At 45.7% G+C, this 72,089-nt stretch overlaps 1 protein-coding gene across 1 annotated transcript; it reads right to left on the minus strand.

The window, feature by feature from the left end:
* Positions 1-7,401: 7,401 nt before the first annotated feature.
* Positions 7,402-39,837, minus strand: LOC115165664 (serine/threonine-protein kinase fray2-like). Its single transcript, XM_029718933.1, has 4 exons — positions 39,722-39,837; positions 20,387-20,453; positions 19,943-20,131; positions 7,402-7,431 (listed from the first exon to the last, which is right to left on the minus strand). Exons 1-4 carry the CDS (start codon positions 39,835-39,837, stop codon positions 7,402-7,404), a joined length of 402 nt encoding a protein of 133 aa, XP_029574793.1.
* Positions 39,838-72,089: the final 32,252 nt, after the last annotated feature.

A 72,089-nucleotide genomic window follows, 5' to 3' on the forward strand; every position in this document is an offset into this window, starting at 1 on the left:
TGTCTCCCCACAACACTCTGTCTCCCTTCTGCTCTCTCTGCTCTGTCCCCCTTCTCTGTCTCCCCACAACACTCTGTCTCCCTTCTGCTCTCTCTGCTCTGTCCCCCTTCTCTGTCTCCCCACAACACTCTGTCGCCCTTCTGCTCTCTCTGCTCTGTCCCCCTTCTCTGTCTCCCCACAACACTCTGTCTCCCTTCTGCTCTCTCTGCTCTGTCCCCCTTCTCTGTCTCCCCACAACACTCTGTCTCCCTTCTGCTCTCTTTCTTTACTCTCTTTCTTTCTCAACCTCTTTTCTCATCCACAGCAGCTAACTTCCGCTAAAATCCTTCTCAGTCTGTCTTGCTCTCTTCTCCCATACTGTAACCAACTGTAATATACTGTAACCAACTGTAATATACTGTAACCAACTATAATATACTGTAACCAACTGTAATATACTGTAACCAACTATAATATACTGTAACCAACTATAATATACTGTAACCAACTATAATATACTGTAACCAACTATAATATACTGTAACCAACTGTAATATACTGTAACCAACTATAATATACTGTAACCAACAATAATATACAGTAACCAACTATAATATACTGTAACCAACTATACTTTACAGTAACCAACTATAATATACAGTAACCAACTATAATATAATGTAACCAACTATAATATAATGTAACCAACTATAATGTACAGTAACCAACTATAATATAATGTAACCAACTATAATATAATGTAACCAACTATAATATAATGTAACCAACTATAATGTACAGTAACCAACTATAATATACTGTAACCAACTATACTTTACAGTAACCAACTATAATATACAATAACCAACTATAATATACAGTAACCAACTATAATATAATGTAACCAACTATAATATACAGTAACCAACTATAATATAATGTAACCAACTATAATGTACAGTAACCAACTATAATATAATGTACCAACTATAATGTACAGTAACCAACTATAATATAATGTAACCAACTATAATGTACAGTAACCAACTGTAATGTACAGTAACCAACTATAATGTACAGTAACCAACTGTAATATACAGTAACCAACTATAATGTACAGTAACCAACTATAATATAATGTAACCAACTATAATGTACAGTAACCAACTATAATATAATGTAACCAACTATAATGTACAGTAACCAACTATAATATAATGTAACCAACTGTAATATACAGTAACCAACTAAAATATAATGTAACCAACTATAATATACAACTATAATATACAGTAACCAACTATAATATAATGTAACCAACTATAATATACAGTAATATACAGTAACCAACTATAATATACAGTAACCAACTATAATAAGCACACATAATAGTTCTCCAGGATAGTTGCTGTGAAAAACACCAAGCAAGTTATATCACCTTGCAAACACACACCCAGACAATTCAACCATACCCCCCCCCCCACACCAATGGATCCCCTCTCCAGTCTACCTTCCATTATTAATTTGCACCCCCCCTCCTCATGTTGGGGGTCTAACTCACAGCTCTCTCCAGGAGATAGAAGCCCAGCCCCTTGCCACTGCCCCCCCCCTCTCCCAATCCCACTGACTGCAGACAGACATTGGCCTGGACCAAATAAAACCTCATAAAGGCTAATGTTGCATGCCACTTTCCAGGGGTGGGCCATGTCAGGTCACGGTTTGGAATATAGCTGGGCGCTAACCAAAGTTAATTACACTCTCACCGGGGCGGTGAGACACACACACATGCACATAAACACACGCAGGCATGCATGCACGCACACACACACACACACACAAACACACACACACACCGGGTGGGGTGATTCCCGTTCCCGGTTTGTTAACTCCCTCCGGGCTGTAACGTCTAATGTGCGGACGACCCATGGAGCCACAAAACGTCAGGAAGTGGGTTTTTATTTCCTTTATGCCTATCTGATTACCCACAAATCCCTTTGGGCTTCTTCAGACACAAAAAGTCCCCCTATCTGCTCTCTACGTCTCTCTCAGCCTTAGAGGAGAGAACAGATCTCCATAACTCATGTAATATAATAGAGAAGAATCTCTGTAACTCAGAAGAGAACACTCTGACTTCTGACGCCTGGGTCACTTGGCAACAGCATGAGATTTCCTTCTTAAAATATCTCCACATTGTCTGCTGAAAAAGGGAGTGTTGCAATTAGTTAAATTGTTGTACACAAATGGAGGGTTTTCCAGACCCAGGATATTAAGCTTTACTCTTGGACTAAAGCACTTTTAAGTGCTTTTCTCTATTGAAAATGAAGTCTAGGAGTATAGGCTAATTTGTCTGGGTTTGGGAATCCATCATGACTGGTGGAATGTTGCATATACATACAGTGATGTGAAATGTATTTGCCCCCTTTCTGATTTTCTCGATTTTTGCATATCTTTGATAATGAACGCTATCAGATCTTCAACCAAAACCTAATATTAGTTAAAGGGAACCTGAGGGAACAAATAACACAAAGATTACATATTTATTTTACAAACAAAGTTATGCAACATCTAACGACATGGGTCCTATCACTGCATTCCACGGTAAGAACCTCATACCAACGGTCAAGCATGGTGGTGGTAGTGGGATGGTTTGGGGATGCTTTGCTGCCTCAGGACCTGGACGACTTGTCTTAATAGAGGAACCATGAATTCTGCTCTGTATCAGAGAATTCTACAGGAGAATGTCAGGCCATCCGTCTGAGTTGAAGCTGAAGTACAGCTGGGTCATGCAGCAAGACAATGAGTCAAAACACTCAATCAAGTCTACATGAAAATGACTAAAAAGCAACAGATTTTAAGTTTTAGAATGGCCTAGTCAAAGTCCAGAAATAATCCCAATTGAGATGTTGTGGCAGGACTTTAAAACAAGCAGTTTATGCTTGAAAACCCACAAATGTTGCTGAGTTAAAGCAGTTCTGTATGGAAGAGTGGGCCAAAATTCCTCCACAGCGACGTGAGATACTGATCAACAACTACATAAGCGTTTGGTTGCAGTCATTGCAGTTAAAGGTGGCACAACCAGGTATTGAGTGTAAGGGCCAATTACTTTTTCACACAGGGGCATTGTGTGTTGCATTTGTTTACGAAATAAATGAAATAAATATGTAATTGTTTATTATTTGTGTCACGACTCCCGCCGAAGTCGTCCCCTCTCCTTGTTCGGGCGGCGTTCGGCGGTCGACGTCACCGGCTTACTAGTTGCCACCGATCGATGTTTCACTGTTTGTTTGGTTTTGTCTTTATTGTGTACACCTGTTTTTGATTTTCCCTAATTATGTTCATTATTTAAACCTCTGCATTTCCTGTTTGTCTTGTCGGTGATTGTTTCCTGTTTTGTGTGTTGGAGATGTTTCTCCACACTACGTATTTTCCTATGAGAAGATTTATTGATTTTTCAAGTAAACACGTTTTGTTTACATTGATCCCTGTGTCCTGCGCCTGACTTCTCTACTTCTCTAAAAGGAATCCATTACAATTTGTTCACTCAGGTTCACTTTATCTAGTATTAGGTTTTAAGGAGTGGGACAAATACAGTGGCTTGCGAAAGTATTCACCCCCTTGGCATTTTTCCTATTTTGTTGCCTTACAACCTGGAATTAAAATAGATTTTTTGAGGGGTTGTATCATTTGATTTACACAACATGCTTACCACTTTGAAGATGCTAAATATTTTTTACTGTGAAACAAACAAGAAATAAGACAAAAAAACTGAAAACTTGAGCGTGCATAACTATTCACCCCCCAAAGTCAATACTTCATAGAGCCATCTTTCGCAGCAATTACAACTGCAAGTCTCTTGGGGTATGTCTCTATAAGCTTGGCACTCTGTCATATGTAAAGAGAAAAGAGGACAGGGCCTAGAACCAAGCTCTGGGGGTCACCAGTAGTAAGAGTACGTGGTGTTGACACAGATACTCTTCACGTCACCTGGTTGGAGCAACCTGCCAGGTAGGATGCAATCCAGGAGTGTACAGAGCCCAACCCTGAGAGGGTGGAGAGGAGGATCTGATGGTTCACTGTGTCAAAGGCAGCGGATAGATCAAGGAGAATGAAAACAGAGGAGAGAAAGTCAGCTTTGGCAGTGCGAAAGCCTCCGTGACACAGAGGAGAACGGTCTCAGTTGAGTGAGCTGCCTTGAAGCCTCACCGGTTAGGGTCAAGAAGATAGTTCTGAGAGAGAAGTGTTTTGGAAAGAAAAGAAAGAAGGGATGCCGGTCTGTAGTTTTTGACATCAGAGGGGTGAGTGATGATTTTGAGTGTTGGTTTCTTGAGGAAGGGAGTGACTCTGTCCATCTTGAGGTCAAAGGTGACGCAACCAGTGGTCAGGGATGAGTTGATGAGGGAAATTATCTGGAATGGGAGAAGGTCTCTAGAGATGGTCTGGAGAAGGGAGGAGGGGATGGGGTCAAGTGGGCAAGTTGTTGGGCGGCCAGACACTAGTCGCAGGATTTAATCTCTTCTCCTCGCATCCTCCTCTGTGCTCAGTAGGTGACCTTGCTGTCTCAGACAGACAGACAGGTACAGTATTATCGGAGTCTCTCTGTCCCTCAGTCTCTCAGAGACACCACATACATATGGACAGATTAATATCAAAACTTTTTTTTGACTCCTTAGTATCTGGCTGTACATCAGCTGAGAATGTGGTCCGCCAGGTATCCTATGGGTTTGTATTGTGTGGTCCATCAACAGGAAGTGAGGTTTATTTTTATTTATTTTATATTTAACCTTTATTTAACTAGGCAAGTCAGTTAAGAACAAATTATTATTTACAATGACGACCTTAATCAGAGCAGGAAGTAAGTGGGATATGTGCTGTATGCTAACACACATTGATCCTCTTGCAGTTTACTTAATTTCTTTGTTTTCCTGAAACTCTGGAGGTAGTAAACAAATCATTTTAATGTTTCCAGCTGTAAACATGGTATATAATGGAATTAGGCTAGTCAGTGTGTGTGTGTGTGTGTGAGTGTGAGTAATAAACGCGGTCTCGCTCATTTGTTCCGCTGTGCGGGGTCATGGTAGTAAAGCTCTCTTCCTCTCCGTAGGGTGTGTGTGTGTGGTGTCCCACTCCCAGGAGGAAGCATCCGTGTGGCCTCCACGGCTGTACGGTCACCGACCTGACAACCAGGGAACAACCATGGAACCATCTGCCTAGGGACAAGTCAACCGCCACCATGGACTCTCTCTGTGATGTGAGTGTGTGTGCGTGCCTGCCTGGTAATATAATGTGTGGGGTAGAGCACATGCTGTGTCCTAAACACACCGTTTAGATGACATCATAGCTCTTTGGAATCTAGAGCAGACAGAGAAACTTAATAGCAGGTAATGCACATTTGCTGCATCCCAAATGGCAACCTATTTCCTACATAGTGCATTACTTTTAACCAGAGCCCTATGGTCCCTGGTCAAAAGTAGCGCACTATTTAGGGAATATGGTGCCATTTAGGATGCACACATCCTCTCTGACCTTCACTTCCCAAAGCTGCCCCCCACACATTATAGTATATGACCCTATAAATGACAAATTCTTAGAAGAACGTATTGACAAACTGAACAGGGAACTAATGTTGGAAAGTTGGAGAGAGAGTTTAACCATGTTTGGACCACCAGACAGAAACAGAACCGTTCAACATAGACAGTGTCTGGTCTGGAGGGAAGGACCTCTATTTCAGGTGAGCCCTAAATTCAGCCAGCTGCATACCTTTATAATGAGAGGAATATCCAGCCAGCTATTCCAGCTCCGCCACAGAGAATGGCGCTCCCTCTTCCAAGAACAGCTAAGCCCTGTTGTTCTCCTTCTTCCTTCATAAGCCGTGTTGCAGCCAGCATGACTAAACTACAGCAAAGACTCTTCTCTCCTCTCCTTTCCTCTTCTCTACTCTCTCCTCTCTGCTGACAATGTGCTGGTTCTCTTTCCCTGTCTCACCAGGCCAGACTCACTCGAACTGCGTAAAGCTCCGCTCTGATCACACAATGAACCCCGACAGACAAACTGCCATGGGAGTTTGGGACACTGCCGCGCTGGAACATGTGTAGTCGCCGATACGGACTCATCGCTGAGTTTCCGTGAGCGCTGCTCAGGGCGATGGATGGCATTTCTTCCCCACTTTGTCCTTCACTGCTCCTAGGGGAAAATTCAGTGACGTGAACTCAGTGGAGTGGTACATAATGGAGTCATCATTTGACTTCCTTCTCTCTAAACTCCAGAGAGAGAATTGGAGGACAGTTAACCGACTCAATGGAAAACAACTGCAATCATCCACATCCGCCTTATTTAAAAAGGACCAAATATAGAAGAAGAGTACAACTAACACATTTAGGAAAAATCAGTGATGACAACCATTTGTATCTCTTATTAAAGGGTGAATGCAGGCTTAGGAAACAGATCAACAGATCAACCGAACTGAAGGACAGAAGCTACATTACAGAATAGGTCAAAAAGAAAATGAGCAACAAAGAGTTTTGAATAACTGATTATTTAGTTTCTTTGCAAGTCACTTTGAAAGTAACAGCCACGCCTTGCAGATGCCAGAACTTGTCTCTCTCTCTCTCTCTCTCTGTCTCTCTCTCTCTCTTTCTCTCAGAATTGTCAGTCCGTTTGGCGGACAAGGACCAGAGACCCTTATTGACGTCACAGCAATGGTCTCTAAAGACAGATCCACAGCTGCTCAAGTCAGGTGTTTGTTTTTGTTCAAACCAGGAAGAGGAAGCAGGTATAACTCTGTGTGCATCTCAAATAGCTCCCTATTCACTATATAGTGCACTATTTCTGACCAGAGCCCTGTTGGCCCTGGTTAAAAGTAGTGCACTAGATTGGGAATTAGGGTGCCATTTGTGACGCACATTCTGTCTTTGAAAACACTGGGCAAAGCTTCCTGACTGGAGAACCACAGGCCAGACAGATACAGCTCAACCTGTCATTCTGTCAAACAACCTTTTCTCACTCTGACTCACTTTGCACTCACACAGACATACACACAGATGGATGTTTACACGCTCGCATAGACAACACACACTTGTATACACATGCACACAATTGTACACATATACACACCTTGTTTGGCCCTAAATCTGGAATTCACAAAAGTTTCTGTTTTGTGTGTTATGCTAATTTGTGCATTAATAGCCACTATCTGTGTTACTAGCTGACTGATTCCTAATTGTGCATACCATCAGACATGATGGCATGCATGAGTAAACACACCCTCAGTTCATGTTCTTAAAGGGAACAAACAAACAGTCCTGGCGCTCCTACAAAAATAAACTCTCCTGAAAAAAAAAACATCCCCACAAAAAAAAGAAGCTGTTAGACGGTGAAGTCTAATTTTCAACACCTTCCTTATTCCGAAGCCTGTTGGTTTCGGAGTCACAGGAATCTGACCTCATCAACGTCATCCTGGGGGAAAAAAGACAATTACACAGGATATCATCTAAGTGCGAGTAATACATGTAGCATAAAGAGCTGGAGAAGAAAGGAATTTGAGGGGAACTCATTGGCTGTAGCTTTGAACAGGACCTTCGGAGCGTTCAGGCCCTCTCTGATGACAGCCAGATGGCATCCTCTGATAATGGCTGTTCATCATCACCTTCATGAGCACACACACACACATATACACAAACACAGGCACACACACACACACACACACACACACACACACACACACACACACACACACACACACACACACACACACACACACACACACACACACGCAGGCACACACACTATATGCAGGTACACAGACACACACATATACACACACGCAGGCACACACACATACGCACGCATACATTCAGGCAGACATACATGCACGCACGCACGCACAAACAACAATGATGAGACAGCCTACAGGGAGGAGGTGAGAGCCCTGGAGGAGAGGTGCCAGGAAAATAACCTCTCCCTCAATGACAACAAAACTAAGGAGCTGATCATGGACTTCAGCAGACAGCAGATGGAGCACGCCCCATCGACGGAACTGCAGTGGAGAAGGTGAAAAGATTCAAGTTTCTCGGCGTACACTTCACCAAACAGACAGTGTGGTGAAGAAGGTGCAACAGCACCTCTTCAAACTCAGGAGGCTGAAAAAATTCAGCTTGGCTCATAAGACCCTCATAGACTTTTACAGATGCACTATTGAAAGCATCCTGTTAGGCTGTATCACCGCCTGGTACGGAAACCGCCCGCAACCGCAGGGCTATCCAGAGCTATGGATGCAAGGACTGACCATCCATGATATATCAATTATTGTTTTAACCTTGCCATGAGGCCATACAGTGTTTGATTGCATTCACAATGTTTACAAAAATTGGAGAAAAACAAGCTTATATTTTGGGTTCTGATGGAGGGTGACAGTTGAACTAAGCTCATGAGGCATGTATACGTTTATCCTTCAAGAATCAATGGATATATATACAGTTGAAGTCGGAAGTTTACATACACTTAGGTTGGAGTCATTAAAACTCGTTTTTCAACCACTTCACAAATTTCTTGTTAACAAACTATAGTTTTGGCAAGTCGGTTAGGACATCTACTTAGTAAATGACACAAGTCATTTTTCAAACAATTGTTTACAGACAGATTATTTCACTTATAATTCACTGTATCACAATTCCAGTGGGTCAGAAGCTCACATACACTAAGTTGACTGTGCCTTTAAACAGCTTGGAAAATTCCAGAAAATGATTTCATGGCTTTAGAAGCTTCTGATAGGCTAATTGACATAATTTGAGTCAATTGGAGGTGTACCTGTGGATGTACAGTGGGGGAAAAAAGTATTTGATCCCCTGCTGATTTTGTATGTTTGCCCACTTACAAAGAAATGATCAGTCTATAATTTTAATGGTAGGTTTATTTGAAAAGTGAGAGACAGAATAACAACAAAAAAATACAGAAAAACACATGTCAAAAATGTAATAAAAGGATTTGCATTTTAATGAGGGAAATAAGTATTTGATCCCTCTGCAAAACATGACTTAGTACTTGGTGGCAAAACCCTTGTTGGCAATCACAGAGGTCAGACGTTTCTTGTAGTTGGCCACCAGGTTTGCGCACATCTCAGGAGGGATTTTGTCCCACTCCTTTTGCAGATCTTCTCCAAGTCATTAAGGTTTCGAGGCTGACATTTGGCAACTCGAACCTTCAGCAGAAAAACACCCCCAAAGCATAATGTTTCCACCTCCGTATTTGACGGTGGAGATGGTGTTGTCATAGGCAGCATTCCTCCTCCTCCAAACACGGCGAGTTGAGTTGATGCCAAAGAGCTCCATTTTGGTCTCATCTGACCACAACACTTTCACCAGTTGTCCTCTGAAACATTCAGATGTTCATTGGCAAACTTCAGACGTGCATGTATATGTGCTTTCTTGAGCAGGGGGACCTTGCGGGCGCTGCAGGATTTAAGTCCTTCACGGCGTAGTGTGTTACCAATTGTTTTCTTGGTGACTATGATCGCAGCTGCCTTGAGATCAGTGACAAGATCCTCCCGTGTAGTTCTGGGCTGATTCCTCACCGTTCTCATGATCATTGCAACTCCACGAGGTGAGATCTTGCATGGAGCCCCAGGGCGAGGGATATTGACAGTTCTTTTGTGTTTCTTTCATTTGCGAATAATCGCACCAAATGTTTTCACCTTCTCACCAAGCTGCTTGGCGATGGTCTTGTAGCCAATTCCAGCCTTTTGTAGGTCTACAATCTTGTCCCTGACATCCTTGGAGAGCTCTTTGGTCTTGGCCATGGTGGAAAGTTTGGAATCTGATTGATTGCTTCTGTGGACAGGTGTCTTTTTACATGTAACAAGCTGCGGTTAGGAGCACTCCCTTTAAGAGTGTGCTCCTAATCTCAGCTCGTTACCTGTATAAAAGACACCTGGGAGCCAGAAATCTTTCTGATTGAGAGGGGGTCAAATACTTATTTCCCTCATTAAAATGCAAATCAATTTATAACATTTTTGACATGCGTTTTTCTGGATATTTTTGTTGTTATTCTGTCTCTCACTGTTCAAATAAACCTACCATTAAAATTATAGACTGATCCTTTCTTTATCAGTGGGCAAACGTACAAAATCAGCAGGGGATCTAATAATTCTTTCCACCACTGTATTTCAAGGCCGGCCTTCAAACTTAGTGCCTCTTGCTTGACATCATGGGAAAATCTAAAGAAATCAGCCAAGACCTCAGAAAAATAATTGTAGACCTCCACAAGTCTGGTTCATCCTTGAGAGTAATTTCCAAACACCTGAAGGTACCACGTTCATCTGTATAAACAATAGTACGCAAGTATAAACACCATGGGACCACGCAGACCTCATACCGCTCAGGAAGGAGACACGTTCTGTCTCCTAGAGATGAACGTACTTTGATGCAGAAAGTGCAAATCAATCCCAGAACAACAGCAAAGGACCTTGTGAAGATGCTGGGGGAAACAGGTACAAAAGTATCTATATCCACAGTAAAACCAGTCCTATATCGACATAACCTGAAAGGCCGCTCAGCAAGGAAGAAGCCACTGCTCCAAAACCGTCATAAAATAGCCAGACTATGGTTTGCAACTGCACATGGGGACAAAGATCGTACTTTTTGGAGAAATGTCCTCTGGTCTGATGAAACAGAAATAGAACTGTTTGGCCATAATGACCATCGTTATGTTTGGAGGAAAAAGGGTGATGCTTGCAAGCCGCAGAACACCATCCCAACTGTGAAGCACGTTGTGGGGGTGCTTTGCTGAAGGAGGGACTGGTGCACTATATAAAATAGATGGCATCATGAGGCAGGAAAATTATGTTGATATATTGAAGCAACATCTCAAGACATCAGTCAGGAAGTTAAAGCTTGGGTCTTCCAAATGGACAATGACCCCAAGCATACTACCAAAGTTGTTGCAAAATGGCTTAAGGACAACAAAGTCAAGGTATTGGAGTGGCCATCACAAAGCCCTGACCTCAATCCCATCCCATGAAAAAACGTGTGCGAGCAAGGAGGCCTACAAACCTGACTCAGTTACCCAAACTCTGTCAGGAGGAATGGGCCAAAATTCACTCAACTTATTGTGGGAAGCTTGTGGAATGCTACCCGAAACATTTGACCCAAGTTAAACAATTTAAAGGCAATGCTACCAAATACTAATTGAGTGTATGTAAACTTCTGACCCATTTACATTTACATTTACGTCATTTAGCAGACGCTCTTATCCAGAGCTTCTTACAAATTGGTGCATTCACCTTATGATATCCAGTGGAACAACCACTTCACAATAGTACATCTATATCTTTTTTGCGGGCGGGGGGGGGGGGGGGGGGGGGGGGGTTAGAAGGATTACTTTATCCTATCCCAGGTATTCCTTAAAGAGGTGGGGTTTCAGGTGTGTCCGGAAAGCTAAAATAAAAGCTAAAATATATAATTTGATATTATTTATAAGTCCAAAAATGGACGTAGCAACAGATACCCTCTTTAAGTCTATCAAAGTGTGCAAGTTTGAGCATGAGTGCATCAGGCCTATGGATTTTTTTTTATCAGCATGAATTAGTGTCAAGAAAAAGTATGTGAACCCTTTGGAATTACCTGGATTTCTGCATACATTTGTCATAAAATTTGATCTGATCTTCATCTAAGTCACAACAATAGACAAACACAGTCTGCTTAAACTAGTAACCCAAAAACAATTATACGTTTTCATGTCTTTATTGAACACACTGTGTAAACATTCACGGTGCAAGGTGGAAAAAGGTATGTGAACCCTTGGATTTAATAACTGGTTGACCCTACTTTGGCAGCAATAACCTCAACCAAACGTTTTATGTAGTTACGGATCAGACCTGTACAACGGTCAGGAGGAATTTTGGACCATTCATCTTTACAAAACTGTTTCAGTGCAGCAATATTCTTGGGATGTCTGGTGTGAACTGCTCTCTTGAGGTCATGCCACAGCATCTCAAATCGGGTTGAGGTCAGGACTCTGACTGGGCCACTCCAGAAGGCGTATTTTCTTCTGTTGAAGCCATTCTGTTGTTGATTTACTTCTGTGTTTTGGGTTGTTGTCCTGTTGCATCACCCAACTTCTGTTGAGCTTCAATTGGTGGACAGATAACCTAACATTCTCCTGCAAAATGTCTTGATAAAATTGGGACTTAATTTTTCCGTCGATGATAGCAAGCTGTCCAGGCCCTGAGGCAGCAAAGCAGCCCCAAACCATGATGCTCCCTCCAACATACTTTACAGTTGGGATGAGGTTTTGATGTTGGTGTGCTGTGCCTTTTTTTCTCCACACATAGTGTTGTGTGTTCCTTCCAAACAACTCAACAGTAGTTTCATCTGTCCACAGAATATTTTGCCAGTAGCGCTGTGGAACATCCAGGTGCACTTTTGCAAACTTCAGATGTGCAGCAATGTTTTTTTTGGACAGCAGTGGCTTCTTCCGTGCTGTCCTCCCATGAACACTATTCTTGTTTAGTGTTTTACGTATCGTAGACTCGTCAACAGAGATGTTTGCATGTTCCAGAGACTTCTGTAAGTCTTTAGCTGACACTAGGATTCTTCTTAACCTCATTGAGCATTCTGTGCTGTGCTCTTGCAGTCATCTTTGCAGGACGACCACTCCTAGGGAGAGTAGCAACAGTGCTGAACTTTCTCCATTTATAGACATTATAGACACTTTCCAGCTTTATGCAAGTCAATCATTCTTAATCTTAGGTCTTCTGAGATCTATTTTGTTCGAGGCATGGTTGTCACAGGATCCAACGAAAGTGGCGCCCCTCCTCGGTCGGGCGGCGCTCGGCGGTCGTCGTCGCCGGCCTATTAGCTGCCACCGATCGTTGTTTCAGTTTCGTTTAGTTTTGTCTGTCTGTTCCGCACCTGTTTTATGTATGTCATTAGTGGGGACTTATTTAATGTGTGTTTTCAGTTGGGGATTTTGTGCGGGATTGTTGATTGTCCGTTCAGGACGGTGGTCAGTGTTTCATTACGGTTTTTTTTCCCTGACAGTCTATTGAAGAGAGGATTTACCGGGCTGCGCCCCGTGCCTTTTGTGCCGCTTATATATATTGTTTGTTCGCAATATTGGGAGTGTGTTTTTCCCAGGCAGTCTGTCTGTAGCGCCCTGTGCCTCGCGTTTTTGTTTTGTGTGTCGAATTATTAAAAGGACACTCAACTCCAGCACCTGTCTCCTGCATCTGATTCCACCTTGCACCAGTCCAAGTCAACTCTGACAGAATCCCGCACCACAACATATGGAGTCAGCAGGAGCAGAAGCGCCATCCATGGCTGAGCAGGTCTCCCAACATGCCGGCCTCCTCCACCGCCTAGGCTCGGCCATGGATCAGGTGTTGGCCCGGTTGGAGAGCTGGGAGAGAGGTGCCTCCCCAGCCAGACCAGCTCCGGTTCCTCACCCTACGCACCTATCCACACCCACTGAAGCGGGTGCCGGCGGGATCCGGATTTCACCGCCCAGGGAGTTCGATGGAACGGCCGCTGGGTGCAAGGGGTTCTTGCTCCAACTGGAACTGTACCTGGCGACCGTCCGCCCCCCTCCCTCCGACGAAGAGAGGGTGAGCGTCCTCGTCTCGTGTCTCACGGGTCGAGCCCTGGAATGGGCCAATGCGGTCTGGGAAGGTCCAGACTCGGCCCGGGGTGACTACCCGGAGTTCACCCGCCGCTTCCGGGCGGTTTTCGATCATCCCCCGGAGGGCAGGGCGGCGGGTGAGCTACTATTCCATTTAAGACAGGAGACGAGGACCGCTCAGGACTTCGCATTGGAATTCCGGACTCTCGCCGCTGGATCGGGGTGGAACGAGCGGGCCCTGATAGACCACTATAGGTGTGGCCTTCGCGAGGACGTCCGCCGGGAGCTGGCATGTAGGGACAACACCTCCACTCTGGACCAACTGGTGGATTTGTCCATTAGATTGGACAACCTGCTGGCTGCCCGGGGACGTTCCAGTCGGGGCCTGTTCGTTCCGCCTACCAGTCCTCCCGCTCCACAGCCCATGGAGATAGGGGGGGCTGCACCGAGGAGGACCGGAGGGAGGGGTCTCTCTTGCACCCGATGTGGACACAGAGGACACACTGTGGACCGGTGCTGGAGAGGTCCCTCCGGGAGTTCGGAGGGCAGGCAGAGCACCGCTTCGGCCCCCCAGGTGAGTCCGCACCAGCCACACCCAGAGCCCCCTGTCGATCACTTGTACACCTCCGTTTGTTTTCCTAATTTTTCCCCTCACTTCCAGTATAAGGCGCTAGTCGATTCAGGTGCAGCTGGGAGTTTTATGGACCATGGGTTAGCGAAGAGGTTAGGGATCCCCCTGGTTCAGCTGGACCACCCCTTCCCCGTGCACGCCCTAGATAGTCGACCGCTAGGGTCAGGCCAAGTAGGGGAGGTCACAGTGCCACTGGTTATGCAGACGTGGGGGGGTCATGTGGAGCGTCTCAGCCTGTTCATCATTGACTCCCCAGCGTTTCCGGTGGTACTGGGAATCCCCTGGCTAGCCACACACAACCCCCAGATTTCGTGGAGACAGAGGGCTCTAACGGGGTGGTCGAGGGAGTGCTCAGGTAGGTGCATAGGAGTTTCCATCGGTGCGACTACGGTGGAAAGTCCAGACCAAGTCTCTACTGTGCACATTCCCTCAGAGTATGCCGATTTGGCTATCGCCTTCAGTAAGACGAAGGCGACTCAATTACCCCCCCCCATCGACAGGGAGATTGTGCGATAAACCTCCAGGCTGACGCGGTTCTTCCTAGGAGTCACGTGTATCCTCTGTCTCAGGAGGAAACAGTGGCTATGGATACATACGTCACTGAGTCCTTGAGACAGGGATACATTCGGCCCTCTAAATCCCCCGTCTCCTCGAGCTTCTTTTTCGTGAAGAAGAAAGAGGGAGGTCTGCGCCCGTGCATTGACTATAGAGGTCTAAATGCTATCACAGTGGGTTTCAGTTACCCGCTACCTCTCATTGCTACGGCAGTGGAGTCATTTCACGGGGCGCGCTTCTTCACGAAATTGGATCTCAGGAGTGCGTATAACTTGGTGCGTATCCGAGAGGGAGACGAGTGGAAAACCGCATTTAGTACCACATCTGGCCATTATGAGTACCTCGTCATGCCGTATGGGTTAAAGAATGCTCCCGCCGTCTTCCAATCCTTTGTGGACGAGGTCCTTAGGGACATGCTCGGGCAGGGTGTGGTGGTGTACATCGATGACATCCTGATCTGCTCCGCCACACGCGCCGAGCATGTGTCCCTGGTGCGTAAAGTGCTTGGGCGGCTGCTGGAGCATAACCTATACGTCAAGGCTGAGAAATGTAAGTTCTTCAAAAGAGCCGTCTCATTTCTAGGATATCGCATTTCCACCTCGGGGGTGGAGGTGGAGTGTGACCGCGTGACGGCTGTGCGTAATTGGCCAACCCCAGCCACTGTGAAGGAGGTGCAGCGGTTCTTGGGGTTCGCTAATTATTATCGGAGGTTTATCCGGGGTTTTGGCCAGGTAGCAGCTCCCATTACCTCACTGATGAAGGGGGGGCCGGTGCGACTACGATGGTCAGCAGAGGCGGACAGAGCCTTTCATCGTCTGAAGGTTCTGTTTACCAATGCACCTGTCCTGGCGCATCCGGACCCCTCTTTGCCATTCATAGTGGAGGTGGACGCGTCCGAGGCTGGGGTAGGAGCTGTGCTATCGCAGCGTTCGGGCGTTCCTCCGAAGCTCCGCCCATGCGCGTTCTTTTCTAAGAAGCTGAGCCCGGCGGAGCGCAATTATGATGTGGGGGACCGGGAGCTGTTAGCCGTGGTCAGGGCTTTGACGGTGTGGAGACATTGGCTTGAGGGGGCACGTCACCCTTTTCTCATCTGGACCGACCACCGTAACCTGGAGTATATTCGGGCAGCGAGGAGGCTTAATCCCCGTCAGGCGAGGTGGGCCATGTTTTTCACGAGGTTTAACTTCACTCTCTCGTACATTCCAGGTTCCCGGAACCGGAAGGCTGACGCACTGTCGCGTCTCTACGACACCGAGGAGCGGACCATCGATCCTACTCCCATACTTCCCGCCTCCTGTCTGGTGGCACCGGTGGTATGGGAGGTGGATGCGGACATCGAGCGGGCGGTTCGGTCAGAACCTACTCCGTCGCAGTGTCCCGTGGGCCTGAAATACGTTCCGCTTGGTGTTCGCGATCGCCTGATCCGATGGTCCCATACTCTACCCTCCTCGGGTCATCCTGGGGTGGAACGGACAGTGCGGGGCCTGAAGGGGAGGTACTGGTGGCCCACCTTGGCTGAGGATGTCCGGCGTTATGTCTCGTCCTGTTCAGTATGCGCTCAGTGTAAGGCTCCTAGGCACCTACCTCGAGGGAAATTACAGCCCCTCCCTGTTCCACAGCGGCCATGGACTCACCTCTCGGTGGATTTCCTTACGGATCTCCCGCCGTCTCAGGGGAACACGGCGATCCTGGTCGTTGTGGACAGGTTCTCTAAGTCCTGCCGTCTGCTCCCTTTGCCCGGTCTTCCTACGGCCCTGCAGACCGCGGAGGCCCTGTTCACTCACGTCTTCCGGCACTATGGGGTGCCCGAGGACATCGTATCTGATCGAGGTCCCCAGTTTACGTCCAGGGTATGGAAATCGTTTATGGAGAGGCTGGGGGTCTCGGTCAGCCTGACCTCGGGGTTCCACCCCGAGAGTAATGGGCAGGTAGAGCGCATCAACCAGGATGTGGGCAGGTTCCTGCGGTCATATTGCCAGGACCGGCCAGGGGAGTGGGCGCAGTTTGTGCCATGGGCCGAAATGGCCCAGAACTCTCAGCGCCACTCCTCCACTAATCTGTCACCCTTCCAGGTGGTGCTGGGGTATCAGCCGGTCCTGGTGCCATGGCAACAGAGCCAGACGGAGGCTCCTGCGGTGGAGGCATGGGTCAAGCGCTCTCAGGAGACCTGGAACGCGGTCCAGGAATGTTTAAGGAGGGCGAGCGAACGACACAAAGAGAGCGCTGACCGCCACCGCAGTGACGCCCCCGTGTTTAACCCGGGGGATAGAGTCTGGCTCTCGACCCGGAACCTGCCTCTCCGCCTGCCCTGCCGGAAGCTGGGTCCGCGGTTTGTGGGGCCGTTTAAAGTCCTGAGGAGGATAAACGAGGTGTGTTACAGGTTACAACTTCCTTCGTATTACCGTATTAACCCCTCGTTTCATGTGTCTCTCCTCAGGCCGGTGGTAGCTGGTCCGCTGCAGGACAGTGAGGTGCTGGAGGCCCCCCCGCCCCCCCTGGACATCGGGGGGAGCCCGGCGTACACAGTCCGAGCCATCCTGGACTCCCGACGTCGGGTAGGGGGCCTGCAGTACCTCGTGGACTGGGAGGGGTACGGTCCGGAGGAGAGGTGCTGGGTTCCGGCGGCGGACGTTCTGGACCCCCCTATGCTGTTGGACTTCCACCGTCGCCGACCGGATCGGCCGGCGCCTCGCCCTCCGGGCCGTCCCCGAGGCCGGCGTCGGCGCGCGGCTGGAGCCGCGCGTCAGGGGAGGGGTACTGTCACAGGATCCAACGAAAGTGGCGCCCCTCCTCGGTCGGGCGGCGCTCGGCGGTCGTCGTCGCCGGCCTATTAGCTGCCACCGATCGTTGTTTCAGTTTCGTTTAGTTTTGTCTGTCTGTTCCGCACCTGTTTTATGTATGTCATTAGTGGGGACTTATTTAATGTGTGTTTTCAGTTGGGGATTTTGTGCGGGATTGTTGATTGTCCGTTCAGGACGGTGGTCAGTGTTTCATTACGGTTTTTTTCCTGACAGTCTATTGAAGAGAGGATTTACCGGGCTGCGCCCCGTGCCTTTTGTGCCGCTTATATATATTGTTTGTTCGCAATATTGGGAGTGTGTTTTTCCCAGGCAGTCTGTCTGTAGCGCCCTGTGCCTTGCGTTTTTGTTTTGTGTGTCGAATTATTAAAAGGACACTCAACTCCAGCACCTGTCTCCTGCATCTGATTCCACCTTGCACCAGTCCAAGTCAACTCTGACAATGGTTCACATCAGGCAATGCTTCTTGTGAATAGCAAACTCAAATTTTGTGAGTGTTTTTTAAATGGCAAGGCAGCTCGAACCAACATCTCTAATCTCGTCTCATTGATTGGACTCCAGGTTAGTTGACTCCTGACTCCAATGATCTTTTGGAGAAGTCATTAACCTAGGGGTTCACATACATTTTCCAACCTACACTGTGAATGTTTAAATTATGTATTCAATATAGACAAGAAAAATACAATAATTTGTGTGTTATTAGTTTAAGGTTTCCAAAAATGAATGGATAGGCAGCTTAAACTTCTTGAATTCAACCATTATTGGGTTCAAATACACATTTAGATTTGTGAACAGCCATCCCCAATCTGTAAGGCGCAAATAGGTAAATGAGAGAGCCGCAGTGTGATTCACATCAATGTACTATGTAGATATCAATAATAAGTGATATCCGTATCGCCGTAGGCTACAACACTGCTGTGATCTTTACCTCCAAGCGTTTATTTAAGTTGGAGAATCTTTGGATGCCGACAGCAGTCGCACCATTGGAAGACATAGCTTGGACTGTAGCCTACAAAAGCCTATTCCTGCTCTTTCACGCGATCCATCAAACACATTTGGTGTGTTTTTTCGCTACATTTCACTACACCCACAATAACTTCTGCTAAATATGTGTATGCAACCAATAAAATGTGATTTGATTTGAAACACACACACGCATGACCGAGCAGGGTGGGACAGCCAGTGGGGGAGTAAAGGAGGAGGGGAGTGAGTATGCACCAACCCCCTTACCCCCCTTCAACACATAGGCTGGATACAGCGTGACTTCTACTCTGACTGCATATTTTACAAACTCCCCCCCACCTTATCCCACCTCAACCATACCCCCCTCCACACACACACACACACACACACACACACTTCACTCCCTTCATCCCCACTCCTTAAACCCCAAATAACCCACCAACCTTATCCCACCTCAACCATACCCCCCCCTCCCCATTTCACCCCTTCACCCCCACTCCTTAAACCCCAACAAACCCACCAACCTTTCCTTCCCAAAACGGTGTAAAACACAGACAAATAGACCCAGGGGAGTGAAACCATAAATAAGGCCAGGATGACAGATAGACAGAGTGGAGGGGAATAAAGAAAACATACAAAGTCTGTGACCAACAGGGACTCCTCCACTCATGGCCCTCTCCGGCTGCAGGCTGTCTGGATTTTAGTGTCAGTGTTCAGATGATGAAACACCCTGGGCCAACCAGAGAGGCATCATTTATTACCCCCTGTTGAGAGGAATAGAACACTTATGTCTGTACTGAACCCAAGCCATCAGTGAGATAGTTCACTCTGTCTCTTCCTATGGTCAGATAGGACAGTCAGTTTGAAAGTAAAATCCTTGCCTTTGTCTCTGTCTGTATCTGTCTCTGGATCTTTCTCTGGATCTTTCTCTGAATCTGTCTCTGGATCTGTTTCTGTATCTGTCTCTGAATCTGTCTCTGGATCTGTTTCTGTATCTGTCTCTGGATCTGTCTCTGGATCTGTCTCTGTATCTGCCTCTGGATCTGGATCTGTCTCTGTTTCTGTCTCTGGATCTGTCTCTGTATCTGTCTCTGGATCTGGATCTGTCTCTGGATCTTTCTCTGTTTCTGTCTCTGGATCTGTCTCTGTATCTGCCTCTGGATCTGTCTCTGTATCTGCCTCTGGATCTGTCTCTGTATCTGTCTCTGGATCTGGATCTGTCTCTGGATCTTTCTCTGTTTCTGTCTCTGGATCTGTCTCTGTATCTGCCTCTGGATCTGTCTCTGTATCTGTCTCTGGATCTGGATTTGTCTCTGTATCTTTCTCTGGATTTGTCTCTGGATCTGTCTCTGTATCTGCCTCTGGATCTGTCTCTGGATCTGGATCTGTCTCTGTATCTTTCTCTGGATCTGTTTCTGGATCTGTTTCTGGATCTGTCTCTGGATCTGGATCTGTCTCTGTATCTTTCTCTGGATCTGTTTCTGGATCTGTTTCTGGATCTGTCTCTGGATCTGTCTCTGGATCTGTCTCTGAATCTGTATCTGTCTCTGGATCTTTCTCTGTATCTTTCTCTGGATCTGTCTCTGGATCTGGATCTGTCTCTGTATCTTTCTCTGGATCTGTTTCTGTATCTGTCTCTGTATCTGTCTCAGTATCTGTCTCTGTATCTGGCTCTGTATCTGTCTCTGGATCTTTCTCTGGATCTGACTCTGTATCTGTCTCTGGATCTTTCTCTGTATCTGTCTCTGTATCTTTCTCTGGATCTGCCTCTGGATCTGTCTCTGTATCTGCCTCTGTATCTGTCTCTGTATCTGTCTCTGGATCTGGATTTGTCTCTGTATCTTTCTCTGTATCTGTCTCTGGATCTGGATCTGTCTCTGGATCGGTTTCTGGATCTGTTTCTGGATCTGTCTCTGGATCTGTCTCTGGGTCTGTCTCTGAATCTGTCTCTGAATCTTTCTCTGTATCTTTCTCTGGATCTGTCTCTGGATCTGTCTCTGTATCTGTCTCTGGATCTGGATCTGTCTCTGTATCTTTCTCTGGATCTGTTTCTGGATCTGTCTCTGTATCTGTCTCTGTATTTGTCTCTGTATCTGTCTCAGATCCAGAGACAGATCCAGTCTCTGAATCTGTCTCTGAATCTTTCTCTGTATCTGTCTCTGTATCTGGCTCTGTATCTGTCTCTGGATCTGTCTCTGAATCTGTCTCTGTATCTGTTTCTGTATCTTTCTCTGTATCTGTCTCTGTATCTGGCTCTGTATCTGTCTCTGGATCTGTCTCTGAATCTGTCTCTGTATCTGTCTCTGTATCTTTCTCTGTATCTGTCTCTGGATCTGTCTCTGGATCTGTCTCTGTATCTGTCTCTGTATCTGTCTCTGGATCTGTCTCTGGATCTGTCTCTGTATCTGTCTCTGTATCTGTCTCTGTTTCTGTCTCTGGATCTGTCTCTCTACTACAACGGCTCCACGGGTGCCGGTGACGTGGGTTCTGCTGTGTTTGCACAGCCTTTCCTCTACAGGGAGCCAGGTTTTCTCACTTAGCCTGTACTTTGTCAAGGTTTTTCTAAGGTTTTGATCAGTAACCATGGTCATAGTTTACCATGGTGTACTGTCGATTTAGGGTCAGATAATACTGCATTTTGCTTTGTGCTTGTGTTTTGTTTTTCCCAATAATTAACGTAGTTTTGTTTTGACTGTGTTGTAATTTGGTTTATTTTTATTGATTGGATGTTCTGGTCCTGGGACTTCAGTGTGTTAGTAGAACAGGTTTGTGAACTCAGATGGATGAGGGGAGTCTTTTCTTTGCTCATTTTTGGTATTGCAGGGCTTAGTAACGATATGAGCCATGGTCACTGTATTTTAGATGTTACCAAATCTTAATTGTTATTTTTTTGTTTTTATTATTAGTGGATATTGGCCTAATTCTGCCCTGCACGCATTGTTTGTAGTTTTCCTCTGGACATATAGGAGAATCTTACAAAACTTTGAATTCAGGATTTCAATAGGTTGTTAGTCCCAATGGGTGAAATGTTGTTTTGCAAGTGGATCCCACACCTCACTGCCATAAAGTGCAATTGCTTCAATGACACATTCAATTATTTTTAGCACAATTTTAATAGGTATTTCAATTTGAATTCGTTTTTTTAATGGTGCAAAATGTTCTGCGTGCTTTCTCTCTAAATTCATTCACTGCCTCATTTAGGTTTCCAGTTGAGCTTCTCTCTCTCTCTCTCTCTCTCTCTCTCTCTCTCTCTCTCTCTCTGTGTGTGTGTGTAACGCAGGGAGTGGCAATTGAATGCAAACTTCCCCCAACAATATATTGTTAAAACATTTATAATCTCGATCTATCTAAGGGTAACAGGGTTGACGTGTTATGCTCGACCCGCTGGTGTTTTCCACCAGAAAATGACCAAAAACAGTAGAAACAACATTTTAAAAGGAATAGTTTCACCATATTAAAACGAGAGTTCAGTTCACATAACAGGGTTGACCTTAAAATGAGGGACAGACTAAAATAAATCACTAATCACATGAAATAAATAATAATCTTCAGAAACAACTTTGTCAAAGCAGCAAAATAACTAGGTCTTTACAAATGTGGGGATCAAGTGGGTTAAAATCTTCCTAGAAGTGACACAAGCTTGACGGAGGGATATGTCAAAATACTGAATTTTGGCACTGTAGCAAGCCTTTTTCATATTCAAAATCAGATTTATTGAATTCTCCATGTGGTCTATATTAAAGGGCACTTCCATTTAATATAACAGGCTTTTAAAATCCAATATTGGTGCACAATTTCTACTTAAAACGTCAAAGGGCACTAATTTCATGGCACTCATTTTGTGAAAAGGAACGACCCAGTACTGTTCTAAACTCCATCCCAAATGGCACCCTATTCCCTACATAGTGCACTAGGGCCCTGGTCAAACGTTGTGCATTACAGAGAATAGGGTGCATTTGAAACCTACGTAGTCTATAACAGAACAGAACAGAGCCCATAACTGTCCATCTCCGTCCATTGTTTTACACCATATGAAAACAGAGAATGTTTTAGTGCAAACTAAACCCAACCGACACCAAAGTGCTGCCAGTTTTCTGGTGAAAACAGATAGACCTCTGTGTTTTGTTTGGCAGACAACTCAACCCCTGGCTCTATAGCCAAACATGTTCTGTCCCAGCCGAGACACACACACACACACACACACACACACACACACACACACACACACACACACACACACACACACACACACACACACACACACACACACTCAGGCATATGCTTACGTGCACACACATGCACACGCACACACACGCACACACTTTTCTCTCCTCTCCAGAGTTCAGAACCCTGTGGAGCCCGGGCACACTGGGCTTCAGACCCACAGAGAAGTCTCCGTCTGAGGAGGATATTAGAAGCAGAGACAGACTGAGGACTAGTTTGAACCCATGAACCCACAACCTTGGCTGGACCAGCAACTAGACCAGAAACCACCTACCCAAACACACACTCGCAGTACTCCTCACCCTGAAAGACAATTCATGAAATCCCAGCCATGCACCCAGCAGATGCTGGGCAGGTGTCTCTCTTTCCTGCCAAGCTGGGGGTGAAAACCACAAGCACTCTCTGAAATGCCTATGGCTAGCATGAAATAAATTATAAATAAAAATTACCATGCAGGCGAGAAAGGGGCTGTGGTTTGTTACTCACAGCAGCTCCATGGTCGAGACACACTGAACACTGTACGTATGATGCTCTTCAGAGAGGACGACACTGAGAGACGTACAGTGCATTCAGAATGTATTCAGACCCCTTCACTTTTTCCACATTTTGTTATGTTACAACCTTATTCAAAAAATGTATTAAGTAGTTTTTTCCCCTTAAATTGTTTCCCCCACTGGAAGGCAGGCAGCGTGCCCCCGATGATGCGTTGGCTTAACCGCACCACCATGCGCAGAACCCTGTGCTTGCAGACGGTTCAATTTCCATACCAGGCGGTGATACAGCCCTACAGGATGTTCTCAATGGTGCATTTCTTCAGCCTCCAGAGGTTCCACCCACCTCTCCTAACAGATTCAAAAACAATGCCCACAGACCCTAAGGCTAAAAGACTTAGGGTCTTGCACCTTGCACACCACACTGTCTGTGTGAAGGGACAATTTTAGGTTGTGATGTGCACTCTGAGGAACTTGAAGCTTTTGACCCTCTCCACTGCGGCACTGTCGATGTGGATGGGGGCGTGAACTCTGCTGTCTCCTGTAGTCCACGATCAGCTCCTTCTTTTTGTTGACGTTGAGTGAGAGGTTATTTTCCTGGCACCACTCCGCCAGGGCTCTCACCTCCTCCCTGTAGGCTGTCTCGTCATTGATGGTAATCAGGCCTACCACTGTTGTGTCGTCAGCAAACTTGATGATTGAGTTGAAGACGTGCGTAGTCACGCAGTCATGGGTGAACAAGGTGTAGAGGAGGGGGCTGAGCATGCACCACTTTGGGGCCCCATGTTGAAGATCATCATGGCGGAAGTGTTGCTGCCTACCTTCACCACTTGGGGTCGGCCCGTCAGGAAGTCAAGGACCAAGTTGCACGAGGAAGGGTTCAGACCCAAGCCCAGAACCTGAAGGCTGAGTTATAGTCAATGAATAGCATTCTTACATAGGTGTTTCTCTTATCCAGGTGGGACAGGGCAGTGTGCAGTGCAATCGCGATTTCATCATCTGTGGATCTGTTGAAGCGGTATGCGAATTTTAGTGGGTCTAGATTGTAAGGTGGAGGTGATATGGTCTTGAACTAGCCTCTCAAAACAATTCATGATGAGAGAAGTGAGTGCTATGGGGCGATAGTCATTTAGTTCAGCTACCTACACTTTATTGGGTACAGGAACCATTGTGGACATCTTTTTTATAATGTAAGCTTAATTTAACTAGGCAAGTCAGTTAAGAACAAAATCTTATTTACAATGACGGCCTACACCGGCCAAACCCAGACGACGGTGGGCCAATTGTGTGCCGCCCTATGGGATTCCCAATCACGGTCGGTTGTGATACAGCCTGGATTCGAACCAGGGTGTCTGTAATGACGCCTTAAACACTGAGGCGGTGCCTTAGATGCGGTGCCTTAGACTGCTGTGCCACTCTAGAGCCCATCTTGAAACAAGCGGGGACAACAAACTGGGATATGGAGAGATTGAATATGTCTGTCGGCGGCTCAACGTTGTTTTCCTCAAAGCAAGAAATGTATGTTTTTAGCTTACACAGGAGCGAGGTGTCAGTGTCCGCAACTTGGCTGGCTTTCCTTTTAAAATCCATGATTGTCTAGAGTCCCTGCCACAAGGTCTCATGTCTGAGCCATTGAATTGTGACTCCACTTTGTCCCTGTACTGTCGTTTTGCCTCTGATTGCCTTACGGAGGTCATAGCTGGTCTGTTTGTTCACGTCCATGTTCCCATTCACCTTGCCATGGTTAAATGTGGTGGTTTGCGCTTTCAGATTTGCACAAATGCTGCCATCTATACACACTTTTTGGTTCGGTTAGGTTCTAATTGTCACAGTGTGAACAACATCCTCTATGCACTTCCTTATGAACCCAGTCACCGAGTCAGTGTATACATCGATAGTATTCTCAGAGGCGACCAGAAACATTTCCCAGTCCGCGTGATCAACAAATCTTGAAGTAATTGGTTAGACCAATATTTAACAGTCCTTACCACTGGTGCTTCCTGTTTAATTTTCTGCCTATAAGTGGGGAGCAGTAGAATGGAGGTATGATCTGATTTGCCGGAGGGAGGGCGGGGGAGGGCTTTGTAGCCGTCCCAGAAGGGAGAGTAGCAATGATCAAGAGTTTGTGATGTGTGTGTAGCACAGGAGATGTGTTGATTGAATTTCGGTAGCGTTTTCTTCAGATTTCCTTTATTAAAGTCCCCAGATACAATAAATGCGGCCTCAGGATATGCGGTTTGCAGTTTGCACATAGTCCAGTGTAGTTTCTTGAGAGCCATCGCGGTGTCGGCTTGGGGGGGGGGGGTATACACGACAGTGACAATGAACGAAATTATCTCGGGAGGTAATGTGGTTGGCATTTGATGGTGAGGTATTCCAGATCAGGAGAATAAAACGACTTGAGTTCCTGTATGTTACCACAATCACACCATGAGTTGTTAATCACGAAACAAACCCCTCTGCCTCTCCCGCGCAATAGATGGAGAAACTTGTTGCCTGAATGGACAGGGACAATATATCCAGAGAGAGCCATGATTCCGTTAAACAGAATATGGTATAGTCCATGATGTCTCTCTGGAAGGATATTCTCACCCTGAGCTCATCTACTTTATTGTCCAGGGACTCAACTTTAGCGAGTAAAATACTCGGAAGCGGTGGATGGTATGCACGTCACCACTTATTCTTCCTCTTCTCTGTTGTCAGCGTTTTGGTGCAGCCCCGGGATGAATAGAGCTCACCCTGAAGTTAAAACAAAGGATCCAGGTCAGGGAAGTCGAATTTCTGCTTGAATTTTCTGGTGAGTGACCGCCGATCTAATGTCAAAAAGTTGTTTCGGCTGTGGGTAATAATACAAGAAACATTCTGAGCAAATTATATAACAAATAAAACAACTAAAAAAGGTAATGCTGCAAAGTTGGCAAGGAGCTAGAAATAGGGTGACTGTGTCTGTCATTACCATCTTGTCATTACCCTCTGTCATTACCATCTTGCCTTTACCCTCTGTCAGTGAGGTAGTGACCGCATTGTCTGTCTGTCCTATTTTCCTGCCAGTCCATCCGCCTGCCTGCCTGTTTGCCTGCCTGTTCGTCTGCCTGCCTGTCTCAGCCTGGGCAACCTGACCAACAGGCAGAACGACCAAGCAGGCCGAGACAGGGCAGGGGAGCTGCCGTCTCTTCTCCAGTCTCTCTTCACATCTCTCTCTCCGCGTCGCTGCTGTTTTACGCCACATAGTTGGAGCCTGGAGGAAGAGGCTTATAGCTGCCAGACCCAGTCAGGGGCCATTGGACCCTCAGTTTGTTTTGCCATGAGTCATCTTTAAACAGTGCTCAGGTGCTCGCCGTTCCCCTCCTCCCGTGCTTTACCCACGCGTCACTGTATGGGCTCTCTGCCAATGATGTCATGTGTCTAGGCCTTTTATGTTGAAAAAGCCCCCTCCCCAAAACATTTTGTCAAAATAAATGAAATATGACTTTTTTTCTATGGTAACCAACAAGAGGTTCATGACAAGGTCAGTACACATTCACACACACCTAACTGTGATACTATCTGAAGCCTTGGTGGCTATACAGTACAGTTACTGTACATATTGTTCTATTGTTGTGTTAAACATGGTGGCCAGGCTTCATTACTGTATGTGTCTTCATCAGGCGGTTTAATGTTCAAATGTTACTCCCAGATACACAGATCCACTCTTACAGTGTCATCTGAGAGTGAGGTGACCCTGACTGTGACCTTAATTGACCTCTCTGGTATAGGAGAATCTTTAGCATTTTACCTGATATCAGCCCTGTGTCAAATCCATATTTAAAATATTTGAAATACTTAATGTGCACTTGATTTAGTATACAGACGTCATACTTTTAGAATTATTCCATTGGCTTCATTGTGACTCACTCTGTAAATCAAGATCACCTGAACTACTTCTAACATTTGAAATATGTATTTGACCAAGTTCTGCATGATATCAACAACAACTATTTAGTTTGTTGTTCTTTTGGCATACTGTAGTTCTAGAGCTTCTAAGATTCTAAAACTAGTTCTAAAACATGGTTCTATTGCTTCTACTCATTAATCATATCTGGGAACCTTAGTCGGAGTTATGTGTTATGTCTGTGTTCTGTGGCATGTTAATGAAGTGGGAGAACTATGAGAACATACTACGACTCTCTAGAACCCTTGAGAACTCTCTACATATCCAGGCCTCAGGAGTGTCTGTCGGTCAGTTCATAGTCACCGCTGGTTCTACGTTTCCTCAGGACTCTTCTAGGCACTAGGCTAGCTAAGGTTCGGTGTGCTGTTAAAGAAATCCCAGATAGAGCCACCCTCTCTGTTCTTCCCTTAAAAATAGCCTTTAAACAAAAGGTCCTCTTGCCCGGCCAACATCAACATCCAATAAAGCCCAAGGATAAACATGGAGCAGGCTCCGTGGCAGAGTAGATTTCATCCCCTGGGAGCCACAGCCAAGTCTCCTCCATCTGCTTAAACACAAACCTGCTGCCTGGGTTGCATGAGCTTCACAGTGAACTAATCCAGTCTTAAATAAATGGTACCTGGACCTGAGTGTGTGTAAATATGAGCTCCAGATTGATGGAATTCATGTCCAGGGTTAGGGTTGTACCTTTCTAGTTATTGTCTGGTCATGTCCAGGGTTAGGGTTGTACCTTTCTAGTTATTGTCTGGGCATGTCCAGGGTTAGGGTTGTACCTTTCTAGTTATTGTCTGGTCACGTCCAGGGTTAGGGTTGTACCTTTCTAGTTATTGTCTGGTCATGTCCAGGGTTAGGGTTGTAACTTTCTAGTTATTGTCTGGTCATGTCCAGGGTTAGGGTTGTACCTTTCTAGTTATTGTCTGGTCACGTCCAGGGTTAGGGTTATACGTTTCTAGTTATTGTCTGGTCATGTCCAGGATTAGGGTTGTACCTTTTTAGCTATTGTCTAATCAGGGTTAGGGTTGTACCTTTCTAGTTATTGTCTGATCAGGGTTAGGGTGGTACCTTTCTAGTTATTATTTTCTTTGTGTCACTAAAACTCAGTTTTAGTTTGCGGTCTGAGTATGTGATTGTATTCGTAGCATGTGTTACAAATCTCACCACACTCATTTACAGTTAGGGAGAGACAGATAGTGGGAGGTTTTAAAACGTCCCTCTTACAATCTCACTTTCATAATGTCTTTGACTTTATAACAAGATCGTACCAAGGAAAATCTTAGTTTTGGAACAGGTTTAGCCAAGTGGACGCACAACAGGTGTTTTCTGTCATCACAAATAGTGGAAAACGGTTACAAAGTAAATATACAAGGTTCATAAAGTAAAGTATCAGTTAAACAGGAAAACATGAGAGGTCCATCTAATAACATATTAAACTCCAGCTACCAGCTGCCAACTGGAACAACAGCACCGTCTAAAACAATTTAATGTGTGTCCTGGAAAAATGTGATAACCTAGAGTTTGGGTTTACTCTGAACTAAACTCATTTCAATCTCACAGGATACAGGATACAGCATGAGATTTTTTTACAGTCCTTTGTTTTCCAAGCTTTTTATGGGTGAGTGCTTGGTGTTTGTGTTCAAGAAGCAGTTAGTCTGAAGGCAGGCATCCATGAACATGACGATTGCCACTAACTGACCCTGTTGTATATTATAATGACCCACTGCTGTAAGTGCCACCGCAGCTGCTGAGGTGTATTACAGGTCAGCTGCATGTGTATGTGTGTGTGTGTCTCTCTGTGTGTGTCTCTCTCTCTCTGTGTGTGTGTGTGTCTGTGTGTGTGTGTGTGTATATATGTATGTGTGTGTGTCTCTCTCTGTGTGTGTGTATATATCTGTATGTGTGTGTGTGCGTGCATATGTGTGCATCGGTGTGCATGTGTTGGTGTGCGCATGCGTGCCTGTGTTAGTGTGTGCGCACATGTGTCTGAGTGTGTGTGTGTGCGTGCGTGAGTCTGCTACTGACCTGTCGCTCTTTGCCAGCACACATATGTTTGGCTGCTGCCCTCTGAGACGAAGTTCTTCAGTATTGATTCCCGTTTCCCCTCTCTCTGTGTTAGACACTGAAAAAACACTACACTAAATAATTTGTTGTTGCTTACATGGACACCAACCATGTGGGATGTGAGTCAGTGTATTCCCTAGAATGTTCTAAATAACAACATTATTCCATTCACAGTATTATAGTTGGTGCCGTCATTGGGGAGCCCTACACACTTCCAGTTGATCTGAGTATGTGTTCCAAATGGCAACCTATTCCCTTTACAGTGCACTACTTTTGACTAGAGCCCTATGGTCAAAAGCAGTGCACTATATAGGGAACAAGGTGCTATTTGGGATGCATCCTAACTAATGGGAGATGACATCACAAAGAAGGAGAATTCGATTATACTGTATATGGAAGCAGGCAGAGCAGACCTGTGAGCGCAGCACTGCTGGCCATCTGGACAGAGAGAGGCAGAGGCAGTAGAAATAAAAGGGTCAATTAAATAACATGAATGTGTGTGCGTGCATACATATGTGTGTTTATGTGTGTGTATGTGCGTGTGTGTACAGGTAGCCCAGCGCACCCTGATAAGAAGTTAACCTGATGAGGGCCCTGCACGAGGCCAGAGAGGCTGGTTGATAGATGGGCTGGGTGGAGGTATTTCCACAGATTGAAAAGGAGTGTGTGCGTGTGTGTGTGTTTGTGTGTGTGTGCGCATGTGTGTGTGTGTGTGTATGTGTGTGTGTGTGCGTGCGTGCGTGCGTGCGTGTGCATGCGAATACGTGTTTGTGTGCGTGTGTAAGGGAAAATAGAAAATAAGAGAGTGGAGGAGAGAGAATGAAAGAAAAGGAAAGAGAGAGAGAGCGAGAACGTGGAGGGCGAAGAGAGGAGAAAGAGAGAGAGAGAGTGAGAGAGAGAGACAGAGAACAACAACGATAGAGTGAGAGAGACAGAGAACAACAACGATAGAGAGAGTGAGAAAGAGAGACAGAGAACAACAACAACACACCTTAGTGTGTGAGAGAGAGAGAGAGAGAGAGAGAGAGACAGAGAACAACAACGATAGAGAGAGAGAGACAGAGAACAACAAAGATAGAGTGAGAGAGACAGAGAACAACAACGATAGAGAGAGTGAGAGAGAGAGACAGAGAACAACAACGATAGAGAGAGTGAGAGAGAGAGACAGAGAACAACAATGATAGAGAGAGTGAGAGAGAGACAGAGAACAACAACGATAGAGAGAGTGAGAGAGAGACAGAGAACAACAACGATAGAGAGAGTGAGAGAGAGAGACAGAGAACAACAACGATAGAGAGAGTGAGAGAGAGAGACAGAGAACAACAATGATAGAGAGAGTGAGAGAGAGACAGAGAACAACAACGATAGAGAGAGTGAGAGAGAGAGACAGAGAACAACAACGATAGAGTGAGAGAGACAGAGAACAACAACGATAGAGAGAGTGAGACAGAGAACAACAACGATCGAGAGAGTGAGAGAGAGAGACAGAGAACAACAACGATAGAGAGAGTGAGAGAGAGAGACAGAGAACAACAACGATAGAGTGAGAGAGAGACAGAGAACAACAACGATAGAGAGAGTGAGAGAGAGACAGAGAACAACAACGATAGAGAGAGTGAGACAGAGAACAACAACAATAGAGAGAGTGAGACAGAGAACAACAACGATAGAGAGAGTGAGAGAGAGAGACAGAGAACAACAACGATAGAGTGAGAGAGACAGAGAACAACAACGATAGAGAGAGTGAGACAGAGAACAACAACGATCGAGAGAGTGAGAGAGAGAGACAGAGAACAACAACGATAGAGAGAGTGAGAGAGAGAGACAGAGAACAACAACGATAGAGTGAGAGAGAGACAGAGAACAACAACGATAGAGAGAGTGAGAGAGAGACAGAGAACAACAACGATAGAGAGAGTGAGACAGAGAACAACAACAATAGAGAGAGTGAGACAGAGAACAACAACGATAGAGAGAGTGAGAGAGAGAGACAGAGAACAACAACGATAGAGAGAGTGAGAGAGAGAGACAGAGAACAACAACAACAACACACCTTAGTGTGTGAGAGAGAGAGGGAGAGAGACAGAGAACAACAACGATAGAGAGAGGGAGAGAGAGAGACAAAGAACAACAATGATAGAGTGAGAGAGAGAGACAGGGAACAACAACGATAGAGAGAGAGACAGACAGAGAACAACAACGATAGAGAGAGAGACAGACAGAGAACAACAACGATAGAGTGAGAGATCGAGAGAGAACAACAACAACATACCTTAGTGTGTGTGTGAGAGAGAGAAGAACAACAACATACCTTAGTGTGAGAGAGATCGAGAGAGAACAACAACATACCTTAGTGTGTGTGAGAGAGAGAGAACAACAACATACCTTAGTGTGTGTGAGAGAGAGAGAACAACAACATACCTTAGTGTGTGTGAGAGAGAGAGAAGAACAACAACATACCTTAGTGTGTGTGAGAGAGAGAGAGAACAACAACAACATACCTTAGTGTGTGAGAGAGAGAGAGGGAGATCGAGAGAGAGAGATAGATCGAGAGAGAGAGAGAGGCCTTCCAATGCAATCCAATAACTCTAATGACTATCTGGTACTGGACTGGTTGTAATCAAAGGCCCCTGAACCGTGCTCCGTCTATTATCCCTTCAGAAGAGCATGGTAATAATACAAGCTCTGTTATTAGAGGACAACCTCCAAGGAATTTACCATCATCATCCAGGGTCTGCCCAGGGTCACCGGGGTATAAACACTTGTTATTGTTACTCCTTCACAGTCTGACTCAAATCACTTTCTCTTTTTTTCCTTTTTTTTCTTGTTGAAGGAATCAATGTCCTCGGAACCATTCAGAACCCTAATCCTGGCTTGGCTCATGAGAGAGACGGCCTTTGACACCAGTAAACCTGTAACAGACATGGTGTCAGACATGGTGTACAACTCGGGGGTACCGAGTGGCGCAGTGGTTTAAGGCACTGCATCTCAGTGCTAGAGGCATCACTACAGACTGTGGTTCGATTCCAGGCTGTATCACAACTGGCCGTGATTGGGAGTCCCATAGGGCGGCGCACAATTGGCCCAGCTTCGTCCGGGTTAGGGTTTGACCTGGGTAGGCCGTAATTGTAAATAAGAATTTGTTCTTAACTGACTTGCCTAGTTAAATAAAGGTTAAATTAAACCCCCCAGAATTGTATCGTGTCCCACTGTTCTCTTGAATGTAAAGCATTAAGGAGAGTTAAGTAAATCAATTGTGAAGTATTTTGTATGGTTGTACCATGATCTGATCTCACACAGAGTCAGTGTGTTGTGGGATGGGATCCGAGAGAGAATGAGCCAATAGCTGGGTCTGTTCTAGGTGTGTTTATTTGGGTCTGATCCGCCCTGGAGCGTTTTACTAAGCTCCAGACGAAAGCCAGGTCATTGAGGGCATTGGCTTACACCATTACACCAGCAGCACATGACGTGGTCAAGCAAAGCATCACAAGGCTTTACCTGGCTACGACCCATCCTCTCTATCCTCCTTGGCTTATGGAAAGACAGAGCATTGTGTTCCATTTCTTTCTAATGCATATCACACCCGTGTGTGACATAACAGTATGTTGTAACACAGGGAGGTGGGCAGCAGGCCATGGTAATACTGCTGACTCTGGGAAATGGACAAGAAAGCTTAGACCTCTAGTACTGATTAGCAAGTCCTCAGATCTATTACCCCCCCTCTCTCTTTTTCCCTTTCTCTCCCCCTCTCTCTGTCATTCCCTCCTTCACTATGCAGTCCGTTTGACTGTACTGTAGCTCGCGCTGTGGGCCAGCTGCCTTCCGAACACCATGTCCAATTTCAATCCTTCAGCGTTTTTATTCAGTTATCTAATTGAATCTGCACTGAGTGGGTCTTGGGCACGGGAAGAGTATTGTGGCAAAACAAATCGAGACCCCAGAAATGCCAGATTAGAAGCAGACCCTCCATGTGGCTTTTGTATGGAGCATAGTAGAGTATAGCGGAGGGGGTGAAACATAAGACAAAGAGCCACAGATACTTTCTCTTTCTTTCTCTCTCTCCCTCTCTGTGTTGTGTGTGTGTTGCTGTGTGTGTGTGTGTGTGTGTGTGTGTGTGTTCCGCATCAGTATACACCTCTCTCTTCTCAGCCAAAAGGAACAAACCAGTGACGAGAGTAAAACCGAGCTGAGCAAAGCAGAGAGGTGGGCATTGTTAAAAAAGTACCACAAAGGGTAGGCCTACAAACGCTTCGAGTGCAGACGTGCTGCCTGCTGACTGTGTGTCTGTGCCCCTTCTGGATTAAGCCACTTCACCTTGAAGTGCTTCAGCACATAACCAGCTGTGTAAACACTGGATGTGTCAAATGAACCCTAGGACTGAGTGCCCTGCATAAGGGGATCTGCTAAGGAAAAAAACAAACAACCGCCATTTTAACCTACTATCTGCTGTGGTGTGGGGGTGTAATCAGATTAAGTGTGACTTTGGGGTTTTTGTGGTCTTCTTTTTTTCCTCAGCCTGTTACCTGTCACTGCCCTGGGAAATCTTTCAGAGAAGTCTCAGGGGTCAACTTTGATCTTCGTGCTAAGAGTTCAGAATGATTAACAATCACGTAATAAAGTATCCTATTTTACTTAACCTTTATCCAGCAAGTGACTTGAGATGAATTATATATATTCTTTAGAAAGACTTTAAAGCGTCCTATGAAGTTGTTATTTAGGTCAATTATAAGTGTTGGGATGCCATTTTGTGGAGTGTGGCTCACCTGTACACCCTATGAGCCGAGCATAGTTACACATACATAGTGATCTCTGTTATTTCCTTGACGTTGTCTAATAGACCTAAAGCCTCAGCAAGTCAAATATGACCAAAGACCTCCCTCAAGACGTCCTCAAAATCTCAACCATGACCAATGAGAACAGGGATAGAACTACAGTACATTTGAGTCAGCAACTGATGCAATTAGACAAATACAAATACTTCTCCTAACAGTCTCACAAGAGACGAGATCGTATAATCTACATTAAATTAGGAAAAACAAAATCGACCTCTACAGTTTGAACGGGAAATGGGAAAATACAGAATAGAACAGTCTGTACAGGACCTAAGTAAAGCCAGTGTGTCTATGTATGCGGATGACTCAACACTATACACGTCAGCTACTACAGCCACTGAAATCACTACAGCACTTAACAAAGAGCTGCAGTTAGTTTCAGAATGGGTCGCAAGGAATAAGTTAGTCCTAAATATTTCATAAACTAAAAGCATTGTATTTGGGACAAATCATTCACTAAACCCTAAACCTCTATTAAATCTTGTAATTAATCATGTGGAAATTGAGCAAGTTGAGGTGACTAAACCGCTTGGAGTAACCCTGGATTGTAAAATGTCATGGTTAAAACATATTGATACAATAGTAGCTAAGATGAGGAGAAGTCTGTCCATAATAAAGCGCTGCTCTGTCTTCTTAACAACACCATCAACAAGGCAGGTCCTACAGGTCCTAGTTTTGTCACACCTGGACTACTGTTCAGTCGTGTGGTCAGGTGCCACAAAGAGGGATTTAGGAAATTGACAATTGACTCAGAACAGGGCAGCACGGCTGGCCCTTAAAAGTACACTGGGTGCTAACATTAATGATATACATGTCAATCTCTCATGGCTCTAAGTGGAGGAGAGATTGACTTCAATACTTTGTTTTGTAAGAAGTGTTGACAAGCTGAATGCACCGAGCTGTCTGTTTAAACTACTAGCACACAGCTCAGACACCCATGCATACCCCACAAGACATGCCACCAGAGGTCTCTTCACAATCCAGAACAGTCCAGAACAGACTATGGGAGGCACATAATACTACATAGAGCCATGACTACATGTAACTGTATTCCACATCAGGTAATTGAAGCAAGCAGTAGAATCAGATAAAACAAACTGATAAAAATATATCTTATGGAACAGCGGGGACTGTGAAGAGACACACACACACAGGTGCACATGCTAGCACACACACGTACATTGTAATATTGTTTTATGGTGGTATTATACATTTTGTGTTGTAGATACTGTATGTAGTGGTGTAATAATGTTATATGATGTACTGTTTTATTTTTTGTTTAATGAGTAATGTAAGTGCCTTAATGTGTTTGGACCCCAGGAAGAGTAGCTGCTTCCTTGGCGAATGGGGATCCATAATAAATACAAATAAATACAAATAGAGACTTCACAAGAAATGGAGGCTCTGATACTTTTGGGAATGGAATGCTGTATGAATCATATCCAGTTGATTAATTCCAGTATTGGCTGTCAAAGTGCTGGTTCCCTTTCAGTCGGTCACTATGGGGAGTCAACGATCAATCCTATTCACCTGAAGCAAAGTGAAATCACGCTCAACGGGCCAATCAATGCCGAGCCTGCCCTCGGAAGCCCCGCCTTCCTGGCTATAATATCAGGGCTCGCATACATTTCCTAAATTCTTTGCATTTCTGCTCGCCTGAAGGAAGAACATGTCACGCAATTTAGAACATTTTAAGAACAAGAAAGTTACGAGATTCGGCTCTAATTTAGGATTACAGTGAGGGAAAAAAGTATTTGATCCCCTGCTGATTTGTACGTTTGCCCACTGACAAAGAAATGATCAGTCTATAATTTTAATGGTAGGTTTATTTGAACAGTGAGAGACAGAATAACAACAGAAAAATCCAGAAAAACGCATGTCAAAAATGTTATAAATTGATTTGCATTTTAATGAGGGAAATATGTATTTGACCCCCTCTCAATCAGAAAGATTTCTGGCTCCCAGGTGTCTTTTATACAGGTAATGAGCTGAGATTAGGAGCACACTCTTAAAGGGAGTGCTCCTAATCTCAGCTTGTTACCTGTATAAAAGACACCTGTCCACAGAAGCAATCAATCAATCAGATTCCAAACTCTCCACCATGGCCAAGACCAAAGAGCTCTCCAAGGATGTCAGGGACAAGATTGTAGACCTACACAAGGCTGGAATGGGCTACAAGACCATCGCCAAGCAGCTTGGTGAGAAGGTGACAACAGTTGGTGTGATTATTCACAAATGGAAGAAACAGCAAAGAACTGTCAATCTCCCTCGGCCTGGGGCTCCATGCAAGATCTCACCTCGTGGACTTGCAATGATAATGAGAATGGTGAGGAATCAGCCCAGAACTACACGGGAGGATCTTGTCAATGATCTCAAGGCAGCTGGGACAATAGTCACCAAGAAAACAATTGGTAACACACTACGCCGTGAAGGACTGAAATCCTGCAGCTCCCGCAAGGTCCCCCTGCTCAAGAAAGCACATATACATGCCCGTCTGAAGTTTGCCAATGAACATCTGAATGATTCAGGGGACAACTGGGTGAAAGTGTTGTGGTCAGATGAGACCAAAATTGAGCTCTTTGGCATCAACTCAACTCGCCGTGTTTGGAGGAGGAGGAATGCTGCCTATGACCCCAAGAACACCATCCCCACCATCAAACATGGAAGTGGAAACATTATGCTTTGGGGGTGTTTTTCTGCTAAGGGGACAGGACAACTTCACCTCGTCAAAGGGACGATGGACGGGGCCATGTACCGTCAAATCTTGGGTGAGAAGCTCCTTGCCTCAGCCAGGGCATTGAAAATGGGTCGTGGATGGGTATTCCAGCATGACAATGACCCAAAACACACGGCCAAGGCAACAAAGGAGTGGCTCAAGAAGAGCACATTAAGGTCCTGGAGTGGCCTAGCCAGTCTCCAGACCTTAATCCCATAGAAAATCTGTGGAGGGAGCTGAAGGTTCGAGTTGCCAAATGTCAGCCTCGAAACCTTAATGTCTTGGAGAAGATCTGCAAAGAGGAGTGGGAAAAAATCCCTCCTGAGATGTGTGCAAACCTGGTGGCCCACTACAAGAAACGTTTGACCTCTGTGATTGCCAACAAGGGTTTTGCCACCAAGTACCAAGTCATGTTTTGCAGAGGGGTCAAATACTTATTTCCCTCATTAAAATGTAAATCAATTTATAACATTTTTGACATGCGTTTTTCTGGATTTTGTTGTTGTTATTCTGTCTCTCAATGTTCAAATAAACCTACCATTAAAATTATAGACTGATCATTTGTTTGTCAGTGGGCAAACGTACAAAATCAGCAGGGGATCAAATACTTTTTTTAGTGGGGAGAGCGTACTCGTCCCCCTTGATGTTGCGAGTTTTGGGTCTTGGTATTGGTTTTTGTGTTTGCTAATAGATAACTTCTTTCTGCTCTGCTTGTGTAGCCAGTGCTCCCTTACTTGAGTAAGATGGTCAGTGGTAAGAGTAAGTTCAAAAAGGCTAACCTGCCGAATTTGAACCGGAGATGATAGGAGTCCGGATTCCAGGGATGATATACTTTCCTTGGTTGACACTGGTGGGTTTCCAGAGTTTGAATCAGATGACATCAATCTGTGGGAGTCTGAAGCCCCGGCTTTGGATTCGGTGGGGGAGAGGTGATTGAATGTCTTCTCCCCCGCAGCAGAGGTCTTCCAGGTGTGGGGGAAGGTTTTTCCCTTCTGTCCCTGCAGCGGTAGAGCGTCGCTTACCCCTGTTTTAAAGATTTTGCAGATGAGCTAATGGCGACCTGGGAGTCCCCTCATTCAGCCAGGCTGGTGCTACCAGGTTATGATGAGTTCATGAATGTAAAGGGTATGGAGGAGGTGGGGTTCGTTAGCACACTGCCGATGGATGGCGAGCTATTTAGCCCCAGAGGCTATCGAGGGGGCTAATCCAGCACAGTACTTCTGACTAAACAGTGCTGGTTCTCGGCGGATCAGCTGGACAAAGTGTAGCAGGCTGAGGGTGAGGCGGCCCGGTCGTTGAATGTGGTCACTATGCTGCAGATGTATCATATCGATGTAGCTGTATCACCTCTGGTTGACGTTGTCCTGGATTCCTGAGAGGCACAAGCAGATATATTTGGATGAGCCAATTTCACCAACAAGGGCAACAGTGCTCCCAAGTGGCTTGGTCAATGGGGGCAAGTTACTGGTTGCTGAAGTCCCCAAACCAAATGTCAGGTATCAGAACAGAGGTACCATGAAAGAACATTATTTTTCTACCCAAGGTTCCTCTTTGTTCAGGAGTATCGAGAGTGCGGTGTTGTCTAGGTCTGGGCATAATAAACACAGTTCCTTCCCCACATTCAGAAACACGGTTGTCAAGAGTGGTGGATATGAAAACAAGAAAGAGAAAAAAAACAAATGATCCCAGTCCTGAGGGTGGCGCTCTGCCCCTTCAGGACTTAATGTATGGGAGACTGGCAGCATGCTCCATCCAGTGGTGGGCATGCACAGTTTCACCATCGGTGGTGAGGACGGTGACGTGGGGGTACGGTTTACAGTTTGCTGTGCACCCTCCTCCTTTTCGTGGCATCATTACGTCAATGGTTCCCGACGTCCTAGCACCTCTTGAGAGAGAATATTTCCTCTTTCCTTCAAAAGCAGGATATTCGGGTGGTTCCGTGTCAGAAGTACAGAGTGGTTGGGACAGCCAGTACTTCTTAGTTACCAAGAAAGATTAAACGTTGTGTCCCACTTTGGACTTGCGTGTTTTAAACAAGCAGCTCAAGGTTTGCAAGTTCAAAATGCTCACACTTCGCCGTCTATTGCACTCGGTTCATCCCAGCGATTGTTTCATGAATATTTTCATGTGGCTATACACCCTCCCCACAAAAGGTTTCTGAGGCTACGTTTCGAGGGTGTGGGTTTCTGCTCCTGCTTTTCGGGCTCTGCCTATTGCCTGCACCATTTCTATGGTGGTGGAGGTGGCTTTGGCACCGGTGCCAAGGGATCAGAATATTGGCCTATCTGGATGATTGGCTGGTCGTAGCGAGAGAACAAGTGGAGCTCCACACTGCCACGCTGGTTTTCCATATTCAGTTGCTGGGGTTCATAGTGAATCACAAGAAAAGGTTGTATGACTTCTGCTCAGCGCATTCAGTTATTGGGTCTCGTTCTAGACTCCGTTATGAATCATGCGTTTTTGTCCGAACAGAGGAGGGTTGCATTCTGGCTCTGTCTGGCACGGTTTCAACTGGGGCACTCAGTGTCTTTTCGCTGGTGCCTGCGGTTATTGGGTCTGATGGCCTCTATGATAGCTCTGGTGCCTCTGGGCCTTTTGTTGATGCATCTGTTTTTGCGCTGGGTGATTGCTACGCATCTGGATGCATCTCGCCACTGCCATCAGTTTCTCAAGGTATCCCTGTCGTGCCTAAGGGCATTGACTCCTTGGAGGGACCCGCAACTGTTGTTGCAGGAGGTTCTCATGGGCAGGGTAGTGTCCTGTAGGGTGATTATGACAGATGCATCCTTACTGGGATAGGGAGCGCTGTGATTTGGCCAACTGTATGGGACCGGTTTAGCAGGGCCGACATAGAGCTTTACGCATTGCGAGAAACCGCGCATTGTTGTCTGTTTTTCTCAATGAGGGATCTGGGCACTCCGTTAGGAAAGGATGCCTTGGACCTTGCTCTATGCGTTTCCTCCGGTGGACCTGATTCACGCCACCGTAGAGTGGGTCCGTCAGGAGGGTCTGTTGTTGATTCTGGTGGCTCTCCGTTGGCCCTACAACCATGGTTCCCAGAGATCATCCGCTTGTTAGATGGGAGACCCGTGGTGGGTCATCGGGATCTATTGCTCCAGGCGCACGGGAGAGTTTGGCACCCACAACCACAGATACAGGATCTGTTTGGCCACTGAAAGGTTGAATTTGACAGCTAGGAGTTTACCCTCGAACGAGATTATGACTATACAGTCTACGCTTGCGCCCTCTACATATAAGTAGTGTGCGTTTAAGGGTTGGTGCCAGGTTAAAGGAGTTTCTCCTTTTCAGAGCTCTTTGGTGGACATTTTGATGTTCTTGCAAGAGGTTTTTGGTCAGGGCCTTTCTTTTTCCACATTGAAGGCTCTACCCGGGGGACTCATCCTCTGGTGGTGCAGTTCCTGAAAGGCATGCGTTGGCTCAGACCAGTGTCTATGCCTATGGCACCGGCCTAGGCCTTGGTCCTGGACACTCTGTGTAAGCCTCCGTTTAAACCACTGGAGTCTGTGTACCTGAAGGTCCTTTCTCACAAGTGATGTTACGTCCTAAAGCAGCTTTTGCTCCCAAGGTTATACCTATGTCATTTGAGTTCTTCCACTTCTCACCTCCTCCATTTGCTTCCAGTGAACAACGGAGGTTACATGGCCTGTGTCCGGTGGGTGCTTTACGCATGTACATGGATAGGACCATGGATACCAGAGTTTGTGACCAACTTTTTCTCAGTTTCGCTAATCCAACTCAGGGTAGGGTGCTTTCTAAGCAGTGTCTTTCTCGTTGGGTTGTGGAGGCTATCTCCCTGGCATATGACAACAAAGGACAAGGGTCACCAAGCTGTGAGTGTGCTTACTCCACATGGCGTGTGGTGGCTCCTTGGGCATTGTTCGGGACATGACAATTGATGATATCTGTGCTGCAGCAAGTTGGGGTATCCCACAGGCGAGGTTTTATCACTTGTATGTAACTGCTCCCAGGGTGGCTCATAGTTTTCTTATGGCTGGGTCTGGAAGTGGTTGTTAGGCAGCGTACAGGTTGCGCATTTATCCGGATTACCACAGTTCCCCTGTGGGATTGAGCCTTGGGTTGCCTTGATGTCTGGCAGTGTGCAGATTGCGCATTTATCCGGGTTACCACTTGCCCTGTAGGTTTGAGCCGTGGTTCATTGAAGAGGCGGAGATCGAATGTGCATTATCAAGCCACAGCAGGTGCCCTGTTGTTTTGGACTTGTGGCTCCTTGTGTGAGTTCTGGCATTCCAGACTCTTTGGGTCTCTGTGTGATCCTGTGATTTTGTGTGCGCTTTCCCAAGTCACAACAGGTAAGTATTGTTCTTGGAACTGTGTGGTCAATGGACTTGGGCTGCAGTGGCAGCATGTCAGTGCGCATATCCAAGTTGCAGCAGGTTCTGGTTCCCTATATGGGGCTCTGACAGCTTAGGCCTCATGAGGCTCTGACATTTCAGGCTTCTTGGGTAAAATTTTTTGGAAAAGGTGGCTTCTGTAACCCCTTTTTGGAGCCAGTGGAATCTGTGTCTGTTTGGGGTGCTGAGGGCCTCCTAGTTTGGTACCGTTTGAGCCAGCTTGAGATGTGATTGTATGTCTCCATAGTATGTTATACATAGTGACCGACTGAAAAGGAACGTACAGTTATGAATATAACTACTGTTCCCTGAAGGAGGGAATGAGGTATAATATTTTTTGGCGGAACTGAATTGAGGAAATGTATGCGAGCCCCGGTATTATAGCCAGGAAGGTGGGGCTTCCGACGGCAGGCTCGGCATCCATTGGCCCCTTGGGCTTGCTTTCTGTTTGCTTCATGTGAATAGGATTGGTCGTTGACTCCCCATAGTATGTCACATCTCGTTCCATCTTTTAGGGAACAGTAGTTATATTCATGACTGTACATTTCCAGAGAATTGAGTGATGTGTCTCCTGACCTGACATGAATGAGCTCAGACACATCACGAAGACGAATGGCTAAAATCAGCGGGTGGCTGCGGTGTGTTAGCAATCGCCTGCTGGGTTTCGATGAACATTTCAACATGTAGAATTGTCGGGAAATGAACAGAAAATGACGTCTGCTATTGTGTACAGAGGCGATAGGACGGCCACTCTCTGTTTTTGACTGTTCATCTTGGTGTGTTTGAGCTCTATGTGTGGTGGTGCCCACCTGGTCCAACTTGATTCAATGTGAGTGGGAATATGGAAATATGACGTGTGAAGGAGTTATAGTAAGCACCCACTGCCCTGTTCTGTTCTTTTCATTAGGACTCCTCCGTACTGAATGACTGTGTGGTGTAGAGAGATTCTCTGGACAGGCAGGCAGGACAGGCACGCAGGTATCCTGCCACCCCTCTGGACAGGCAGGCAGGTAGGTGGGGTGGCAGGATACTCAGAGTACATCTATCATACCGTCACTCTCTGATGATGTCACCATCTCACACCTGAAAAGAGCCAGAGATTGTGTGTAAGAGAAAGAGAGAGAGAGAAAGAATGAGAAAGAGAGAGAGAAAAAGAAAGAGAGAGACAGAGAGAGAGAGAAAGAGAAAGAAAGAAATAGCTGCTGAAGCCAACTACTGCCCTATTTTCCCCTCATCATGCCAGTGACCCAAACTGGCATGCCCCTTAGTCCCCTAAGAGGTGGAAGAACCAGGACCAGTTAAGTTCCGTTAGCTCACTGCTCTGTGACTCAAACTTCCCCTTACAGCAGAATTATGATTTTTAACTAATATAATAATATTAGGCCTTCCGATGGGATGGAAAAAGAAACCCTGACGGATGTCTTTGGCGATCTCTGTTCCAGTGTTCCTAGCTTGCGCCTTCTTAGGCAGCTGGTCACTTCTCAACTCTCTCTCACACGCTTTCTCTCTTCCTCTCTGTCTATCTCTGTCTCTCTCTCTCTCCATCCTGCGACATACCGTATCTCGCCTCTCTGTTCCACTGCAACCATATTTCACACAGAGGCACATCCACTTCATTCCACTACAGAAAACACACAGATGGATGAGCTGCTCAAAGATGGAGATGTGAACTCCTATTATGAGTCTCTTTACTGTGCTGCTGAATCTGACGATGGGGGTTATACTCAGAACATGACTAATAGAATTCATAGAAGGCATTCTACAAACATTCAGTTCCTCCCGCGTCTCCCCTGGCTCTCATTAGAAATGAGAAACTGGTTCAGTGCTGCACCATTTCATCTAAGTTGCCTTTTGATAAGATACATCTCTCCCCTAAAACTAATGCAGCTGCATATCCCCTAAACAGTTACAGGACAGATAAGGGATGTGATTTGTGTGATGGAGAGAGAGCTGCATGAGGGAGATCAGTCAGTCTGTGACTTTGTATTTTCAGTACCATCGCCCTCTACTGGACATCTGATCAAGGATCAGTTTAGCCTTATACTGTAAATCACAATGAATAAGTTAACCTGGATCATTCCTCCAGACCTGCCTGCCTCTACCTCCCCACAGGTGAATAAACCCCACCCTCTAGAGCTGCCTCGGCTGCACAAACAATCGCGGCGATGAGAGAGGTGAGGTGGAAAGATATCAAAGTAAGAAAAATAAAATAAATTTAAAAAATGGTGATACTTAAAGACAGAGAGAAAAGAGAGGTCTGGAAAAAATAACATTCATGTAATTTTTGGAATGTGTTATCAAAGAGGTGCTGGCTGGTTGCCCCTCCATGGTGAGGTCCAGGAGGCAGAGGTGTATACACAGAGCAACGGAGGCCATGTTAGGTCTGAGGCCATAGAGGATCAATCAATCCCTGACTGGCCAATTAGCTCTGACAGTGGGATTAGGGCGGGATGACTCCCTGGTCATGTGATCTCTGTTGTCTGATACTGTTTCCCAGTGAACAGAGAGACATGGGATACATCCCAAATGGAACCATATTCCCTATGTAGAGCACTACTTTTGACCAAGACCCATAAATTCAAGGTCTGTGAACTATTGGAACTATGATAAACCTCCGTATGGAAAATGAGCCATTTCTAAAAGGAAAAGAAAAGAAGAAGTTGTTGAACCCCACAGGTGTAGAGCAGCTTCAGGAGAGGCACAATAACCATTTAGTTATAAGAGGTTTGAATGACAAAAATCTGACACATTTTTAACAAGGCTGGCCATCCAATACTTGCCTGGTCAAGAGGAGAGTGAAATATTGTCTGACTGAACTCCCCTGTTTGAGAGCTGACTTGGTGAGGCATCTTAGAGATAATGACACCAGTGTTGTCAATGGCTCTCCGCCAAATATTTTGTTTTTCACCCGAGGAGAGGGAGGGAGAAGACACTCTGTACGGTTACTCAACCGTGTGTCAGAGTATAATGTATTACCCAAGCTGAGTGGCACAAATGGTTTATTAACAGGTATTAAGTAATAGGGGAAATCCAAATACACGAGGGTGGGTGAAGATCATTGCTGTAGACATCCTAAACTGATACTGCCTATCAGAAGGCTAGTGTACACAACACACTACACACACATTCTTCAGGCGTGAAATACCCCTACAAGTTTGGAATAAAGCAATATTAGGGCTAGATTCAATCTGTAGCACATTATAGCACAATTGAAATGTAAAAGTAATTTCAGATTGAGCTGTGATATGCAGTGTTTATTGTGAATGCAGTCTCCGTGAATGCAGGAACATTGCCTTTCCATTTCAATCGCGCTATAGTGCAGATCTTCCATACTAGGGGTTACATCTAGGCCTTAGTGAATAAGAGTTCAGTACTGTACTTCAACCCACCAATCCCCATTTCTGATTTAGCTCCCATTTCCTTATTCCCTATCACTTCATTTAGACGTTTATTATTCCCCGCTCATTAATGTTCAATGCAAACATACACTATTTGTTTAATTTCAATGCAAACATAACTATTTGTTTAATTTCAATGCAAACATACACTATTTGTTTAATTTCAATGCAAACATACTTCTCGCTCTCTCTCTCTCTGTTTCTCTCTGTCTCTCTCTCTCTCTGTTTCTCTCTGTCTCTCTCTCTCTCTGTTTCTCTCTGTCTCTCTCTCTCTCTGTTTCTCTCTGTCTCTCTCTCTCTCTGTTTCTCTCTCTCTCTCTCTCGCTCTCTCTCTCTCGTGGAACAACCGCACAATTATTTGAACACATTTCTCAGAACGATTGACTGTATTGATCTGTACAAGAAGCATTGCCTTGGGGGTTCTGCACCGAATCACCTTTAGTTTTAATCAAATAAGCCTCCCTTCGTCATGAAATAGAAATAAACTATGTGTGTTAACTTAAAACATGTCTGGATCTCTGCTCAGTGTTAACGTGACTGATTTGGTGCGGGAACCGGGAACAATGTTTAAATCTTCAGAGGCTAAAAAACACATTCAGCTCCATATCGAGGTGGCTTTCTTCCCGGGGCCAAACTGTGCCAAGACCGAGATAGAGCCAGAGTAGGAGTCAGAGTAGGAGGAGTGGAGGCCAAGCTAGAACAGCCCGGGTCAGAGGCTCCGACTGATAGACAAGAACAGGAGAAAACATATGGGAGCAATCGGGTTATCAAGAGCAATATAAAGGACTGTAAATACAGTTTAAAAAACATTTGGATTTTGTATCTGTGGATGAATTCATGGGTATTATGCAACAACAAAAAAACACAACGATTTGTTTGCATTTTTTTAGATAGATAATGTATTCATTAGCTTGTCAAACAATTAAAATGTTTCCCAATGTAAATGAGGGTGATTTACAGTGTTAAACTGTAATTTATGCATGTAGGTGACTCTTTAAAACCTTGACAGTTACAAGAACAACTCAACAGATAAGACAAATATAAAAACCACCAGGAACAATAAACACCAGGCCAGAAGGATGGCTACAGAGTACAGAACTGGGACACACACTTGGGTGTGAGTGTACAGTAGGCCTAAGCATCAAACCAGGGCCATACTCGACAGGAGACCATGTTTGGTCCACACATACAGCCATTCATCTCTTGTTCTGATTAAACAAAGCCCAACCAGGGGGGACATTCCTAACGCTATGGAATGATTTACCTCGGGAATCCATCGTAATCAGTGCGCTAGCTCAGACACACAAGGGGCTATTTCTCATCCCCTGACAGATGAAAGAAAAGCATGTCCAACGGTGTGAAAAGCACTCACTGGTGTGACTAGAAACCTTATAGCTCTCGGAGCTGCTTACAACAAGCCATGGGAGTTCGACAGAATAAATATTTGAAATGCTACCTGGAGATTGGACATGACATTTTTTTATTTCTCCCATTACTCTGGGCTTGACAGCTTGCTAATGAGTGTATTGATTGCAGAAACACGTGCTGAAGAAGCAATGCACCGCCTATGATTAAATTAATTTGCACTTGGAAACCCAATCCAGCCAATCACTGACAAGGTGCCCCTAAAGAGGAATGCAACGCAATGCTGCTGTCCAACCCAGAACATTCTTGGGTCTTGAGCTCAGACAAGCAGCATTATACAGAGAGACAGCGAGAAAAAGAGATGGAGGAGTAAAACGTGTTTTTGTAGCAGTAAGAAACTTAAACACCAGAGTAGTTTTTAATCAGAGTTTCAACATTGTGATCCGACATGTTACCTACACAAACATGAATCAACTTTAATCTGAGAAAACTAGTCACATGCAACAAAGAGTCAATGGTTGAGTCCGAAATGACACCCTATTCCCTATATAGTGCACTACTTTTGACCAAAGCCCCTTATGGGGAATAGGGTGCCATTTGGGACGCACACAATGACTGAACCTGAACCATCCATGGTCTTCAGACAGAGAGGTAGCTAACTTCATAGCCATGTTATTCAGGACAAGACCAGTGATATGGTCTTGTGTTATGGAACTACTCTCCAGAGAAGGATCATCAGAGCTATATCCAAGAAGAAGCCTTAGTGATGAAGTCTTAGGAAATGCACAAGACTGGGAGGCTAATGGGGGGGTGGTCTGGTAGAGACTATAAATCCAGGTCTCTGGTGTGTTATCTCCCCCCCCCCCAAACACACACACACACACACACACACTGACCCCCTACGAGCTAGCGGTGCCATTCCTCGCCTGCACCCTGGATTACACCAGGAAATTGTCTCGTTGTCAGCGACTCATCCGTCTTATTGCAGCCTGTCACGAGATGCTGCAGCGCAGGGGGTCTGCAGACGGACTCTGCACCGGGGGTTTCTGAGTGCACCTCTACCTACCAGCACTGACTATGAGTTAATGTATACATATAGGCCAACAGCATGACGGTACTGCATGTCATGCTGCAACTCTATTTACACACCCTTCCTAAAGTCTAGGTATTACCTTGGGGAACTAACAAAGGTCAGGCAAGGTTGCTCATCATGAAACCATGATCCCGAACGACCTCCGCTACCCCAGGAAACAGCTCAGCTCTTCAGTGATGTAGCCTCTATGTCCTCAGTACTCTAAATACTGCATGAAGCCAGTGGCATCCTGTTCCTGCTCTCCTCTCTGTCCACACAGGCCTTGTTCACGCTCCTGACTGCTGAGTTAAATTTGGCTCTGGATGGAGTTGGATTTCAGCTCTTAGTCACATAGGGGCAATGGGCCTGAATAGTAATATCATTCTACCTCTTATTCAGGGTCCAGCTTGCTGTTTCAAACTGCATAATAATATCCACCCACCCCCCTTAAACAGAAAGAGGCACATAGCCCAGACACACAAGTACGTGCACAAGTACGTGCACAAGTATGTACACACACACACACACACACACACGCACACACACATACACTGCAAGTGTCCAGAGCAATTCGGAACCCGATCCAAAAAGTTTTACAAACAACACTAATGATTTCAACAGAAAAAAATCGAACAGCTTTTCTTGTGCATCTGTATGATAGCCATTTAGGTGCAATTTAAATCAATGAATTCCTCATTTTCATAATTGGAGGTCATCGCCGGGGCGTCTCCAACAGCTGGTCCTATAGCAGAAGAGTGTCTTCAATGGAAAGAAAGCTGAGAGGCACGGTCGGTCTTCCATCATGCCAGAGCTTTTGCCAAAACCTAACCCGACTGAACTGATTAGAGAGGTCCCTGTTCACCCCCGCTCTCTCTCTCTCTCTCTCTCTCTCTCTCTCTCTCTCTCTCTCTCTCTCTCTCAGACATTATCAGAGCATGGAAACTTCAGAAAAGTAGGGAAAATGGCAAGTGGCATTATGGAAAGAAGAAACGTCACTTTTCCCCAAATTCTGTTGTGTCCTGAACTTATAGAATGCAGAAGTGGTGTGAGCCATGGTCCTCATCCCTCACCTGTACAATAGAGGAAACATAACCAGAACCCCTGGAGCAACAGTACCAGCCGTCTTCAATGAAGAACAACAAGGGAACAAATGGCTGCCTGTAAGCAATTACACAATTATGAAACACTAAACACACAGAGCGGATTTAGTAAACTCTCATTAACCTGGGTGTGAATGATGCCCTGAGAGAGAGAGAGAGAGAGAGAGAGAGAGAGAGAGAGAGAGAGACGGGTGGGCATCAGTTACTGGGACCAAACAATACAGCCAAGAGTAATTTGTTATGTTCTCAACTCCCCACATGCGTCTATAGCATCACCATCACTACAGTTGAGGATAAGGTGACCCGTCGTCCAATTCTCGAGGGGCACCAGGAAAGGGAAACCAGACACTTTCACGGCTTCCTTGCAGGATGCGGCTGATTGTTTTCATGTTCAATCAACCATCAAATTCTGCCGAGGCCATCTCAGTGCAGAAGGAGAACAAAAGGACTGCGTCAAGCCGCCACTTCACCCCTAAGCCTGCGGGTTGTAAACATTACGAGATGGTACAGCAGCACTCAGATGACTTCCATAGCTATTGCAAAGCATTATTTCGGCTGTGAGGTAGAGAAAGACTGACCCGAAACCAGAAGTCATACAGATGTGGAAACAGAATGTTAGTGGGGAGTGATGGATGTGAGTACTAACACTAGTGTTCAGTATTGTATAAGTACTGAAGGTCCTAAAGTCCACACAGGCAAACAGGGTCTTGGGGTACAGCCAAGCAGATGCTGACAGGGTTTCCTCTGCACAAGGGTTTAGTCGTTGTGTGGACATGAAGCTAGTGTTAGGATTATGGCTAGGGTTAGGGTTGAGCCAGGGTGTGGACATGAAGCTAGGGTAAGGGTTAGGGTTATGGCTATGGTTAGGATTAACCCTAGCTTCATGTCCACATCCCAGCTCAACCTTAACCCTAATCCTAACCCTAATCCTAGCTCTGTGGTTACAGATAGAATCTTAATTTGATCACTCTTTTGTTGCTGAGAATTTTACTGCACCACTCAAAATGCAGATCAACTTCGTGATTTATATAAATTCACTGAAAACCCACATTTACACAGTTATATTAACAGTATTGCACTTTTCATGAAGCCTACCTTTGGCCAGCTAATAGCCTAACAACTGATCAAGCAACATTATGGACTAAACTTTCAAATCCTGTTGCTGCAGGATTATTTTGCTGTGACAATTCAGGTCAAATTCATCTTCATGAGGATTTTTTTTTTTTACAAAATAAGAAAATGTGCAGTAGCAGGAAGCTGCAGATCAAACCAGTTCATACAGGAAGTCAGAAGAGGATGAAAAAGAGCTTTCATTGTCTCTCTCTCCCTCTCTTTTTATGATTAGCCCCCTGTAAAGCCGCAGTGCACCAGTCGGAGTTTCCGTTCACATCCCACCAGGGTCCAGACCTTCTCCACCTCCAGTTCTATAAAGTCCAGACAGCTGCTTCACTCCGGTTAATTAGACCTCATTACCAAACAGATGCACGTGCGTCCATCTCTACCAGGCCACATAACGCTGCTGCTATTGTTACCATGATACGCCCACAGATACAACGCAAATACAGGCTACTCTACATGGCATGCTCACACATCCACAGGTACGATGCACAGGAACGGACTAAGCCCCCTCTGTCTCTCTCTCCCTCTCTCACAAGGACAGTGTAGCAAAAACACACACTCAGTTTTGGGAACCTGATGACTAAAGCTGAGTTGGTCAATGACACGTATCAATGAAACTCACATAGACAATCATTTACACACACACACCACGTGAACAGTTCAGCATTTACTGTAACCACTTCAGACATGATGTGTCAATCAGCCTCATTATTATCATCATGCCCGTCATTTCATAGGACACGCATACACACAGTCACCAAGCAATTGACCGTTGTGGAGTCCATTGTGAGGCCACATCCTGAACGCATTCCATTATTAGCATCAGGAACAGCAGTGTACCACCCTTTGATGTGTGTCCGTATGTGCGTACATGCCTGTGTGTATGAGCAGAAACCCCACACCAGAAAACCTCTCTTTCAAATAGATTTTTAAATCACGATGTCAATATCTCCACAAAACAAAAGTATATTTGTTGAGCACCTGTTACTGTTTATTGCTGTCATTAGCCAGCTATCTATACAGAGGTCATGAGTATATTGCATCTGGCAGAACTAAATGTATCACGCCAACTACTGTAATGGCAAGTAACCATAAAACCACATATGTAGTACTTAATATCCAGCTCACTTTGTTCCGTTAAAAGCAGTTTAAGAATTAAGAAGTTAAAAACTCAGCCTTTCTTTATAAAGACAATAAGCCGTGTATAAACATGCTGGTTGGAACTGTTGTGGTGTCTGTCTGAGCATTAATGTGGTGAGAGCTGCTCTCGAACAGTACTGAACAGAGAGACCAACTGGACCTCATCATCATCAAGACCTGGGTTCAAATACTACTGAAACTCTTTCTAATACTTGAGTGTTTTGAACTTTGGCCTACCTGGAATGCCCGGTGGGTGGGGTTTGCACATTTAGGACTTTTATATTGGTTCTATTGCAACAGGCAAGCTCAACCAAGGACAGATAAAGTTTTTGAAGGGATTTCAAATAGTATTTGAACCCAGGTCTGATCATCATACCCTATTTACTAAAACACACAGGATGACTTTCAGATGGCAGGGCAGGGCCATGACACAGGAGCTCGTCACTCTGTCATTAGCACCAACAGACAGTGTGCCACTGTGGCAGGACTGGGTCATGTTCAATAGGGCACAACACACCGAAACATTCTGAAACCGAAAACGACAATCAGCATTCTTATTGGACAATATTTTTCATTCATAAAGCCCCTCTCTACTGTTTTCTCTTACTGCACACAAGCCAGTGTTGGGGGAGAGTGGGTTGAAAGATCTTTCCCTCCGCATTTCATATTACATATCACAGATGGAAGGAACCTCCAGTCCTACCAATGGCTCTGATCAATGGCTCTGATCAATGGCTATGATCAGCCTTGTAGTTGTTGGATAAGACCTATAGGTAATACACTGAGAAGTTAAATCCATGGTCCCTGACCAGCATTCTAAAAACGTGGGTTGAGGTAGCACACGTATATGCCATTGCTAAAATACCCAGCTGCTTATACAAATCCATACAAATTCTATCTCACGTTAACAGATGCTACGCGGGTATTTCAGATTTCAGAGTCTTGCACCTGAAAATAAACTGAAACAGGCTTTCTTTGAAAACCACAGCATTCTTTTCAGTGGGAGCAACAGAAGAAAAAACAACAGCTAGGTACGACTATTCTTTGTTGGTCTCCCAAAACGCAAAGTATGTGAAACATCTGCAAAGCGTTTTCAGAATTAAAAAGAAATAAATGAATAATAATGGAGCTGAAACATTGCCAGATCTTTAAGTCCATTTTAATGGCTCATGTTTCATGGTTTCTATTAATTCATCTGGGCTTTGGCAGTTGGCAGTGTTGTTCAAATGAAAGAGAGTTGCCTCAGGGTATATACATCATATTCACTAATCAAACTATCAGTTCAGCAGTTTGAGTCCTATATCATGGCGGTTTGAAGTGCAAATGTGTCTGTGGCAAGTGAGAGGCTAATTCATTCATTTTAAGTCATGTGATTACATTTATATAAATACAAACCACATACATTTAATGAGTGACACTACATACCTGAATTCTATATGCCTCACAACAATGTAATTGTTTTTTTTTTGGTGATGACCATAGACTTACATATAGAATCACTGAAATAATAGGATATCTATGGTGATGACATCATATGAATCAGACAGAGGGCAGTCTGGGTAATATGTGATTAGTGGACCTAAGCCTTTATAGTGAGGCAACAATTTTTTGGGGGGTTCTCATTGGTGTTTCATGTGGCTAGATTTATTTTATAGGCCAGCAGAGAAGGGGGACCTGCCCTTTAATGAAGGCAATTTAAAGCACCACACATGGCATCACATATTTCAATGGCAAGGTTATGGAAATATTCAAAAATCATTTTCTGTTTGGTCTAAAACAGAAGCAGATTGAACGGGTGGATGCAAGTTGGCAGCAGCTGAAGGGCAATGCTATTAATAACACATTTTTTTTGACACCCACACCAACTCAGAGATTGAAAGGTAAATTGATAATAGCACGCCCATGGTAATTCATACTGTAAGAAAATAAACTTTTCATGCTGGCTGTCGCAACATTTACTTCATAGTATCACAACACTAACACCAAACTGGAAAGTCATTTAACTCAATGGTCATATGAGCCATTTTAAGTGACATCATTATTCTGAGTCAACTGTTTTCCTGAATAACTGTTCCACAAAACCATTTTGATAATTATCAAGTAATTTGTAGGCCACAACACATTTTTCCACTTTCTGTTGGGAAGTAATCCGGGCCTTGGGCTCACTAGGCGATCAAAGAGCTTTCATACATCATTAACCAGGAAGTGCTGCTACAACCACTGCAGGCAGTAAAGCTTTACCACCCTCATCTTCACACTCGGCACACAATCCCTCCATTTCTCACTATGTACCCACTCCCTACCCTCCCCCACCAAAAACTATTTGTTTGATTCATACAAATAAAAACAAAAAAATCCATTTTTTCAAGACTTTTGACAGCCCAGTCATTTAGATTTATTTAGCAGAGATGTGATATATTGTGTCATTTTTACCCAGAATCCAAGTGAATGCTGATGAATATGGTGACGGCCTATATACATGTTATATTGTATATTGTCCAATAAAATATTTCCCTAATCTTCAAGGGACTCTTCATAAAACATACACGTTACAAATACTTCATAACACCAAACATATTTGGAGCAGGCCAGAGGGAAGCACATAAAAAGACAACTGATACAATGTAGGCCGTCATTGTAAATAAAATAAAAATCTTAACTGACTTGCCTAGTTAAATAAAGGTTCAATTAAAAAATGTAAAAATCAGTTGCAACTGCAAAACCTCCTTCCTTCCGTCTGTATTGAAGGTGGGTGATGTGAGGTGCAAGCCTATTTCTGAATGGTTTGGTGTGGCCTAAATGTGTTCAAGCCTTCCGTCTGTATTGCAGGTGGGTGATGTGAGGTGCAAGCCTATTTCTGAATGGTTTGGTGTGGCCTAAATGTGTTCAAGCCATGTGAAAGAGAGGCATTCAATGCTTCTGGTGGTGAGTTTGTCAAAGCATGGGGGTCGGGACAACCTGTGGGGTATTTCACCAATCACCAGAAGGCCTCTGTACAGGTCAAACTAAAGACCGCGTAACACTTTTGGACAAGGTGATTGGTTAAACGTGTGATGAACGGTGTGCCTGGTCCAATCAGGTTTCTGTGAAGTGAATACCACCAGCTCTGTGACTCTCAACACGGGGTATGACCTGTTGATTGTGTGTGTATAGTGTGTGTGTGTGTATGTATGTGTGTGTGTGCTCTTTCAGACCTCCATCGTTGACAAGAAACCTAAAACGGGCAAGAAGCGCAGGGAAATGGCAGCCAGATTCCCAGCTAGAATGTGTCAAGGGTTTTTCTTGTCCCTGGTGAATATCATTACACCTTGGTAGGCTATACCATAATACCATAGACGCTGCACATGTGCGTAGGTGTGGGCATCGTTTGAACCATACACGTGGCAAAGAAGAAAAGAATTCAATGCGTTTTCAATTTTATCATTCACCCCTCTATTTTTTGATGTGGTGAGAATTTACGTTCTTTCTTTTGGCCTTGTGTGTGAGGGTGTGTGTTCAGAAACAATGGATATTATGTTACCTGAAGTTAAGATATGCTCTCACACAACCTAAAGTATTAATCTGATGTTATTCTCTTAGTTTAGACACAAACAGAGTGATAGGGGCATTTTAGTTGGACTCTGAAGATGACGCTCTGAAGATGCCAAGAGGTGATTCAAGTCAGACGCAAGTCTGTGGTGGGGGTATACACTAATGTAAGTGTATGCATACTATATATGTACACTACATATACAAAAGTATGTAGACACCCCTTAAAATGAGTGGATTCGGCAATTTCAGCCACACCCATTGCTGACAGGTGTATAAAATCGAGCACACCGCCATGCAATCTCCATAGACAAACATTTGCAGTAGAATGGCTTTACTGGAGAGCTCAGTGACTTTCAATGTGGCACCGTCATAGGATGCCACCCGTTCCAACAAGTTAGTTAGTCACATTTCTGCCATGCGAGAGCTGCCCCAGTCAACTGTAAGTGCTGTTATTGTGAAGTGGAAATGTCTAGAAGCAACAACGGCTCAGTCGTGGAGTGGTAGGCCACACAAGCTCACAGAATGGGACTGCCGAGTGCTGAAATGCGTAGTGCATAAAAATCGTCTGTCCTCGGTTGCAACACTCACTACCGAGGTCCAAACTGCCTCTGGAAGCAATGTCAGTACAATAACTGTTCACCTAGCAGCTGCACACAAGCCTAATATCACCATGTGCAATGCCAAGCGTTGGCTGGTGTGGTGTAAATCTCGTCGCCATTGGACTCTGGAGCAGTGGAAATGCATTCTCTGGAGAGATGAATCATGCTTCAACATCTGGAAGTCTGACGGACAAATCTGGGTTTGGCGGATGCCAGGAGAACACTACCTGCCCAAATGCATAGTGCCAACTGTTAAGTTTGGTGGAAGTGGAATAATGGTCTCGGGCTGTTTTCATAGTTTGATCTAGGACCCTTAGTTCCAGTGAAGGGAAATCGTAACTCTACAGCATACAATGGCATTCTAGACGATTCTGTGCTTCCAACTTTGTGACAACAGTTTGGGGAAAGCCCTTTCCTGTTTCAGCATAACAATGCCCCCTTGCACAAAGTGAGGTCCATCCAGAAATGGATTGTCGACATCGGTGTGGAAGAACATGCCTGACCTGCATAGAGCCCTGACCTCAACTTCATCGAACACCTTTGGGATGAATTAGAACGCCGACTGTGAGCCAGGCCTAATCACCCAACATCAGTACCCTACTAATGCCTCACTAATGCTCTTGTGGCTGAATGGAAGCAGGTCCCGGCAGCAATGTTCCAACATCTAGTGTAAAGCCTTCCCAGAAGAGTTGATGCTGTTACAGCAGCAAAGGGGGACCAACGCTTTTTTGGTATTTGGTATTTTATTAGGATCCCCATTAGCTGTTACAAAAGCACCAGCTACTCATCCTGGGGTCCACACAAAACATGAAACATGACATAATACAGAACATTAATAGACAGCTCAATGACAGAACTACATGAATAAATAAAAACATTTTACAAAAGGCACACATAGCCTACATATCAATACATACACACAAACTATCTAGGTCAAATAGGGGAGAGGCGTTGTGCAGTGAGGTGCTGCTTTATCTGTCTTTTGAAACCAGGTTTGCAGTTCACTTGAGCCATTTGAGATGGAACGGAGTTCCATGCAATAACGGCTCTATATCAAATCAAATCAAATGTATTTATATAGCCCTTCTTACATCAGCTGATATCTAAAAGTACTGTACAGAAACTCAGCCTAAAACCCCAAACAGGCCAAAACCTAGAGAGGAACCAGGCTATGAGGGGTGGCCAGTCCTCTTCTGGCTGTGCCGGGTGGAGATTATAACAGAACATGGCCAAGATGTTCAAATGTTGATAAATTACCAGCATGGTCAAATAATAATAATCACAGTGGTTGTCGAGGGTGCAACAGGTCAGCACCTCAGGAGTAAATGTCAGTTGGCTTTTCATAGCCGATCATTGAGAGTATCTCTACCTGCCTGCTGTCTCTAGAGAGTTGAAAACAGCAGGTCTGGGACAGGTAGCACGTCCGGTGAACAGGTCAGGGTTCCATAGCCGCAGGCAGAACAGTTGAAACTGGAGCAGCAGTACGGCCAGGTGGACTGGGGACAGCAAGGAGTCATCATGCCAGGTAGTCCTGAGGCATGGTCCTAGGGCTCAGGTCCTCCGAGAGAGAGAGAGAGAGAGAGAGAGAGAGAGAGAGAGAGAAAGGAGTCATCATGCCAGGTAGTCCTGAGGCATGGTCCTAGGGCTCAGGTCTTCCGAGCCCTAGGACCATGAGAGAGAGAGAGAATTAGAGAGAGCATACTTAAATTCAGAAATACTCCAGATATAACAGACTGACCCTAGCCCCCGACACATAAACTACTGCAGCATAAATACTGGAGGCTGAGACAGGAGGGGTCAGGAGACACTGTGGCCCCATCCGATGATACCCCCGGACAGGGCCAAACAGGCAGGATATAACCCCACCCACTTTGCCAAAGCACAGCCCCCACACCACTAGAGGGATATCTTCAATCACCAACTTACCATCCTGAGACAAGGCCGAGTATAGCCCACAAAGATTTCCGCCACGGCACAACCTAAGGGAGGGCGCCAACCCAGACAGGAAGACCACATCAGTGACTCAACCCACTCAAGTGATGCACCCCTCCTAGGGACGGCATGGAAGAGCACCAGTAAGCCAGTGACTAGGGTTATAGGGTTAGAGGCAGAGAATCCCAGTGGAGAGAGGGGAACTGGCTTGGCAGAGGGTGGTTCGTTGCTCCAATGCCTTTCCGTTCATCTTCACACTCATGGGACAGACTACACTCAATCATAGGACCTACTGAAGAGATGAGTCTTCAATAAAGACTTAAAGGTTGAGACCGAGTCTGCGTCTCTCACATGGATAGGCAGACCATTCCATAAAAATGGTGGGGTAAGTGTGTGTGTCAGAGCTGTGCTTAAGTTGACTATGCAAACAATTTGGGATTTTCAACACAATAATGTTTCTTATAAAAAGAAAATGTGATGCAGTCAGTCTCTCCTTAACTTATAACCAAGAGAGACTGGCATGCATAGTATTCATATCAGCCCTCTGCTTATAATGAAGAGCAAGATGTGCCACTCGGTTCTGGGCCAACTACAGCTTAACTAGGTTTTTCCTCGACCACACGACTGGACAATAATCAAGATAAGACAAAACTAGAGCCTGCAGGACTTGCTTTTTGGAGTGTTGTGTCAAAAAAGCAGACCATCTCTTGATTACGGACAGACCTCTCCCTATCTTTACAACCATTGAATCTATATGTTTTGACCATGACAGTTTACAATCTAAGGTAACGCCAAGTTATTTATTCTCCTACACTTGTAGCCACACCATTCATTCTCAGATTCAGCTGAGGTCTAGAACTTAGGGAGAACTTTCTACCAAATACAATGCTCTTAGTTTTAGAGATGTTCAGGACCAGTTTATTACTGGCCACCCATTCCAAAACAGTCTGCAACTCTTTGATAATGGTTTCAGTGAATTAATTCGCTGTGGTTCCTGCCCCGTATATGATTGAATCATCAGCATACATGGACACACATGCTTTGTTTAATGTCAGGTCATTGGTATAAATAGAAAAGAGCAGAGGGCCTAGAGAGCTGCCCTGCGGTACATCACATTTTACATGACATTAGAGAAGCTTCCATTACAGAAAGCCCTTTGAGTTCTATTAGATAGCTCTGAATCCACAATATGGCAGACGTCCTCAACGGTACACCCGCCGGCTTTGGTCTTTGTCATGGTAGCTAGCCACATAGGTTACGCTGTTACTCCTCGCAGTTCCAGACAGGGCAGGTCACAGGGAAGATAGAAAACAACAAACAGCAGGGATCCAGACAGCCACAAACCCGGGACAATCCGCGGTCCCAGCCATAATGGCTAACCGCGTCGCGGGCTGCGTTCAAGCCCTCAAGAAACCCCGCTAGCTTGATAGGCTAGCTGCTACGCAAAATAGCTCCTCAGACCCGGCCTTGGTTGACAGGACCACTGAACAGAGAGTAGCAGTCCTAGGAACTGATGCCAACTGGGTCACAGGATCCACACTAAAACGTTAGCTAGCCACAAATAAACTTTCCAATACACTTTTAAAACAACAACCTTTCCAATGCAACAAACCGAGCTCTCCCTTATTCCACATTCCCTTGTTCCGCGTTCCCTCGTTCCACGTTCAACTCCATATTAATGCCCATGATTTTGGAACGAGATGTTCGACAAGCAGGTTTTCACATACTTTTGGTCATGTAGTGTATGTTGATGGTATTCCTCTCTCTATGTATGTCTCCCCAGGCAGGGAGCATGACCTTGTAATCATGGTTCCATGTCTGCAGTCAGCAGGGGGTCTGCTCACAAGAGCAGGGCTTCAATAGAGTCACCACTTATCAGGATGTATCAGGGTGCAAACTTAATTTTATTTAGGATTTTAAGAATAAATGTTCTTCCATGTCAGTGTATGTAGTATGCAGCCTTCCCTGAGATACTGTAGGGCTATAGACCAAACATACACCACTTGTTACCTGAGTAGGGTCAAGACAAGAGTGAGATTGTAAATAAATGGATCAGTTGTATCATGTCCTCTGTGAGGTGATCTCTTCCTGTCTCTCTTCCTGTCTCTCTCTCTCTTTCTCTCTTTCTCTCTCTCTTTTGTTTCAAATTACAGCTCTTGTCAAATCACAGTTTCATCAGAGAGGGAAAGGAGAGGGGAGAGGGATGGGGAGAGGAGAGAGGGATGGGGAAGAGAAGAGAGGGATATGGGGAGAGAGGGACGGGAAAGAAGATAGAGGGACATAGGAGAGGAGAGCGGGACGGGTGAGAGGAGAGAGGGACAGGTGAGAGGAGAGCGGGACAGAGGGGAGGAGAGAGGGGCAGGGGAGAGGAGTGGGACAGGGGAGAGGAGTGAGGGATGGGGAGAGGAGAGAGGGATGGGGAGAGGAGAGAGGGACGGGGAGTGGAGAGACGAACGGGGAGAGGGGAGGAGAACACAGAAGAGGAGAGAGGGATGGGGAGAGGAGAGAGACAGGGAATGGAGACAGGGATGGGGAGAGGAGAGAGGGATGGGGAAGAGGAGATCTGAACGAGGAGAGGAGAGAGGGATGGGGAGAGGAGAGAGGGACAGAGGAGAGGAGAGAGGGACGGGGGAGAGGAGAGAATGATGGAGAGAGGGAAGGGGGAGAGGAGAGGGACGGGGAGAGGAGAGAGGGACGGGGCGAGGAGAGAGGGACAGGGAGAGGAGAGAGAGATGGGGGAGATGGGAGAGGGAAGGGTAGAGGAGAGAGGGATGGGGAGAGGAGAGAGGGTTGGGGAGGGGAGGGGAGAGGAGAGAGGGATGGGGAGAGGAGAGAAGGACGGGGAGAGGGGAGAGAGGGATGGGGAGAGGGATGGATGGGGAGAGGAGAGAGGGACAGGGGCGAGGAGAGAGGGACAGGGAGGAGAGAGAGATGGGGGAGATGGGAGAGGAAGGGTAGAGGAGAGAGGGATGGGGAGAGAAGAGAGGGACACGTGAGAGGAGAGAGGGGAGAGGAGAGAGGGATGGAGAGAGGGAAGGGGGAGAGGAGAGAGGGACGGGAGAGATAGATGGGGAGAGGGTAGAAGAGAGGAGAGAGGGATGGGGAGAGGAGAGAGAAGGACACAGAAGAGGAGAGAGGGATGGGGAGAGGAGAGAGGGACAGGGAATGGAGACAGGGATGGGAAGACGAGAGAGAGACAGGGAGAGGAGAGAGGAACGGGGAGAGGAGAGAGGGATGGGGAGAGGAGAGAGGGATGAGGAGAGGAGAGAGGGATGGGGAGAGGAGAGAGGGACGGGGAGAGGAGAGAGATTTGGGGAGAGGGGAGAGGGACAGGGAATGGAGACAGGGATGGAGGAGAGGAGAGAGGAACGGGGCAGAGGAGAGGAGAGAATGATGGGGGAGAGGAGAGAGGGACGGGGAGAGGAGAGAGAGATGGGGAGAGGAGAGAGGGACGGGGAGAGGAGAGAAGGATGGGGAGAGGGGAGAGGGATGGGGAGAGGAGAGAGGGTTGGGGAGGGGAGAGGAGAGAGGGATGGGGGAGAGGAGAGAAGGACGGGGAGAGGGGAGAGAGGGATGGGGAGAGGGATGGGGAGAGGAGAGGGATGGGGAGAGGAGAGGGATGGGGAGAGGAGAGAAGGATGGGGAGAGGAGAGAGGGATGGGGAAAGGAGAACGGGATGGGGTGAGGAGAGAGAAGGACACAGAGGAGGAGAGCGGGATGGGGGAGAGGAGAGAGGGACAGAGAATAGAGACAGGGATGGAGGAGAGGAGAGAGGAATGGGGGAGAGGAGAGAGGGATGGGGAGAGGAGAGAGGGACAGGGAGAGGAGAGCGAAACGGGGGAGAAGAGAGAGGGATGGGGAGAGGAGAGAGGGACAGGGGAGAGGAGAGGATGGGGAGAGGGGAGAGGGATGGGGAGAGGGGAGAGGGACGGGGGAGAGGAGAGAGGGACAGGGAGAGGAGAGAGAGGTGGGGGAGATGGGAGAGGGAAGGGTAGAGGAGAGGAGAGAGGGATGGGGAGAGGGGAGAGGGATGGGGAGAGGAGAGAGGGTTGGGGAGGGGAGGGGAGAGGAGAGAGGGATGGGGGAGAGGAGAGAAGGACGGGGAGAGGGGAGAGAGGGATGGGGAGAGGGATGGGGAGAGGAGAGGGATGGGGAGAGGAGAGAGGGACAGGGGCGAGGAGAGAGGGACAGGGAGGAGAGAGAGATGGGGGAGATGGGAGAGGGAAGGGTAGAGGAGAGAGGGATGGGGAGAGAAGAGAGGGACACGTGAGAGGAGAGAGGGGAGAGGAGAGAGGGATGGAGAGAGGGAAGGGGGAGAGGAGAGAGGGACGGGAGAGATAGATGGGGAGAGGGTAGAAGAGAGGAGAGAGGGATGGGGAGAGGAGAGAGAAGGACACAGAAGAGGAGAGAGGGATGGGGAGAGGAGAGAGGGACAGGGAATGGAGACAGGGATGGGAAGACGAGAGAGGGACAGGGAGAGGAGAGAGGAACGGGGAGAGGAGAGAGGGATGGGGAGAGGAGAGAGGGATGAGGAGAGGAGAGAGGGATGGGGGAGAGGAGAGAGGGACGGGGAGAGGAGAGAGATTTGGGGAGAGGGGAGAGGGACAGGGAATGGAGACAGGGATGGAGGAGAGGAGAGAGGAACGGGGCAGAGGAGAGGAGAGAAGGATGGGGGAGAGGAGAGAGGGACGGGGAGAGGAGAGAGAGATGGGGAGAGGAGAGAGGGTTGGGGAGGGGAGAGGAGAGAGGGATGGGGAGAGGAGAGAAGGACGGGGAGAGGGGAGAGAGGGATGGGGAGAGGGATGGGGAGAGGAGAGGGATGGGGAGAGGAGAGAAGGATGGGGAGAGGAGAGAGGGATGGGGAAAGGAGAACGGGATGGGGTGAGGAGAGAGAAGGACACAGAGGAGGAGAGCGGGATGGGGGAGAGGAGAGAGGGACAGAGAATGGAGACAGGGATGGAGGAGAGGAGAGAGGAATGGGGGAGAGGAGAGAGGGATGGGGAGAGGAGAGAGGGACAGGGAGAGGAGAGCGAAACGGGGGAGAAGAGAGAGGGATGGGGAGAGGAGAGAGGGACAGGGGAGAGGAGAGGATGGGGAGAGGGGAGTGGGATGGGGAGAGGAGAGGGGGATGGGGAGAAGAGAGAGGGACGGGGGAGAGGGGAGAGGGATGGGGAGAGGGGAGAGGGACGGGGAGAGGGGAGAGGGATGGGGAGAGGGGAGAGGGACGGGGGAGAGGAGAGAGGGATGGGGAGAGGGGAGAGGGACGGGGGAGTTTCCCAACATTACCAGGAACATTCTTTATCTTGCTGCACGCACTTTTGTTAAGAGTCCAGCAGCAAGGGAATTTAGAGGGGGAGAAGAGAGAGAGATGGGGAGAGGAGAGAGGGACAGGGGAGAGGAGAGAAGGATGGGGAGAGGGGAGTGGGATGGGAAGAGGAGAGGAGAGGAGAGGAGAGAGGGATGGGGAGAGAGGGACAGGGGAGAGGAGAGAAGGACGGGGAGAGGGGAGAGAGGGATGGGGAGAGGGATGGGGAGAGGAGAGGAGAGGAGAGGGGGAGAGAAGAGAAGGATGGGGAGAGGAGAGAGGGACGGGGGAGTTTCCCAACATTACCAGGAACATTTTTTATCTTGCTGCACGCACTTTTGTTAAGAGTCCAGCAGCAAGGGAATTTAGAGGTTTTCATCCCCCAAAAAGCATGCAAGAGTTTGTGTGTTTGTATGCGTGTGTTTGTGTGTGTGTGTGTGTATTAGTGCATGCGTGCATGTTTGTGTGTGTGTGTGTGTGTGCGTGTTTGTACGTGCGTGGGTGGGTGTGTGCGCGTATGAGTGCATGTGTGCATGTTTGTGTGTGTGCCTGTCTGCAAGCCTATCAATACAGTACAGACAACACTCTGATGCGGAAATTATTACTCTAACTAATTGCAAACTCAGTTAATCAATACTCTGATTATTTAGTCAAAGCTCAGCCTGAAAGTGTGAAAAGTCCTTTGAAATGGAGACGTTACGGAAAAGAGGTCCAGAGAAAGTTCTTGAGAGGAAATGGTGAACAGAGAATGAGAGAGAGATGTTGTTTGCATTCCTCCAGTGTTTACATTCTCTGGTCTGAAGCAGAGTGTGAGGTGTGTGCAACTGTCTATCTGTCAGGGAAAAGGAACTGATCAGAGGTTCTATATATCAAAGAAATAACTCTCTTGAGATTTTGAGTCCTAAAACTGGCTTTCATGACCATAGAGGGACAGTGGGAAAGCAACAGACAACTGTATGTAGTACATACTAAGTGGAATGAAAAGGGTACACACGGTATACACTTTCATTTTACCGTACAGGGATTCATATTTTGGTTATCAGTTTACCGAAAAACAAACACTGATGAGGTATGGAGTCTATAGAGTAGCAAAAGTTACCCTCAGGGCTCCATTCAATCCGTATTGCAGAAGTTCCCCGGTATAGTGCAATTGAAATGTTATGGTACATTTTGGTTGAATGCAATCCCAGCAAATACGGGAACATTAAGTTTAAATTTAAATCGCGCTGTACAGCGGAACTTCCGCAATATGGATTGAATTGAGCCCTAAGTATGGAGTCTATCTTCAGACAGTTGAGACCGTGAGAAGGAGAAAGGCCAGTCTGGCAGGAACAACAACACAGCTGCGAAAGCAAATCCCACACAGGCAGCACAATACTCCTCTAGTGGTTAGGTCAGAGGTCAGGAGAAGTGTGACCCTAGGACACAGCAAATAAAACAGATTTACGGCTCCTTCGCTGGGTGCACTGCACTTTATAAAACTATCCCGGCTCGATTTACAATCCAGGTAAAAGACACACAAACATACTCAAACAAAAACACTCATTCTCTCCATCTTTCTCTTTCTTACCCCATCTCTCCCTTATAAGGGATGGAACAGATCACTAGTAAAATGATAATCATCAGGAATGTTTGACTGAAATATCAGCAATAAAAATAATCTCAGTTTGTTCTCATTCAGGCTGTATCACAACCGGCTGTGATTGGTAGTCCCATAGGGCGGCACACAATTGGCCCAGCGTTGTCCGGGTTTGGCCGGTGTAGGCCGTCATTGTAAATAAGAATTTGTTCTTAACAGACTTATCTAGTTAATACTCAGGTTGTTTTCATCATGGATAGGTTGATCTGTGTCTGTAATAATACTCAGGTTGTTCTCATCATGGATAGGTTGATCTGTGTCTGTAATAATACTCAGGTTGTTCTCTTCATGGATAGGTTGATCTGTGTCTGTAATCATACTCAGGTTGTTCTCATCATGGATAGGTTGATCTGTGTCTGTAAAAATACTCATGTTGTTCTCTTCATGGATAGGTTGATCGGTGTCTGTAATAATACTCAGGTTGTTCTCTTCATGGATAGGTTGATCTGTGTTTGTAATAATACTCAGGTTGTTCTCTTCATGGATAGGTTGATCTGTGTCTGTAATAATACTCAGGTTGTTCTCATCATGGATAGGTTGATCGGTGTCTGTAATAATACTCAGGTTGTTCTCATCATGGGTAGGTTGATCGGTTGTTCTCTTCATGGATAGGTTGATCTGTGTCTGTAATAATACTCAGGTTGTTCTCTTCATGGATAGGTTGATCTGTGTCTGTAATAATACTCAGGTTGTTCTCATCATGGATAGGTTGATCTGTGTCTGTAATAATACTCAGGTTGTTCTCATCATGGATAGGTTGATCGGTGTCTGTAATAATACTCAGGTTGTTCTCATCATGGGTAGGTTGATCGGTTGTTCTCTTCATGGATAGGTTGATCTGTGTCTGTAATAATACTCAGGTTGTTCTCATCATGGATAGGTTGATCGGTGTCTGTAATAATACTCAGGTTGTTCTCTTCATGGATAGGTTGATCGGTGTCTGTAATAATACTCAGGTTGTTCTCATCATGGATAGGTTGATCTGTGTCTGTAATAATACTCATGTTGTTCTCATCATGGATAGGTTGATCTGTGTCTGTAATAATACTCAGGTTGTTCTCATCATGGATAGGTTGATCGGTGTCTGTAATAATACTCAGGTTGTTCTCTTCATGGATAGGTTGATCGGTGTCTGTAATAATACTCAGGTTGTTCTCATCATGGATAGGTTGATCTGTGTCTGTAATAATACTCAGGTTGTTCTCATCATGGATAGGTTGATCGGTGTCTGTAATAATACTCAGGTTGTTCTTATCATGGATAGGTTGATCGGTGTCTGTAATAATACTCATGTTGTTCTCATCATTGGTAGGTTGATCTGTGTCTGTAATAATACTCAGGTTGTTCTCATCATGGATAGGTTGATCGGTGTCTGTAATAATACTCAGGTTGTTCTTATCATGGATAGGTTGATCGGTGTCTGTAATAATACTCATGTTGTTCTCATCATTGGTAGGTTGATCTGTGTCTGTAATAATACTCAGGTTGTTCTCATCATGGATAGGTTGCTCTGTATCTTTAATAATACTCAGGTTGCTCTCATCATGGATAGGTTGATCGGTGTCTGTAATAATACTCAGGTTGTTCTCTTCATGGATAGGTTGATCTGTGTCTGTAATAATACTCAGGTTGTTCTCATCATGGATAGGTTGATCGGTGTCTGTAATAATACTCAGGTTGTTCTCTTCATGGATAGGTTGCTCTGTGCTAAAACAAAACAATTCTCCTTTCAAAATGGTTTGAACAAATTGTCCTTGCAAATGAACATAGCCATCCTTTGTCTATTTTTAGAACTTGTATTTCATAATTTAGGTAAGGTGTGTGTGGGGGAAGATGGGATGTGTGTGTGTGTGTGTGTGTGTGTGTGTGTGTGCGTGTATTAGGGTTATCTTGGCACACACATAGCCGGTCGGCAGTGCCATGCTCCAGGGTTGTTGTGTAAGAGCATGTCTTCTCTGCATATCTTTGGAGGGGGTAGAGAGCTCTCTTCTATCACTCTGGTCCTGCGCTGGCCTCCTCTGATAACAATACAGCCACATCAACAACTCCTGCCTGACTACAATTATCCAGACGGCAACACACACGCACACACACATCAAGTCCTTCCACATCAAACTGGCTCCACGCAAATTAGTTTTATCATGCGCCAAGTAGAGGTCTACCTCCCTTATCTGTCTTCTCCTGACATGGCTGCATTGCGGAGGTACACTGCAGAGGCCTCTGATAGGCTGACCACGTCCATTTGCAGGATCACTGACCCCTAGCTGGCCGCAAGATACTATTCCTACCATCTCCTCTGAGTTTTTTCGTTTTTCAAATGTGATTTTACAACACATTTCACTACATCAAAAGAACATCTTCCAGGTCTCCCTCTAAAAAAGATGATTCATCTCAAAGTATTTCCTGGATAATAAAGATTAAACAAATCATAATTACTGAAGGAGCATATTATCATTTTTGCATAGAGCACAGATATTAGTACATCATGCCGTTTGCTTACTTCACAGTTTACCTCATGGTACTGTATAGTAAATACCGAGTCAGTGGAGGAGGGAGAGGCTGAATTACACCTATTTGTCAGAGGGGGATAATGACTTGCACAAAAGGCTAACCATATTCTCACTACTGTGAGTCATCATCAAGAACTGAAGCCTTGTTCACACTGCAGGCCTTAATGCTCAAATCAGTGTCATTTTTCAAATCCGTTTTGGAATACCGACTGTCCAAACAGCAAGTTACAAGTGACCAAATCAGATTTGTGTGTGTTCAGACAGCATTCATTTGCTGACATGGCTACGCTAGTTGTCATAGTAAGATAGTAGGGTGATTGATTGGTGGTGGTGCTCATGCTTTCTATCATGCAGAAGTTATATAGCAAGCTAAGGTGACAGCAATGCCTGCCATGGACATTTTCTAGTTGCTTTGAATGTTCAAAATCATAGTGTAAGAACACTTTAAAAGCCTCAAAAGTTTAGAGCTTTCAAAACAAGTCCTTTTTGGGTAGTCATAGCAGTCAACTAGCTAGCTAGATAGCTGTTTAAACTATTAACAAGCTAGTTAGCTACCACTTGTCAAACTGTCAACAGAGTAGCTAGCAAGCAACAAGATATGCCAAATAACAGTCTAAAAACCACATGAAGGCAAATAGCCAGGAATCAGATTTGTAACTGATTTCAAACAACCTACAAAGGTGGTTTTAAATGTGGCTTGAAAAAAAGTATCTTATTCCATGTGCTTTCTGGCTGTTCAGACTGCAGGAAAAAGAACAGATTGGAATCGGATATGCAGAAAATTTGAATTTGAGTATCTTCAAACTGCCAATGTGAACCAGGCTTAAGTAACTTTGACCTCCTTTCTCTCTCTCTCTCTCTCTCTCTCTCTCTCTCTCTCTCTCTCTCTCTCTCTCTCCCTCTCTCTCTCTCTCTCTCTCTCTCTCTCTCTCTCTCTCTCTCTCTCTGTGCAGGTCTGGAGCAGGGCAGTACAGCACACAGACCTGTGCCCGGTCCTCCGCACCGATTGGAACTAGCTAGGATACTCCTCTCTCTCTATGAGGAGAGAAAACAGAACCATCACCTCATGAGTTTAAATCAACTTACTACTAAACACTCCCTATCGTTATGTCCCTCTCTGCCTCACCATGGACTGGTGAAGCTAAGCAGATGTGGACATTTTATCATCGTCATGCCGCTACTGAAGGCAACCCCAGAGATTCAGGAGGTCTCAAGACCCCTCCATTGTGGCTCCTGTCCGCTCCGACAATTGCCTGATTAGTAGCCTGATTAACGGCAGCTGCTAGTGCCAGCCAGCTGACTCAGCCGCAGCATCATTATACCCTAACCAGGAAATAATGGGCTGGGCCATTACACACGTTTCCTGGTACACACCTGAGATCATCATGTTAAATACGTATCACATGAGATCTGATTTAAAGATCTCTGGTTCAAATTGAGTAAAATCCTCCATCGGTCTATGCTGATTTGTTGGGTATGGTTACTACTGTATAATCTGTAGACACTAGAGTGTTGTTAGAACTCTCCAATGACTACCCAGGGAGCGATGCTTCAATGTGCAGACCTAATGCAGCATGGCCTGTAGTGACGTACAGGTTATAGACAGTGCACACATTGGGTCACACACACACAACCACACAAACAAACACACAACCACACACGCACGCACACAAACACACACAAGCACACGCATGCACACACATCATCTGGATGGTGGGAAGAGCCAGTCTTTGAGTCCCAGGGAGGGACAGGGATTAGGATCAGGTGTGTGTGTCCCAGCTGCAGCTATGAAAGCTGTGATCGGAGAAATGTGGACTGTCCGGGATTACATGTTTTCTAGATGGTGGGAACGTTCCCGAATGCTCCAACCTGGTGATGAACGGAGCAGAGAGATGGAGAGGTTGTGTTATGTGGTGGTGGGATAGCAGGACCAGCTCATTGACTGGGCAGTGGAGCTACAGGGAAAGGTTATGGACAGAATGTCAGCTATGATTAAAATGTTCTCATCAGCCCCCCTCTCTTCCATTCTCTCTCTCTCTCACTCTCTCGCTCTCTCACACACACGCAAAAGCACCCACACCCACACGCATGCGCACACCACCACCACCACCAGCACCACCAGCCTTACCCCCCTCCCCCCAAAAAACACCAGCTTGTCCTCTCTCCTCTAGTCGTGTCTTCAGTTCCCCTGTATCTCCCCCACACTCCAACAGTCAATAAATAGCTGTGCTAATGCTGCCATTGTAATTACACAGACGTGGCTGTGGCAGGCATGTCGCTGCGTCACGTGGTTCAGTGATGAGAATAAAACTGGAGATTCCTGGGGCTGATCCCCAGCCTGTGTCCCCAGCGGAGGAAGGTGATCCTGGGGATTAGGGTGGTGTTGGTTCAGGCCAGCCCGACGGAGACAGACTGGGGCTGTCACCGTGCCAGGGCTCAGAGTCACCCAGAGGTGAGGGCTGCGGCCCGGGTCGGGAGCTGCCAGTTCCAGTAAAGAGACAGACAGGATGGTAGGGTGGTAGGGAAAGAGGGTCACCATGCTGAGAGAGAGAGGGGAAGAGAGAAAGAGAGTGAGAGGAGACAGGGAGAGAGAGAGAGACAGAGAGAGAGAGACAGAGAGAAGTGGCTTTGTGCAAGTTACCAAGGGTCACAGAGGTCAGTAGACATGCATTGTGTTGAACCATCATTTAAAAAAAAGATATTTTACCTTTATTTAACTAGGCAAGACAGTTAAGAACAAATTCTTATTTACAATGACAGCCTAGGAACAGTGGGTTAACTGCCTTGTTCAGGGGCAGAACGACAGATTTTTACCTTGTCAGCTCAGGGATTCGATCTAGCAACCTTTCGGTTACTGGCCCAACGCTCTAACCACCTGCCGCCCCAATGAGGGCAAACAGTGCTGTAAAACATGGATCAGTAACAGTGCAGTACTACGTGTATCAGTAACAGTGCTGTACAACATAGATCACTAACAATGCAGTACTACATGGCTCAGTAATAGTATAGTACTACATGGATCAGTAACAGTGCAGTACTAAATGGATCAGTAACAGTGCAGTACTACACGGATCAGTAACAGTGCAGTACTACATGGATCAGTAACAGTGCAGTACTACATGGCTCAGTAATAGTACAGTACTACATGGACCATTAACAGTGCAGTACTAAATGGATCAGTAACAGTGCAGTACTACATGGATCACTAACAGTGCAGTACTACATGGATCAGTGATAGTACAGTACTTCATTGATCAGTAACAGTGCAGTACTACATGGATCAGTAATAGTACAGTACTACATGGATCAGTAACAGTGCAGTACTAAATGGATCAGTAACAGTGCAGTACTACTTGGATCAGTAACAGGGCAGTAGTACATGGCTCAGTAACAGTACAGTACTACATGGCTCAGTAATAGTACAGTACTACATATATCAGTAGCAGCGTAGTACTACATGGCTCAGTAACAGTGCAGTCCTACATGGCTCAGTAATAGTACAGTACTTCATGGATCAGTAACAGGGCAGTACTTCATGGATCAGTAACAGGGCAGTACTACATGGATCAGTAACAGTGCAGTACTGCATGGATCAGTAATAGTACAGTACTTCATTGATCAGTAACAGGGCAGTACTACATGGATCAGTAATAGTACAGTACTACATGGATCAGTAACTGTGCAGTACTACATGGATCAGTAACAGTGCAGTACTACATGGATAAGTAATAGTACAGTACTTCATGGATCAGTAACAGGGCAGTACTAAATGGATCAGTAACGGTGTAGTACTACATGGATCAGTAACAGTGCAGTACTACATGGATCAGTAATAGTACAGTACTTCATGGATCAGTAACAGGGAAGTACTAAATGGATCAGTAACGGGGCAGTACTACATGGATCAGTAACTGTGCAGTACTGCATGGATCAGTAATAGTACAGTACTACATGGCTCAGTTATAGTACAGTACTACATGGCTCAGTAACAGTACAGTACTACATGGATCAGTAATAGTACAGTACTTCGTGGATCAGTGACAGTGCAGTACTACATGGATCAGTAACAGTGCAGTACTTCATGGATCAGTAACAGTGCAGTACTACATGGCTCAGTAACAGTGCAGTACTACATGGATCAGTAACAGTGCAGTACTACATGGCTCAGTAATAGTACAGTACTACATGGACCAGTAACAGTGCAGTACTAAATGGATCAGTAACAGTGCAGTACTACACCGATCAGTAACAGTGCAGTACTACATGGATCAGTAACAGTGCAATACTACATGGATCAGTAACAGTGCAGTACTACATGGATCAGTGATAGTACAGTACTTCATTGATCAGTAACAGTGCAGTACTACATGGATCAGTAATAGTACAGTACTACATGGATCAGTAACAGTGCAGCACTACATGGATCAGTAACAGTGCAGTACTACTTGGATCAGTAACAGGGCAGTAGTACATGGCTCAGTAATAGTACAGTACTACATGGCTCAGTAATAGTACAGTACTACATATATCAGTAGCAGCGCAGTACTACATGGATCAGTAACAGTACAGTCCTACATGGCTCAGTAATAGTACAGTACTTCATGGATCAGTAACAGGGCAGTACTACATGGATCAGTAATAGTACAGTACTACATGGCTCAGTAACAGTGCAGTACTACATGGATCAGTAACAGTGCAGTACTACATGGATCAGTAATAGTACAGTACTACATGGATCAGTAACTGTGCAGTACTACATGGATCAGTAACAGTGCAGTACTACATGGATAAGTAATAGTACAGTACTTCATGGATCAGTAACAGGGCAGTACTAAATGGATCAGTAACGGTGTAGTACTACATGGATCAGTAACAGTGCAGTACTACATGGATCAGTAATAGTACAGTACTTCATGGATCAGTAACAGGGAAGTACTAAATGGATCAGTAACGGGGCAGTACTACATGGATCAGTAACTGTGCAGTACTGCATGGATCAGTAATAGTACAGTACTACATGGCTCAGTTATAGTACAGTACTACATGGCTCAGTAACAGTACAGTACTACATGGATCAGTAATAGTACAGTACTTCGTGGATCAGTGACAGTGCAGTACTACATGGATCAGTAACAGTGCAGTACTTCATGGATCAGTAACAGTGCAGTACTACATGGCTCAGTAACAGTGCAGTACTACATGGATCAGTAACAGTGCAGTACTACATGGCTCAGTAATAGTACAGTACTACATGGACCAGTAACAGTGCAGTACTAAATGGATCAGTAACAGTGCAGTACTACACCGATCAGTAACAGTGCAGTACTACATGGATCAGTAACAGTGCAATACTACATGGATCAGTAACAGTGCAGTACTACATGGATCAGTGATAGTACAGTACTTCATTGATCAGTAACAGTGCAGTACTACATGGATCAGTAATAGTACAGTACTACATGGATCAGTAACAGTGCAGCACTACATGGATCAGTAACAGTGCAGTACTACTTGGATCAGTAACAGGGCAGTAGTACATGGCTCAGTAATAGTACAGTACTACATGGCTCAGTAATAGTACAGTACTACATATATCAGTAGCAGCGCAGTACTACATGGATCAGTAACAGTACAGTCCTACATGGCTCAGTAATAGTACAGTACTTCATGGATCAGTAACAGGGCAGTACTACATGGATCAGTAATAGTACAGTACTACATGGCTCAGTAACAGTGCAGTACTACATGGATCAGTAACAGTGCAGTACTACATGGATAAGTAATAGTACAGTACTTCATGGATCAGTAACAGGGCAGTACTAAATGGATCAGTAACGGTGCAGTACTACATGGATCAGTAACAGTGCAGTACTACATGGATCAGTAATAGTACAGTACTTCATGGATCAGTAACAGGGCAGTACTAAATGGATCAGTAACAGGGCAGTACTACATGGATCAGTAACTGTGCAGTACTATATGGCTCAGTTATAGTACAGTACTACATAGCTCAGTAATAGTACAGTACTACATGGATCAGTAATAGTACAGTACTTCATGGATCAGTGACAGTGCAGTACTACATGGATCAGTAACAGTGCAGTACTTCATGGATCAGTAACAGTGCAGTACTACATGGCTCAGTAACAGTACAGTACTTCATTGATCAGTAACAGTGCAATCCTACATGGCTCAGTAATAGTACAGTACTACATGGATC

The sequence above is a fragment of the Salmo trutta genome, chromosome 3 (genome assembly GCF_901001165.1).
Source record: "Salmo trutta chromosome 3, fSalTru1.1, whole genome shotgun sequence".
NCBI lineage: Eukaryota > Metazoa > Chordata > Actinopteri > Salmoniformes > Salmonidae > Salmo > Salmo trutta.

Bases quoted from the DNA above. Each gene is read 5' to 3' on its own strand.
- LOC115165664 (XM_029718933.1), bottom strand. From the start codon at position 39,837: ATGGTTGTAGGGCCAACGGAGAGCCACCAGAATCAACAACAGACCCTC. The intron at 20,454-39,721 runs GCATCCTTTCCT...ACCCAGAGACAG, and splicing joins CGCATAGAGCAAGGTCCAAG to ATCCAGAGACAGATCCAGAA. The intron at 20,132-20,386 runs TACAGAGAAAGA...AGATACAGAGAC, and splicing joins GATCCAGATCCAGAGACAGA to AGATCCAGATCCAGAGACAG.